Here is a 72089-nt window from a genome sequence, read left to right as displayed (position 1 = left end):
CTCCTTGCACATGGGGCATACATCTATAATCGAAAACATAGAGTCGAACCATCGCGATCATTAGCACCATTGCCGGTACGCTGTGAACACTGTCAGGAATATAATACACATACCACTTCTGAATGTAAAAACAGTTATAAGTGCGGGTACTGTGCAGGACCCCATTCAACACGGCTCTGTACCAATTTACACCAACCAGCGAAGTGCCCCACATGTCCCAATAACCACCCCACTTATAGTTATAAGTGTAAAGCAAAGCCGGAACCAACACCAGCCCATCCTGAACTTGTTGTACCACTCCGTACAGCACCTGCCGCCCCTTCAACTCCGCCTGCTACTGACGCTCCTGTCACCTTAAACCAACTGCTCACATTTTTTTACTCTGGCACTCCAAAATATTCACCCTTTCATACGGCCACACATTCTACAGCAAATTACTCTAGCAGCTAAATCAACATTTCATATCAATTTCACAGCTACTTATTCTGGTAATACTGTACACTTTCATGCATCTCCAAACACTCACCTCGGATAATCACCCTGTCATTATGGCTTTAAACTTTCTGTACTTGAATATAAGATCATTCTCTACTAATAAACTCCTGTTTGAAACTCTACTTCTGGAGGAACATATCACAGTTTTTCTGTTAAACGAAACATTTTTGACAAAGAGAACTCCATGTCGTATACCCGGCTACACCATTCTTAGGGCAGACAGTCACATTCCAGCACAACGAGCGAATGGAGGCGTAGCAATTGGTTTCTCTCCGCATCTCCCCTATCGTCAGCACGATTGTCCCATCAATATGTTACCTGAACATCTCATCACAACTTTATACTTCAAATCTCTCAGCATCACGTTTGCAACCATTTACGTACGTCCTGGTCACCCTCTTCCGACTCAGTTTGTTCAATATATTTCACACACTTACTGTCACTATATTATCATGGCCGATTTTAATCTGCACAGTCGCTCACAACTAGATCGTATGAATTTCGAAACTTTTATAACTACGCACACAACTGGGATCATACATCCACTCCCAAAGCCTACTCGGCCCATTTCCAACACAACACCGGACATTGTCATCACCTCAGCAAATCTCTCCACCCATAGTCTCATCACTGTTCTCGATACAATAGGTAGCGATCACGCTCCTGTTCACTTTACGCTTCAGTTACAAGCCACTGCATCACTTCGCTCGCAATTGCCTTCTCGCCTATGTTACCGCTTCGATAAAGCAAACTGGACTCATTATCGCAGCTATCTGACTCAACATACAGCACACCTAACATCACCCACTACTGAAGATGAACTTTACGCTACAATGGATACTATTACAAATACCATCCAGGAAGCCAGTAAACTCTCTATCCCAACTAGTAAAAGCATTCCATACCAACCACGTCTACCACCACACTATGTGACTATGATATCCCGCTCCCGCCAACTTTTCAGAGATTACCTTCGCACCGGAAACCCAGAAGCTTTACATCATCATAAACAAATGCAACGTACAGTGCACAACTACATCAAAGCGTACAAACTCAGATGCTGGGTTAAAACCTGCAATAACCTATCAAACACCATTCATCCAACAAAGTACTGGAAAAGGTTCACCGCTTTATGCGGCAAGTCCAGTAGCACTCCATACCCCATACTGATTGGAAACTCCGCTGCTCCTACAGACACAGACACAGCAAATGCTTTTGCTGATCACCTCCAGACAATTTTCACTCCGCCCCCTTCTGAGGACCGGCCACACAATGCTGATCGGGTAAACCCATGTACTCCATTCTTACAGCCTAGTCATCTGCATGTTCTCAATCCCAATCAACCTGTTACCGCACCCATCACCGTTTTCACCTAAGTTTCCTAAGTGTGGCATATAGGACTTATTTACAAGCTTATTAGACTTCAGCTACCTACCGCCTACATACGCCTCATCTTTAACTTTCTCTCCAGCCGTCTTACATACGTAGCCATCCGAAATTCCCTATCGCATCCGTTCTTCTTACTCTCAGGAGTCCCTCAAGGTTCCGCTCTCTCACCTCTATTGTACATTCTGTTTGTAGCTGATATGCCACGCCTTCCAAATTTCGTTCATGCCTTCCAGTATGCAGACGACACCGCTTTTCTCGAGCTAGGCACATCCATTCAACATATTAACGGCATTCTACAAACCGCCATAGATAACTTTTGCCGCTGGTGTCTACACTGGAAACTTAAGATTAATGCTACAAAGACGCAAGCCATCGTTTTCATCCCGAAGAAGAAAACATCTAAAGTACGCAGAAATCGCCGTTGTCTCTCCTTACTTGTTGACCATGTTCCCTTGCAAGCTACCAGGACAGTAACCTATTTAGGCATCACTTTTGACAGTCACCTTACATGGATGCACCATCTTAAAACGATAACGACAAAGGCTTGCAATAGACTAAACTTGCTTAAACGTCTCGTGGGTACGACTTGGGGTCTAACACCTTCTACTGTCTTAAACACCTACAAGGTTTTTCTGCGTCCTACCTTAACGTATGGCTTCACAGCCTGGATCGCTGCTTCCGACACATTCTACAATAAACTACTTGTCCTTGAACGACACACCTTCCGGATAGCTTTTCGTACAGTATTGCCTAGCCCAACACGTGATCTCTATTCCCGTATCTCATTTCCAACGTTGCAATATTATCTTGAAACTCTCCGACTCTCCTACATCCGTAGCCGCTTTCAAGCTCATCATCCCCTTCTCTTTGACACAATGCAATACTTAACATTAAATACCACAACTTCACGATATGTACACACTCCCTTATCCCTTTTTTTCACACTATATCATTACACACTTCCACCCGATGATCCCTCACTTTTGCTTATCAATGATTACATCACTCATGTTCATCGTCCTCTCATATTCCCATCATTTCATGCACAGTGATTTCCTCTGTCTACTAACTTGGGTTCCCACCGTCTTTCATCATAGCCTTGAGTCCCCTTAGGCAAGAAGATAACCGCATTCGTCTGCTAACATTACATCCTTTGTGTTGTCCTGTGCATCGCACCTCACTTCATCCTTCACTCCCATCAACAAATAATTCCAGATTCATATATTAAGATATATATTTTCTCTAGTTGTCTTTATTTCACAATTTGTCTCTTTTCACATGTTCTAGTTGTTTCATCTTATGTTTCTTATTATGTATGTTTTCCGTGAGTATCCTATATACTGAAAACATCATTTTCATTATTTTTATTATTATTTTGTTTTCTGCAATTTATAACAACTGCATGACTGTATGTATTAACATGTATCACTGTATTTAATGTTTGTCAATTGTGATCATTCCTTATCCACGCCAAATGTTAGGGAACGCAAAGTTCCTTAAGTCCAGCACTTAAATGAATAAAGATATATTACAGCACTTAGACCATCCATAGAAGTTGAAACCTAAGTCTTCCCACACCACTTCCCTAAAACAGGGCGTAACCCTGTAAAAGGTAGCTAGCCTTGGCTAGCATTGTAAAAAAAAAGTTTACAGAGACCCTGAAGTATTTGCTATATATCATCCACGCCATCTGTCATCTTCCATCTATCCATCATATGCACAGTAATAACCAACTAACATGGGCCTCCTCTGTCTACATCAGTTCCTGAATAGCCCCAGGAACACAAGATAACAGCATCCGTTCACTAACAGAACCTAGTGTTGTGGCGTCCAGTACAATTCATCCTCATTTCTAAATATTATTTCTTTGAATTGTAATTTTGTTACTGTTTTTCTTATTTGTTATTATATTCACGCACTTAGCCTTCATGCACTGACAGTTTATTTTCTTGTTTCATATTTCTAATAGCCTCCATGCACATATTAACTTTATGTTGTTATTATCATTAGGTTTTTGTGTTACCTGTTTCAACTTATCTCTATTGTATATATGTTAATTACTTAAAATAATGAATGAATAAAGGAAAACCCCTTAGACCAACCACAATTTCTATAGCCTCAGCATTCCTAATACAACACTTCCCCGAAGAAAGGGCGCAACCCTTTAACCGGGTAGACGACAAAAAAACAGTTTACAGTCATACTTTCCCAGAGCTTTGCTCTGAAGCGCCACTAAGAGAATAGTGACGAGTTTTGAGAAATCCTTCCTTTTCCTGCTCCTGAGCTCTTTCTCTGTCTCTTTTGTGCGAACCGTCTGTCAGACTAATCAAGCCAAGGGCAGCCGGTTCTACAGATCGAGGCAGGGGACCTGCTCCCCCTGGACAACTATCCGAACGGGTTGTCCCACCTGAACATCAATACACTTCTTCATTGCCATTCTCATTACACACGGTTACGTACAGAACAGCGAAGGCTTGTGCCAGCAATTGGCCTTTACGATGACCGACCCAGGCTCAGTCAGTGGACCATCTCTGGAATGTCGCCATGGAGGATTACCGCCAGTCTTCGCTAGCCCATCTGCTCCCTCCACGAAGGTGGAGAAGCGGAAGGACTATGTTGAAAGACACCGACGAGCTTCAGAACGCTCGACTGCCTCCACTGTTTCAACCGCTTCTAACAGATCTCGATCCAGGTCTCCACGGAGCCAAGCTAGATATTCTGATAGGGTCAAGAACTCGCCTCCCGCTAAGAAACACCATGTCGATAACACTTCATCCGACATGGAAGCCGATGTTACAACTGCTCGCCGACCATCATCATCATCTGATCCTGCTACTTCACCACTTCATTGCTTCTTACTTCAAAACTTTGACGCCAAGTTCACTAACGAAAAGTTCATCATTCTACAGCTACGTAAATACCTTCCCAGTATTCCCATTACAGAAGTTGTCAAAACACGAAACGGCTTCATTTTCAAATCCACCGATGGCAATTTCCTAACTACCGTTCGTAATAAGGCATCGTTTGAGATATTCGGCAAAAATTCCACCCTGGTTTCTCTCAACACCGCTCGCCGTAAGCAAGCTCCTCCACCTAAACGTCCACCGCTGCTATCTGTGGTCATCCGAGGAGTTGATCCCTCGTATTCTGACGAAGAAATACTAGAGGAGTTACAACAAGAAGGGTACACCATTGACAGAGTAATTCGGATCCGTAACAATACTGGCCCCACTTATATGGTACGAGTGCTGACTTTGTCTCAAGATACGATTGACTCTCTACTCACTCATGGGGCATTCATTTACAAACGAAAACATAGAGTTGAGCCTTCTCGATCTTCTCCGCCTCTACCACTCCGTTGCGAAAAGTACCAGACATACAACAGTCATGCAACAGTAAATTGCACAAACCCCACAGTTTGTGGGTATTGCTCTGGACCGCATCTCACTCGAGCTTGTCCAAACATGCAGCTTCCACCTCAATGCTCCACTTGCACAGAACGCCATCCAGCCTACAGTTATAAATGTAAACGCAAACCATCACCCGACGAAGCACATCCAGAGCTCGTGGTTCCGTTACGCACTCAGTCTACTTCCACCAACACCGAAACTACAGTCAATGATCCAGTTACCGTTGGAAAATTGCTAGAATTTATCACCCTTGCATTACAAAACATCCATCCTTTTCATCGTCCACACATCCTTCAACAGCTCACTCTAGCCGCCAGATCGACCTTTAATGTAGCTCTTTATGCCACATACTCTAACAATTTTGTTCATATTCACACTACTGCACTTGAAACACCAGTGTAACATTTTGCTTATCATGGATTTAGGTTTTCTGTTTTTGAATATCCTCTCTCTTTCAAAAAACAAAGTCCTTTTCCAAGCACTTTTACTTGAAGAACATATCACCGCATTTCTCTTGAACGAAACTTTCCTCACTCCATCCATATAGTGTAGAATTCCAAATTTCACTTTACTACGACATGATAACCTTTTATCTGCGTTACGGGCAAACGGCGGAGCTGCCATAGGTTTCCAACATCATCTTCCTTTCAGACAACATACTAGTCCTGTACTAAACATTTCAGAATATGTTGTTGCTACTGTCTACTTTAAATCTATTGCTATCACTCTTGCTACTATTTATGTACGGCCCGGCGTACCCATACCATACGATTTCTTCTTCCATATCTCCAACACCTATAGACATTTCATCATTCTCGCAGATATTAATATGCACAGTCGCACTGATCAGGAACGTACACATTTTGAAGATTTCATATTGACCAACACCCCAGGTGTTTTACTTGATTTACCTTTACCAACTCGCCCAGCTTCTAATACTACACCCGATGTAGCAATCACTTCCAATACAATAGTTACGCATTGCACAGTTACAGTCCAGGACTTGCTTGGCAGTGATCACTCTCCAATTAAACTTACTTACCATACTGGTCTTGCTCACTCGCCATCCGCTCCATCACCTCGTTTTTCTCCACGCTATGATAAAGCCAACTGGGATAATTATCGCACTTACCTTTCTTCCGCTATCGAACCATATCATTCACCTACCACTTCCGACGAACTTACTACCCAGGTTGATACTATAACCACCGCTATTCAACAGGCCTCCACACTTTACATTCCACAAACTGAGTCCATACCTTTTCGGCCTAAATTACCACCTCAATACCTTGCTATGGTACGTCGTTCACGCCAATGCTATCGGGAATATCTGCACACTAGAAATCGGGAATATATGCTACCTTATGTCTTCATCACCAACTCCAACGAACCACTCGCAATTACATTATCGCCTACAAGAAACGTCAATGGATTAAAGCATGTAATCACCTTGCTGACACAGCCCATCCTACGTTATACTGGAAACGTTTTAATGCACTATGTGGCAAGTTCACTAAGACACCGTATCCAATTCTTATCAATAATACACCTGCCCATTCTGATCAAGACAAAGCCAACGCTTTCGCTTCTCATTTTCAATCTATCTTTACTCCACCAGCATCAGGTCCTACCATTCGCACTCATCCTGCCGATACGGTTAATACTCAGTCTCCACATTTCCAACCTGCTGATACTCATACACTAGCTACTCACGCACTCACCACTCCCATTACAGTAGAGGAGATTACTTCTGTTGTTCAGCGGAAACGCAATACCGCTCCAGGTTTTGATGGTATTACCTACCGCCATGTAAAAGAAAGTCCCCATTAGTAGTAATAAAATGGCGGTTCTGCGCCACTGACCCTGTACCCACTTTCTCAGTCCCGCCTGAAGCAGACAACGAGTTTCCCACTGCCGCCTGACACACTATGCCGGGGGACAAATCGAGCATCGTGAACCGTCAACCCACGGTCTTTTACGACCTCCATTTTAGGGGTGAATTTGTTCAATTTTATGAGCACTTTTAGGGGGTGTACTCATTCCCTTTTATAACCTCCATTTTAGGGGGTGAACTCGTTCCCTTTTATGAGCATATTTTCCCAACCCCTACGAACACATAGTAGAACATCAGACTACGTAACATAACGAACATACAGCAGAGCAGATTGAACTCGTTCCCTTTTATGATCTCCATTTTAAGGGTGAACTCGTTCCCTTTTATGAGCACATTTTTCAACCCCTACGAACACAGAGAAGAGAAGATAACACATAACACTACGTAACACACAGCAGAGCAGATAATACATAAGAGTACATAACATAACAAGGGTGAACTCGTTCTCTTTTATGAGCATATTTTTCAACCCCTATTTTAACATAGGAGATAACACATAAGATTACGAACACATACAAGAGAAGATAACACATAACACTACGTAACACACAGCAGAACAGATAATACATAGCACAGCTAATAAAAGAACATGGCATATTTTCCAACCCTTATTTTAAGATAACAGAAATTACACTGAGATTATGAACACACAGCAGAGCATAAGAGTACGTAACACACAAGGGTGTATCATTCCAACCCCTATTTCAACATGACAGAGACTACGAAATATGGCGGACATAGCACAGGGGGTGTATTCATTTTCTCCACCCCTAATTGAACATAGCAGAAATTACACTGAGAGTACGTAACACACAAAAACCTCCATTTTAGGGGTGGACTCGTTCCCTTTTCCAACCCCTATTTTAACATAGCAGAAATTACACTGAGACTATGAACATACAGCAGAGCAGATAACAAACACAACCACCTCCATTTTAGGGTTGTATTCATTCCCTTTTATGAGCATATTTTTCAACCCCCTATTATAACATAGCACAGATTACATAGCAGAGCTAATACAAGAGTATGGCTTATTTTTCAACCCTTATTTTACCATCACTGAGACTAGGAAACATGGCGGACATAGCACAGAGGGTTTATTCATTTTCTCCACCTCTAATTGAACATAGCAGAAATTACACTGAGACTACGTAACACACAACAACCTCCATTTTAAGGGTGTATTCGTTCTCTTTTATAATTACTTTTTCAACCCCTATTTTAAGACAATGAATACATATGTAACATAGCGATTCGATACGTTCTTTGAACCGTTTTGGATGAAACTCAGCATATGGGGGTTTTCGACCATGCTGATTACAAATATCATACTTATTTTTACCTGGGTCTGATAGTTTATGTGGCATACGCCCTTTCTATGACACTTAAAACCTAATAACTCAAAAACGAAGCAACGTATTGAGATGGTATTTCCACATTTAGTAATCGACCACCAACTACTACAAGTTCCAAAATAGTGGCCATCGAGGTCAAAGGTCAACATACTTAAAACCTAATAACTCGACAACTGAGCCATATATTGAGGTGCTGTTTCCAAATCTAGTAATTGGTCATCAACTAGTACAAGTTCCAAAATAATGACCATCGAGGTCAAAGGTTAACATACTTAAAACCTAATTACTCGACAACTGAGACACATATTGAAGTGCTGTTTCCAAATCTAGTAATTGGTCATCAGGTACCACATGTCCCAAAATAATGTCCACCGAGGTCAAAGGTCAAAATACTTAAAACCTAATAACTCGACAACTGAGCCACATATTGAGGTGCTGTTTCCAAATCTAGTAATTGGTCATCAGGTACCACATGTCCCAAAATAATGTCCACCGAGGTCAAAGGTCAAAATACTTAAAACCTAATAACTCGAAAATGAATTCACATATTGAGGTGCTGTTTCCACATATAGTAACTGGTCATCAACTACTACAAGTTTCAAAAATAGTGGCCATCGAGGCCAAAGGTCAAAATACTTAAAACCAAATAATTCGAAAATGAAGCCAAATATTGAGGTGCTGTTTCCAAATCGAGTAATAGGTCATCAACTAGTACAAGTTCCAAAATAGTGACTATCGAGGTCAAAGGTCAAAATACTTAAAACCAAATAACTCTTAAATGGATCCACATATTGAGGTGCTGTTTCCAAATCTAGTAATTGGTCATCAACTAGTACATGTTAAAAAATCATGACCATCGAGGTCAAAGGTCAACATACTTAAAACCTAATAACACGAAAACTGAGCCACATATTGAGATGCTCGGTCACCAACTACTACAAGTTCCAAAATACTGATCATCAAGGTCAAAGGTCAACATACTTAAAAACTAATGACTCGAAAACTGAGCAAAATATTGAGCTGCTGTTTCCACATTTAGTAATAGTTCATCAATCACTGCAAGTTCCAAAAATAGTGGTCATCAAGGTCAAAGGTCAAAATACTTAAAACCAAATAATTCGAAAATGGAGCCAAATATTGAGGTTCTGTTTCCAAATCGAGTAATAGGTCATCAACTAGTACATGTTAAAAAATCATGACCATCGAGGTCAAAGGTCAAAACTCAAAAACTGAGCAAAATATCGAAGTGGTGTTTCCAAATATAGTAATTGGTCATCAACTACTACAAGTTTCAAAAATAGTGGCCATCGAGGTCAAAGGTCAAAATACTTAAAACCTAATAACTCAAAAACTGAGCAAAATATCGAAATGGTGTTTCCAAATATAGTAATTGGTCATCAACTACTACAAGTTTCAAAAATAGTGGCCATCGAGGTCAAAGGTTAAAATACGTAAAACCAAATAACTTTTAAATGGATCGACATACTGAAATGCTGTTTCCAAATCTAGTAATAGATCAGCAACTAGTACATGTTTAAAAAAGTACTGACTATCGAGGTCAAAGGCAAAATATTTAAGCCTTAATAACATGTAAACAGCGTGTCGGATAAAAAAGTTGTGACCTATTCAGTTTTGTACCAAGCAGAAAAAGTGAAGAATGAATCAATTTGAGTGGTTTATTTGCTATTTTACTAACGAGGAATGCCATTTTGTACTACTCAAACAAACGAAGGAATAAATTTGTATTAACCTAAGAAAAGCGAAAAATGCTCATTTTAATTAAACGAATTAATAAATTTATACTAACTAGAAAAAAAGCGAAGAAGGACTATTTTGTACTACTCCAATAAACGAAGAAGTATTCAGTTTTGTACAAACTAGAAAAAACAGACCGAAGGAGGACCATGTTAACTATTTAAATAAACATAGGAATAAATTTGTACACCGAGGAAAAGCAAAGAACCAACCAACCAACTGGAAAAGTGAAGAAGAGCCACTTCAACAATCTTAGAATTTTATATCATTAGGTACTGTTTAAACAAACGAGAAATGACAATTTTAACTAGCTCAGAATTTATGTAACAAAAGAACAAATTTGAATGTTCTGTTTTTGTATCAAACCAGAAAAAACCTAAGAAGGATCATTTTAACAAGTTCATAATTTCTGTACTTTTTCGTGCTATTCAAGTGAAAGAAAGAAATAATTTGTGTCCTCAAAAATGAAAGTTCAATTTAACTAGCTGAGTATTTTATATCATCTTGTAGTATTTAAATATACGAAGAAATAAATTTGAGTGATCTATTCAATTTTGTACCAACAAGAAGTGCCATATTTAACTGGTTCAGAAAAAGGCGAAGAAGGGCTATTTTAACTAGCTGAGTTTTTTATGTCATTTTGTACTACTGAAATAAACGGTGGAGTATTTAGTTTTGTACCACCGAGAAAAAAGAAAGAAATCGTACCATTTTGGAGTATTCAAATAAACAAAGGAGTTATAATTTGTATCAACTCTAAAAAGAACCATTTTTAACTAGCTGAGTATTTTATGCAACTGTGCATTATTTCAACAAACAAAGGAATAAATTTGTATGAGTCGGAAAAAGCAAAATGTACCATTTTATATCATTTTGAACTAGTCAAATAAACAAAGGAATAGAGAAAAACCGAAGATGGATCATTTTAACTAGCTGAGTATTTTATACCATTTTGTACTACTCAGATCTTTATACCATTTTGTGCCATTTAAAGAAATGAATATATATATACGGATGTTCTATTTCCTTTTGTACCAACGAGAACCATTTTTAACAGGCTTAGATTTTTATGCCTTTTTGTAATATTTGTACTAAACAAAGGAATAAATTTGTAATAACCACAAAAAGCGAAATCTCATTTCCAGGCCATGTTTTACTATTTAAACAAACGAAGAAAGCGAACATGAACTCAGAATTTTATATCATTTTGTAATACTCAAATTTGGATGGATTATTTAGTTTTGTACCATGCAGAAAAAAGGAAACAAAGGTATAAATTTACACTGATCAGAAAAGCGAAGACATTTATTGAGGTGTCCTATTTCCTTTTGTACCAACGAGAACCATTTTAACTGGCTTAGAATTTTATGCCTTTTTGTAAAATTTGTATCAAATCGAAAAAAGCAAGGAAATACCATTTTTAAATAGCTCAGCATGTTATAACTTTTTGTGTTTTTGGTCTACCCAATTTAAACAAACAAAGGAATAAATTGGTGTGACCTATTCACTTTTGTTACAAGCAGAAAAAGGAAAGAATAAATTTCGGTGACCTAATCAGTTTTGTACTAAGCAGAAAAAAGCGAAGAAGGTAAAATTTAAATAGCTCAGTATTTATAACGAAGGAATAAATTTGGGTGTTCTACAGAAGAAAACGGGGAAGGGCCATTTTATTTAATTTTGTAGTACTCAAAATATACAAAGATATAAATTTGTGTGACCCATTCAGTTTTGTACTAAGCAGAAAATATGTTGGTTTTTGTGCTCTACAAATAAACAGAGGAAAAGCAAAGAGAGACCATTTTATGTGCCTTTTGTAACGAAGAAACAATCCTGCTGCGAGTAGATCAATATGGCATTATTGCGACTTTCATTTTCGAATACATACGGATTAAGCCACTATGGCAAAAAATACTACTCTCTCCTTATGCTTTAGAAACCCGCTAGTAGGGCATCGATTCAGTAATCCATATTGGAGTATACCTTTTATACAACAAAACAAGCTTCTTAGCCCCACTCCAGAAATTAGAAAACAAATTCTTTCTTCTACGGTCTTCAGCAGCAAGATTCGATTCTCTCGATCTTCTGCTTTATCCTGCAACTCCAATAAGCATCTGTAAATATTCTTTGATGTGTAAAATTGGATCCACTCATCAGTATAGTGGTTAAAGATAATTGCTTCCCATCTCGTAATACCCTGTAAACGCTTGTGTGGACAATGAAGAAAATCAATTAGATAGTTGTAAATTTTAATGGAAGAATTACCTGTATTCTATCTAAGACAATCTACACCCACGGAATCATCGTTATTACAAGTAGTGTTAATAGGCATGTTTGTAGATGTTCTGAAATTTTTCTATTGGCACATCCTAGTACTTCTTAATTATATCTTCCAAATACTGTACACCTCTTGCCCATTTAATTTAGCCTTAAATCTGAGAAATTGGATCGTATAATTGGTTCGCCACTAACAAATTGTTATCTTTACTTAATAACTTTCTTAGAGATCATTATTGCTGGTAGACTACAATGCACCTTTAAAACCTACTCTCATTGGAAAAATAAACTGCACTATTACAGACTATTATAAGTACAGTATCGAAGTCTACTCCAACTAAGCACAAGGAGAAAGTAGTATTTTTTTTGCCATAATGGATTATTCTGTATGTATAGCTTTATTGTGAGAAAAAACATTTGTTATTCTTTTTCACCAAGTTTCCAAATACCGCGAGGTCCAACAGATAGGTATCAGGAGATACCGCAAAAAGGCCAGTTTTACCACATCGTGTAAAGCAACCAAGTAAATCTGCAATCTGGATACTTGGCCTGAACTCGCACACATGATTCCAGAACTTTAATAACTCATCCAAAGTGTCCTGCGTTCCCCCATAGCGAAAGAAAGCTGTCACAGTATAACTATTACCCTTAGTTTTCATGGCAAAAAAGGTAGCTGATTGGAAAAGAGAACTGTGTGCAGTTAAACGAGTAACCAACGACAAAAAGTCTATCTTAATATCTACCTGCGATAAATGCTTAACAAATTCTATCATATACCATTTGTTATAGCGACTATTAAACAAATATCTATCCATCAAATAATTGTCTACCACATCGTTATAGTGGGCATTGTGCTCAACAAAACATGGGTGTATACCATTATTCAACCGAAAATATCTAACTGTAGACCTAGAATAAGCGGGGCGACCATTACGTTGTACCACAGGGAAATGAAAAACTTCGGCCATTGTAATGCACACAACCAAGTATGTGTTAAAGGTTTTAGTCGTTAATACAAAATAAAGAAGCCAACAAAACTAAATATTCTACACCTTCTCGGTGGTACTAACTAGTACAAAATACTTAAATTGATACAATGGTACAACACTAAATTCCCAGCTGGTACAAAATAAAATATTCCATTCATTTTTTTTTCGGTACAAAACTAAATTCCGTACATATGCCACTCAAATTCATTTATTCTTCCTTTTGACCTCTAAAATAATAATAATAATGATTTAAAATTTAATTTTCCATTTTTTCACTCTCTCCTTATCTCTACTTAATTAAAAACTTTCGTTTCTACTAATACTGTATTTACCCATATAGAACTGTCTCAAAATTATCTCTTCGTTTTCTTTTACTAGATGGGGATAATTTCCAAGTAAAGTTGCAGGATAAAGCAGAAGATCGAGAGAATCGAATCTTGCTGCCGAAGACCGTAGAAGAAAGAATTTGTTTTCTAATTTCTGGAGTGGGGCTAAGAAGCTTGTTTTGTTGTATAAAAGGTATACTCCAATATGGATTACTGAATCGATGCCCTACTAGCGGGTTTCTAAAGCATAAGGAGAGAGTAGTATTTTTTGCCATAGTGGCTTAATCCGTATGTATTCGAAAATGAAAGTCGCAATAATGCCATATTGATCTACTCGCAGCAGGATTGTTTCTTCGTTACAAAAGGCACATAAAATGGTCTCTCTTTGCTTTTCCTCTGTTTATTTGTAGAGCACAAAAACCAACATATTTTCTGCTTAGTACAAAACTGAATGGGTCACACAAATTTATATCTTTGTATATTTTGAGTACTACAAAATTAAATAAAATGGCCCTTCCCCGTTTTCTTCTGTAGAACACCCAAATTTATTCCTTCGTTATAAATACTGAGCTATTTAAATTTTACCTTCTTCGCTTTTTTCTGCTTAGTACAAAACTGATTAGGTCACCGAAATTTATTCTTTCCTTTTTCTGCTTGTAACAAAAGTGAATAGGTCACACCAATTTATTCCTTTGTTTGTTTAAATTGGGTAGACCAAAAACACAAAAAGTTATAACATGCTGAGCTATTTAAAAATGGTATTTCCTTGCTTTTTTCGATTTGATACAAATTTTACAAAAAGGCATAAAATTCTAAGCCAGTTAAAATGGTTCTCGTTGGTACAAAAGGAAATAGGACACCTCAATAAATGTCTTCGCTTTTCTGATCAGTGTAAATTTATACCTTTGTTTCCTTTTTTCTGCATGGTACAAAACTAAATAATCCATCCAAATTTGAGTATTACAAAATGATATAAAATTCTGAGTTCATGTTCGCTTTCTTCGTTTGTTTAAATAGTAAAACATGGCCTGGAAATGAGATTTCGCTTTTTGTGGTTATTACAAATTTATTCCTTTGTTTAGTACAAATATTACAAAAAGGCATAAAAATCTAAGCCTGTTAAAAATGGTTCTCGTTGGTACAAAAGGAAATAGAACATCCGTATATATATATTCATTTCTTTAAATGGCACAAAATGGTATAAAGATCTGAGTAGTACAAAATGGTATAAAATACTCAGCTAGTTAAAATGATCCATCTTCGGTTTTTCTCTATTCCTTTGTTTATTTGACTAGTTCAAAATGATATAAAATGGTACATTTTGCTTTTTCCGACTCATACAAATTTATTCCTTTGTTTGTTGAAATAATGCACAGTTGCATAAAATACTCAGCTAGTTAAAAATGGTTCTTTTTAGAGTTGATACAAATTATAACTCCTTTGTTTATTTGAATACTCCAAAATGGTACGATTTCTTTCTTTTTTCTCGGTGGTACAAAACTAAATACTCCACCGTTTATTTCAGTAGTACAAAATGACATAAAAAACTCAGCTAGTTAAAATAGCCCTTCTTCGCCTTTTTCTGAACCAGTTAAATATGGCACTTCTTGTTGGTACAAAATTGAATAGATCACTCAAATTTATTTCTTCGTATATTTAAATACTACAAGATGATATAAAATACTCAGCTAGTTAAATTGAACTTTCATTTTTGAGGACACAAATTATTTCTTTCTTTCACTTGAATAGCACGAAAAAGTACAGAAATTATGAACTTGTTAAAATGATCCTTCTTAGGTTTTTTCTGGTTTGATACAAAAACAGAACATTCAAATTTGTTCTTTTGTTACATAAATTCTGAGCTAGTTAAAATTGTCATTTCTCGTTTGTTTAAACAGTACCTAATGATATAAAATTCTAAGATTGTTGAAGTGGTTCTTCTTCACTTTTCCAGTTGGTTGGTTGGTTCTTTGCTTTTCCTCGGTGTACAAATTTATTCCTATGTTTATTTAAATAGTTAACATGGTCCTCCTTCGGTCTGTTTTTTCTAGTTTGTACAAAACTGAATACTTCTTCGTTTATTGGAGTAGTACAAAATAGTCCTTCTTCGCTTTTTTTCTAGTTAGTATAAATTTATTAATTCGTTTAATTAAAATGAGCATTTTTCGCTTTTCTTAGGTTAATACAAATTTATTCCTTCGTTTGTTTGAGTAGTACAAAATGGCATTCCTCGTTAGTAAAATAGCAAATAAACCACTCAAATTGATTCATTCTTCACTTTTTCTGCTTGGTACAAAACTGAATAGGTCACAACTTTTTTATCCGACACGCTGTTTACATGTTATTAAGGCTTAAATATTTTGCCTTTGACCTCGATAGTCAGTACTTTTTTAAACATGTACTAGTTGCTGATCTATTACTAGATTTGGAAACAGCATTTCAGTATGTCGATCCATTTAAAAGTTATTTGGTTTTACGTATTTTAACCTTTGACCTCGATGGCCACTATTTTTGAAACTTGTAGTAGTTGATGACCAATTACTATATTTGGAAACACCATTTCGATATTTTGCTCAGTTTTTGAGTTATTAGGTTTTAAGTATTTTGACCTTTGACCTCGATGGCCACTATTTTTGAAACTTGTAGTAGTTGATGACCAATTACTATATTTGGAAACACCACTTCGATATTTTGCTCAGTTTTTGAGTTTTGACCTTTGACCTCGATGGTCATGATTTTTTAACATGTACTAGTTGATGACCTATTACTCGATTTGGAAACAGAACCTCAATATTTGGCTCCATTTTCGAATTATTTGGTTTTAAGTATTTTGACCTTTGACCTTGATGACCACTATTTTTGGAACTTGCAGTGATTGATGAACTATTACTAAATGTGGAAACAGCAGCTCAATATTTTGCTCAGTTTTCGAGTCATTAGTTTTTAAGTATGTTGACCTTTGACCTTGATGATCAGTATTTTGGAACTTGTAGTAGTTGGTGACCGAGCATCTCAATATGTGGCTCAGTTTTCGTGTTATTAGGTTTTAAGTATGTTGACCTTTGACCTCGATGGTCATGATTTTTTAACATGTACTAGTTGATGACCAATTACTAGATTTGGAAACAGCACCTCAATATGTGGATCCATTTAAGAGTTATTTGGTTTTAAGTATTTTGACCTTTGACCTCGATAGTCACTATTTTGGAACTTGTACTAGTTGATGACCTATTACTCGATTTGGAAACAGCACCTCAATATTTGGCTTCATTTTCGAATTATTTGGTTTTAAGTATTTTGACCTTTGACCTCGATGGCCACTATTTTTGAAACTTGTAGTAGTTGATGACCAGTTACTATATGTGGAAACAGCACCTCAATATGTGAATTCATTTTCGAGTTATTAGGTTTTAAGTATTTTGACCTTTGACCTCGGTGGACATTATTTTGGGACATGTGGTACCTGATGACCAATTACTAGATTTGGAAACAGCACCTCAATATGTGGCTCAGTTGTCGAGTTATTAGGTTTTAAGTATGTTGACCTTTGACCCCGACGATCATTATTTTGGAACTTGTAGTAGTTGATGACCAGTTACTAGATTTGGAAACAGCACTTCAATATGTGTCTCAGTTGTCGAGTAATTAGGTTTTAAGTATGTTAACCTTTGACCTCGATGGTTATTATTTTGGAACTTGTACTAGTTGATGACCAATTACTAGATTTGGAAACAGCACCTCAATATATGGCTCAGTTGTCGAGTTATTAGGTTTTAAGTATGTTGACCTTTGACCTCGATGGCCACTATCTTGGAACTTGTAGTAGTTGGTGGTCGATTACTAAATGTGGAAATACCATCTCAATACGTTGCTTCGTTTTTGAGTTATTAGGTTTTAAGTGTCATAGAAAGGGCGTATGCCACATAAACTATCAGACCCAGGTAAAAATAAGTATGATATTTGTAATCAGCATGGTCGAAAACCCCCATATGCTGAGTTTCATCCAAAACGGTTCAAAGAACGTATCGAATCGCTATGTTACATAGGTATTCATTGTCTTAAAATAGGGGTTGAAAAAGTAATTATAAAAGAGAACGAGTACACCCTTAAAATGGAGGTTGTTGTGTGTTACGTAGTGTCAGTGTAATTTCTGCTATGTTCAATTAGAGGTGGAGAAAATGAATAAACCCTCTGTGCTATGTCCGCCATGTTTCCTAGTCTCTGTGATGGTAAAATAAGGGTTGAAAAATAAGCCATACTCTTGTATTAGCTCTGCTATGTAATCTGTGCTATGTTATAATAGGGGGTTGAAAAATATGCTCATAAAAGGGAATGAATACAACCCTAAAATGGAGGTGGTTGTGTTTGTTATCTGCTCTGCTGTATGTTCATAGTCTCAGTGTAATTTCTGCTATGTTAAAATAGGGGTTGGAAAAGGGAACGAGTCCACCCCTAAAATGGAGGTTTTTGTGTGTTACGTACTCTCAGTGTAATTTCTGCTATGTTCAATTAGGGGTGGAGAAAATGAATACACCCCCTGTGCTATGTCCGCCATATTTCGTAGTCTCTGTCATGTTGAAATAGGGGTTGGAATGATACACCCTTGTGTGTTACGTACTCTTATGCTCTGCTGTGTGTTCATAGTCTCAGTGTAATTTCTGTTATCTTAAAATAAGGGTTGGAAAATATGCCATGTTCTTTTATTAGCTGTGCTATGTATTATCTGTTCTGCTGTGTGTTACGTAGTGTTATGTGTTATCTTCTCTTGTATGTGTTCGTAATCTTATGTGTTATCTCCTATGTTAAAATAGGGGTTGAAAAATATGCTCATAAAAGAGAACGAGTTCACCCTTGTTATGTTATGTACTCTTATGTATTATCTGCTCTGCTGTGTGTTACGTAGTGTTATGTGTTATCTTCTCTTCTCTGTGTTCGTAGGGGTTGAAAAATGTGCTCATAAAAGGGAACGAGTTCACCCTTAAAATGGAGATCATAAAAGGGAACGAGTTCAATCTGCTCTGCTGTATGTTCGTTATGTTACGTAGTCTGATGTTCTACTATGTGTTCGTAGGGGTTGGGAAAATATGCTCATAAAAGGGAACGAGTTCACCCCCTAAAATGGAGGTTATAAAAGGGAATGAGTACACCCCCTAAAAGTGCTCATAAAATTGAACAAATTCACCCCTAAAATGGAGGTCGTAAAAGACCGTGGGTTGACGGTTCACGATGCTCGATTTCTCGTATCCCCCATATGTCCCCCGGCATAGTGTGTCAGGCGGCACTGGGAAACTCGTTGTCTGCTTCAGGCGGGACTGAGAAAGTGGGTACAGGGTCAGTGGCGCAGAACCGCCATTTTATTACTACTCCCATTCCCTACTTACTCTTCTTTCATTGATCTACACCTTCATACTCCGCACTGGCTTTTATCCGCTAGACTGGAAAGTCTCCAAAACTCTTGTTTGCTAAGCCGAATAAACCGCCGTCTGATATTTCATCCTACAGACCAATACAGTTAACATCAACCTTCAGTAAGATCTTTGAAAGGATTCTTGTTAAACGTCTACATCCATACTTAGCCTCTCGAAACATAATCCCCACTCATCAGGCTGGAATTTGTCCTTCGTACTCCATAAATGACCAATTACCTCGTCTTACTACACTCATTACCAACCACTATAACTCTGTTTACCCATCTTGTCTCATTCTATTTGATTTAGAGAAAGCATTTGATAAAATCTGGCATATAGCTCTAATCTACAAACTTATCCAGCTGAAACTCCCTGTTACATATATCCGTCTCATCTACCATTTTCTCACCTGCCGTCTCTCATATATAGCTATCAATGATGCACTCTCTCACCCTATTTTCCTCCTGTGTGGTATACCACAAGGGTCAGCATTATCGCCTCTGCTGTATATTCTTTTTGTGGCCGATTTTCCAGACTTGCCTCCGAATATTCACCTGTTTCAGTATGCAGACGATACAGCTTTTCTCGCTCTCTACCGAACCATCCAACAGATCAATATCTCTCTTCAGGAAGCTATTAATCGCTTCACACGCTGGTGTCGCAAGTGGAATCTGACAATCAATGCCGGTAAAACTCAAAGTATAATTTTCATACCGCCCCGACAACGATCCAAAGTTCATCGAAATCCATCTTTGCTTTCCTTAACAGTTAACGATACCCCCATTCAGCCTTCCAAAACAGTAACATATCTTGGAATAGTTTTCGATCATCATCTCACTTGGACACCTCATCTCAAATATCTCAAGACCAAAGTCACAAATAGACTAAACCTGTTGAAACGCCTCACCGGTACTACCTGGGGACTATCTGCACATCTTGTACTGAATACTTACAAAGCGTTCCTTCGCCCAGTACTCACCTATGGCTTTCCTGCATGGATCTCCGCTCCACTCTCCTACTATAAACAACTGGACATTTTCGAACGACATGCATTCCGTATTGCCTTTCGAATATCTCTTCCTAGCCCTACTCGTGACCTGTACTCTCGCATCTCCTTCCCGATTCTCAAATTTCACCTTGAAGCACTCCGCCTCAAGTTTATTACTGGACGTTACGCTAATCATCAGCCTCTTCTTCTTGAGACTATGCGCTACATCGCACTCCATCCATGTCGCTCTCGTTATTATCACACACCGTTACATCTCCTCTTTACACTATACTGTTACACACTTCCTCCTGATCATCCGGACCTTACCCTGCTCGAGGACTATCATTTGCATGATCATCTTCCGCATCTTTTCCCCACATCTAATGCACAGTGACAACCTTTATAACTAACAGGGCTCCCCATGTTCTCATCAGCCTAGCGTCGCCCCTAGGCAGAAGATAACTGCATTTGCTTTTACTAACTTCTCCCAAGTGTTGTGCCGTGCTTAGCAACTCACCTCATCCTTCATACCCATTATAATTCAGTGTTTCTATTTATATTTGTCATTATACTTTATTCACTCAGAACCTGTCTTTCCCATCTCTAAGCCTGTTCGTCATTTTCTCTTTCTCCATACTTTGCTATTACTGATGTTTTGTTATAATTCATATTATTATTATTTAATGTCAGATTAATATGTCATATGTTATACCTTCAACCCACCTTCCAGAATGATTATGATCACAAAGATCATAATGTCTCTATGGCATACAGAATAATAAAGAATAAATAAATAAATAAGAAATAACTTAACCCCACTTAGACCATCCACATTTCCCATTCCCCTCAGTCCTTCACTTCCTTTCCTAGAAGAGGGTGTACCCCTCTAAGAGGTGGCTAGCTGTTAGCTAGCCTTAAAAAAAACAGTTTACAGTGTTGATAGGACTATTTTTTTATAAATCAAATTTTTTGAGAAACAAATATGGGAGAGTTATACCATTGCTTCAAATAATTTAAGGTTAATAGTGGTTTAGTAGAATAGTTGAAGGATATAAGGAACCCTTTTTACATATGAACATTTCTACATCTACGAATGCATGGCATATATAGTCAGATAGTACCAAGATAAACAAAACAGGACAAAGCACGCACATGGGCATTCCTTGTTTTTTCCCCCCTTTCCCTTCAGTTATAAATCAGTGATGTCAACTTGTGGCGCTGGAGGTAATTAGACTTACTGGAGGCAAAAATGTCGTATGTAACATTCAGTCGTTTGTATTTACTGTATAAATGTTTCCTAGATGAAACGGAGAAACTCACTTGTAGTCTAGATTGTTTCAAACACCAAATTAGTTTAGTGCTCGGAGCAAATAAATGTGATATGAACATGATTATTACAATATTTCATGGCAAAAGTGTAGAAAGCGACAACTTGAAGTTGGTTCTGAGTCGCTTGAAACAATTTTGATGTAATGATATCAATGATTTCCAGTATTTATTGCACTTTTATTTACCTAAGAACAAATACTTTTTCCTTACAGCAATTTTGCTATCTCAAAAATATACATAAGAGGCTCTCAGCCTCACTTCTGAAGTAAACGGTAATATTGTTATAGCTACTTACTGCTGTTTTACTTGCAATAACAGTGTATAACGTCATATAATACATTTTAATGTTTCATATTTCGGTGCAGAAACTCTTCGGCGAAAACTTGCGAGCTGCACGAGCGTCCAGTGCTAGCAATCATTTTCAACAGTTGAATTCACCAAATCGGAATGTTTCCTTGTTAAGGAAACAGTGTTTCGTAACTTTAAAATAGTGAGATTGTTGCTAATTGAATTAATGATTATAGGATATTGCTTATTGTTTATCCCCGATAGAAAGACAATCGGGGATAAATGGGGAGACAATCGAAGATGCTACTCTAGATGCATCTTGATTATTATTGAACAAGTTACATAGAGAAGCTTACAAAATAATAAATACAGAAATTATAAATTTTAACAATTTACGCCTGTCATGCAAGAAGATCTCCATGCACGATCTTCTTATGTATTGGTTCTTAGCATAATTGATAATGTATTTACAGGAAAGTTTATTGGTATAGGCTGAGGTCCATTAATGACTGCTGTTTTACTTGCAAAAACAGTGTATAACGTCATATAATACATTTTAATGTTTCATATTTCGGTGCAGAAATTCTTCGGCGAAAACTTGCGAGTTGCACGAGCGTCCACTTTACACTACCCCAGAGCGCCTATTACGAAAAAAATACTGTGTTGTGAGGGAGCAAGGGGGAGCTAAGAGGTTCTACGCTTGGCGTTTAATACATTTTTCCCAGTAGACTGAAAGTGGCCATTGTATTTTAGTCCATGCAAGAGGAAATCAATGGTAAGGTTTGAAGCAACTTTTAGAAAGATTTCACAATGATTGTTTGTTTTCTCTTTACCTTATGGTTTCACATATCAATTATCTAACATCATTTCACTAAATAGTAAGCTAAAATCAATAATTTCGTTTTCATTTATAATAAATTTAATAATTTCAAAACTTGTCAACAAAATGGAAACAGAAATTCCCTTATGGAACTTGTCTGAATTAAATAGTCGGTGTTATTTTAATGGTTTCAGGGAGAGTGGTAAAATTATTGCAAATATGCGTCCTTTTCAACAATACGTGGGGGAAAGCAAATTTTTGTTTACTTATATAACCTTAGCATAACGTTTCTGCGAGTTGAATTAAAATCCTAAACAACAAGATATTCGCAGACAGTGCATGCAACGGCATTCTTTGCGTAAATATAAACCTAGTGATAGGCCTAGTAATTGTTGTGGGGCAGAAAAAAAAACTTATAATCAGGTTTGTAAGAACTATTGCTGTAGCTTATTGCTCAGTTTTGCAGATTCTTCGTTTTTGTTTTCTGCCGGAACATCCAATGACGGAAATCAACTAATGACGCAGGCTCCAGACTGGTTTTAGTATCGATAATTGATAATAGTTTGATAGATAAACATTAATATTATTAATGTTTCTACTAGAGACAAATGTTGCAGAACTGCCTTCCTACACAAAATATTTCCCGGAAAGTAACTTGCGGTGCTTTCCGGCTTAAATAAGCTTCCAGAGTAGCACAAGTATGTTTCGTAAACGTTGATTTCTAGTTGGCAATCTTTAATCTACATTGATCAACAAGAAAATAATATGTTGGCAAGATAAACTAAAATCGAGGATTATTTCTGTAAATGCAGTTTCTTTCTGAATTTTTACACACTTTGTTATTCTTTTTACGGTATTTATTTACTGAGAAGGGCACAAATAGAGAAAATTTAATTGAATCGTTCAGTGGAAAAACACTACTAGTTCACAAAATACATTTTGAGATATTTGAAGAAAGAACTTTCATTTGTTAATGCCACAAATGTAAGTCGACATTAGAGCATTCTCCTATAACGTGCGATGTCTTGAAAATTGTACTGTTCTTCATTACAGCTTGTAGTTCTACATCTTTAGTGTTATTTACCTTCAAAATGGCTTTTACCTTTAACTCAAAATGCTTATTTTGGACTCACAATGTTTTCCCACTCGCCGAATCAATTTTAACGTTGAGTTATTCCAAACAATTTTTTTTTATTTGGAGATGTAGAACCAGAGTTCTAAAAACACTAATTCACATGAATAAACACATAATACTTATTAATGGGCATAGAAAAAGTATACATTAGGGGTCTATCTTGCGTGCAAGATAGCCCCTTAAATATTATCCAGTTTTTCTCGAAAATTATCACGGTAAAAACAAAACTTTTTTCGGTACAAACGGTACAAACGATTTACTTTCGAATGGTGTATTTCAATTTTTTGTTCTATGATACGGCGGAGGAGCAATCTTGGCGACAAAGTAGCCTCCCGCCCCAAATATCATCCCCTGCTTCTCGAGAACTATCAGGGTACAAACCAAACTTTTTTCGGTACAAACGGTACAAACGATTTGCTTTCGAATGGTGTATTTCAATTTTTTGTGCTTTGATACGGGGAACTATCTTGGCGCCAAGATAGCCCCCGCCCTAAATATGATCCCCTGTTTCTTGAAAACTGTCAGAGTACAAACAGAACTTTTTTCGGTGCAAACGGTACAAACAACTTGCTTTCGAATGGTGTATTTCGATTTTTTATGGTGTGATACGGAGGGCTATCTTGGCGTCAAGATAGCCCCCCAGTTGACCTCTCAAGTAACCCTATAAGGAAAATGGTACAAACGAAAATATTTTCGGTACAAACGGTACACACGTAGTACATACAAATGACCTAGTCACTGTTTCAATTTTCTAAAGTGGGGTGGGGGACTGTTTTGCCATACGTCATTTTTCCTGTGTACAACTGGATAAAAGTCATGGTAAAATATGAACAATCACTAAAAGTGTGTTCTAAACATCCTTTTACTTACTTGGAAAGGTGCACAACAATATGCCGGTTTCACGCATAGAAAATCACGTAGGATTTCAAATCATTTTTTAAGGATGTCTTTATGTGTGCATATAGTTTATGTTTCTCCACTAATATCTCCGAAAATTCTGATTTCAGAGCAGCTTTTTGCATTAGGTAACACTGTTCAGCATACGGAATGGTGAAAGAATCTTTAAAAATTCAGTAAATATAATATATAAAATATTTCTATTGTTGACAAGTTATTAGGAATGATTATTTTATACACTAAGGCTAAACGATCACTACATTAGGGACACTTATCTAATAGCGTGTTTGTTCACCTTTCTGGGTAATCAAAGCATTCAAACGCTCATGAATAGATTCCTCAAGATATACTCGTTGTGTTCTGCAGGTTCAGTGCAAGCCATCAAAGCTGCAGCAGTTCCTGCAAGTGGTGCACATTTGGACGATGTGCAGCACACTGCACAAAACATCACAGAATGTTCCATACATGCATAATAGGGTTAAGTCTGGCAATTTTGGATGTCGGGGTAGTATTGAAAACTCATTTTTATGTTCCTCCAACCATTATGTAATAAACGCAGCCTCATGACACCTTCCGTTCTACTGCTAGAATATGGCACTATTCTCTTGGACTTGGAGGTATGGGTTGCAATATCTTTGCGCCATGAAATGTTTAATCGAGTAAGAAATACCTGTGAGTCGCTTCCCAGACTTAAACAAACAGCACCGCCACCGTCCTATTGAATTACCATGCTGCAACCCGGAGACGCATACTCATGCTGTTTCCAACAATCTCATCGACATGGTTCCGTGAAAAGCGGGACTTACCACTGCAGATAACCTTCTTTCATTGATCCAGAGTCCAATGATCCCTTTGCTTTTGTCCATGTCAGCCGTATGTTATTTCTGTGTTGTTGTAATAGTGTTTTCTACGGCTATGATACCCTAACCGATGTAAGGTATGTCACGTGGTCGAGACGAGAGACGAAAATTTTGAGTTAGCCTTGTCCCGTCTCGAATGTAAAATGTTAATTCTCATGTTATTTTATTTATTTTAGAAACGAGATGAGAAATTCCTCTTCTCGTGAGCAACATTAAACCAAACCGAAATATTCTTAACAAATGTTACGTTTCTGCTTGTAATGGTATGACCTGACCGATAATTAGCTCCTAGCTTTTAATCTTCTACGAGATAATAATAATTATTATTAGCTTATTATTATTCCTGATGATTTTATAGTTCAAGTATTGAAACATCCGAGTATTCAATTATCTGAATGTAATAAAACGTATGTCATCGCCGATCAATCGCCATCAAAAATCCTAAAGAAAAAAAAATACAACGTGCATTCGCACAAGCACCTTGACCACTGAACCGCAATCACTACGCGTTAAACGATTCGTCTTTAGTCTGGTTATGTTAGGTTTCTTTGTCTCCGCTTGCAAACTTGTATGTTATATTTCTTCGATTCAAACTGTCTTTCGTATTTCTTTTATGATGTCGGCAAAGTTTACATTAATAACTTGAGTTGTTCTTAAACCGTTGGTTCACATGTTTGTTTTTTTTCCACACGAAACTACAAATATGACAGATTGAATTCTCATACTCTCCATTTCTTTCAAAGCAGTCGCCATTACCTGGTCAAAGACCTATTTCCGCCACGATTCATATTAACCGAAATAAATTCATTTTTCGGAAGCGGAACTTTCACTTTCCGGATTTCGGAAAATTATGGAATTCAGTTAAACTCCGGAATTCAGAAGAATTGCGGAAGTCGGGAAGAATCCGGAATTTAGAAAATTCCGGAATTGAGAAAAACTCCGGATTTCGAAAAAAATTCTTAACGAAATCAGAAATTTCTAAATTCCGGATTTTTCCGAATTCCGGAATTTGACCGGTTTTACTTTCGGGAGTCCGGAAAGTAATAATTCCGGAATTGGGTATCCCTAGTTTATACACAACCTCTCAGAACACTAAGCTAGTAGCTGTCTACAAACTGTTCTGAAATATGCTACTGCGCATGCCTCGTAGATAAATATTTCTGATGCCAATAGTTTCCGTTTTGTCCAAGGCATGTTCTTTTTCTTATTCCCAGTATGGCCCTTTTATTACATTATATGAAGAGCATGTAGGTCTAAATACCTCATGTATTACATAGAATGTCGGTTTAACTCTTCCAGCAAAGAAGAAACATGTGATCATAGTATACAACCCACAGAAGTGATAGCTGGTAATACAGTGGTCGTAATCCCTAACGACACAGGGAGTGAACGCTGTCCTCTCCGCTGGTCTAGTGGCTAACACGTGCGTCTTTGGTGTGTGGTTTCCCGGGTTCGATTCCCGGCGGGAGAGCATTTATGATTTTATTAATTAAACGAGTGAAGCAAGTAAAATTAGCAATAAGTAAGTTACTGAAACAAGTTCGGTGAGTCAGTGAAAAAAAAAGTGGACAAAACACTGGCGTTTCGCGCCGTCCATGCGAGTTCGAATCTATCTCGGCTTGTTTTTTTTTTATCCATTTGAGAGAAAGTATTATTTCTTTTCCTACAGGTAGTCACTCTTTTCGTATTTTTCGCCGTCCTTCACAGCTAAAGTAACTGGCTATTCTTATCCTTTCTACGAATGATGGATCTTCTCTTTGGTTTCATGTCAAACATGCACACGTAATGAAAAGACGCTGTTGATAATAATAATAATAATAATAATAATAATAATAATAATAATAATAATAATAATAATAATAATAATAATAATAATAATAATAATAATGAAATATTACTAGCTAACTCGTGTGTGTATTTCGAGAATATAATTTTATATTATTATGTGGAAATAAGTAAGGCTGGCTGGCGCCTCCCCCTAATTTTTTCGATGCGCCTTATGGTCCACGGTGTCCAACGTTGGTCCCATCCCACTATCACCTCCTGTTCTCTCGATATAAGTTATCGACATTTTGCCTAAAGAGGGCTCTGCCGTGGCCCCATGACTCCCCATGACAATGACTCTTCGTTCATTTTGCATTGAAATCGCTTATTTTTCTGAGTACTATGAGTGCATACTGTCCAACGTTGCTCCCATCACTCTACAATTTCCCGTTCTATCGATATAAATTGCTAATATTTTGTTTGTAAGGGAGATATGGCATTACAATCATTACGTTTGAAGAAGATATTGCCTTGCCACAAAAAATACCTATTATTATTATTATTATTATTATTATTATTATTATTATTATTATTATTATTATTATTATTATTATTATTATTATTATTATTATTATTATTATTATCACGATAGATATACACGCAACAGCCAAATTCTGGAAGATTTAGAGCTACCCCCTGTTAGGGAAGTTCTCCGGCATCTTCATCATAAGTTCTGGCATACTTTACCAAGACATGTTAATCCAGCTATAGCCACCATCGGCACCGAATGCGCTGTACGGAATGTTTATCGCACGCCACGTATATAACATCTTTCCATAGCTCGTAATTACATCATCAGCTACTCTGCGACAGTTGCAGATGTAGACTTCCAGACATAATAAAACAATAGTATTACCCAACAAGCCACCTGCCCATCTATATATATTCTTTATGCCATCTTACTCATGGAGTCAGGGGCTTCGGCCCGATACTCTTCACACAACTTCAGCATTACCGTGACCGTGACCGTGACCGTGACCGTGTTTACAGCACTTTCACATTTGCGGATGATACTGCACTGCTGGCTTGTTGCAAAACTATGCACCAAATCAACATTTCTCTGCAGAAAGCTATAGATGCTTTTAGCAACTGGTGCAATCGATGGAAGTTAAAATTGAATTGTACCAAAACACAAGCCCTAGTAATACTTCCAAACAAGAGACGCAGTCGAGTACGCCGCAATCCATCCTTACTCGCTATTAACGTAGAAGGTGTACCCATCCACCCCAGCACTACTGTTAAATACCTGGGGGTAGTCTTTGATGCCAAATTATCTTGGAAACCTCACCTTCTAACTATTAAGGAGAAAGCACAAAACCGTTTAAATCTATTGAAACGCCTGGTTGGTACTACCTGGGGCCTGCACGCGAATACCGTCCTAAACACTTACAAGGTCTTCCTTCGCCCATGTCTCACTCATGGTCACACCGCCTGGGTTAGTGCGAATGACGATTTCTACGAGCGCCTACGTATTATAGAACGCCACGCTTTGAGACTTGCATTTCGAATAAGCTTGCCTAGTCCCACGTCTCTTATACGAAAGAATCACATTTCCGCACATCACACGCCATCTGGAAGATCTTCGCTCCCGCTACATAGATAAGAAATGGAGAACCCAGCACCATACGCTTATGGACACTATATATCTTGATAGTAGCTTTTCCACCTCGCCTAATTATTACTATCCTCCACTGCGGCATCTACTCTCCATCTATGGCAAGAAGCATCCGGAACACCCTGACCATCATTTCTTCACTACCTATCATCCATCAGAATTCAATCCGCACATACACCCATCGCTTGCACAGTGAGTTTCCTTCTAACAAGGGGTTCCCCCATGTCTGCCATCAGTGTTGAGTAGCCCCAACACAGAAGATAAGCTCATTTGTGAATACTAACACTTCCCTGTATACTGTGACGTCCATGCACTTCATCTCATCATTCGCTCAGCCTTTCAAATAAGCATACCTTTAATTATTTCAATACTCCTTATGTCTAACCAAACATTGACCGCTGTCTGTCTTAAGCACTTACATCTCAACCTTCCCCATCCATATCTGTGTTTCTTGTTTTGTATCACATGTTTCACTACAACAATAATAATTCACCTCTGTATGAATAAAGTGACTTTCTTTATTATTGTTGTAGCCGAATCTCATAGACCATATATGTATATCAATCATAACTAATGTTTACCATATATATCACTCCCGAAGAGACGAAGTTATCGTCTGCGGTTTAACAGTTGTAAAAAAAAATAAATAAAAAAAAACCGGTTTACAGTGTTGATAGGAATATTTCTTTATAAAGCTAATTTTTTGAGAAGCAAATATGGGTGAATTATACCCTTGCTTCAAATAATTGATGGTTAATAGTGATTTAGCAGAATAGTTGAAGGATATAAGGAACCCTTTTCACATATGAACATTTCTACATCTACGAATGCATGACATATACAGTCAGATAGTACCAAGATTAACAGAACAGGACAAAGCACGCACATGGGCATTCCTTGTTTTGTCCCCTTTCCCTTCAGTTGTAAATCAGTGATGTCAACTTGTGGCGCTGGAGGTAATTAGACTTACTGGAGGCAAAAATGTCGTATGTAACATTCAGTCGTTTGTATTTACTGTATAAATGTTTCCTAGATGAAACGGAGAAACTCACTTGTAGTCTAGATTGTTTCAAACACCAAATTAGTTTAGTGCTCGGAGCAAATAAATGTGATATGAACATGATTATTACAATATTTCATGGCAAAAGTGTAGAAAGCGACAACTTGAAGTTGGTTCTGAGTCGCTTGAAACAATTTTGATGTAATGATATCAATGATTTCCAGTATTTATTGCACTTTTATTTATCTAAGAACAAATACTTTTTCCTTACAGCAATTTTGCTATCTTAAAAATATACATAAGAGGCTCTCAGCCTCACTTCTGAAGTAAACGGTAATATTGTTATAGCTACTTACTGCTGTTTTACTTGCAACAACAGTGTATAACGTCATATAATACATTTTAATGTTTCATATTTCGGTGCAGAAATTCTTCGGCGAAAACTTGCGAGCTGCACGAGCGTCCACTTTACACTACCCCAGAGCGCCTATTACGAAAAAAATACTGTGTTGTGAGGGAGCAAGGGGGAGCTAAGAGGTTCTACGCTTGGCGTTTAATACATTTTTCCCAGTAGACTGAAAGTGGCCATTGTATTTTAGTCCATGCAAGAGGAAAACAATGGTAAGGTTTGAAGCAACTTTTAGAAAGATATCACAATGATTGTTTGTTTTCTCTTTACCTTATGGTTTCACATATCAATTATCTTATAATAAATTTAATAATTTCAAAACTTGTCAACAAAATGGAAACAGAAATTCCCTTATGGAACTTGTCTGAATTAAATAGTCGGTGTTATTTTAATGGTTTCAGCGAGAGTGGTAAAATTATTGCAAATATGCGTCCTTTTCAACAATACGTGGGGGAAAGCAAATTTTTGTTTACTTATATAACCTTAGCATAACGTTTCTGCGAGTTGAATTAAAATCCTAAACAACAAGATATTCGCAGACAGTGCATCCAACGGCATTCTTTGCGTAAATATAAACCTAGTGATAGGCCTAGTAATTGTTGTGGGGCAGAAAAAAAACTTATAATCAGGTTTGTAAGAACTATTGCTGTAGCTTATTTCTCAGTTTTGCAGATTCTTCGTTTTTGTTTTCTGCCGGAACATCCAATGACGGAAATCAACTAATGACGCAAGCTCCAGACTGGTTTTAGTATCGATAATTGATAATAGTTTGATAGATAAACATTAATATTATTAATGTTTCTACTAGAGACAAATGTTGCAGAACTGCCTTCCTACACAAAATATTTCCCGGAAAGTAACTTGCGGTGCTTTCCGGCTTAAATAAGCCTCCAGAGTAGCACAATTATGTTTCGTAAACGTTGATTTCTAGTTGGCAATCTTTAATCTACATTGATCAACAAAAAAATAATATGTTGGCAAGATAAACTAAAATCGAGGATTATTTCTGTAAATGCAGTTTCTTTCTGAATTTTTACACACTTTGTTATTCTTTTTACGGTATTTATTTACTGAGAAGGGCACAAATAGAGAAAATTTAATTGAATCGTTCAGTGCAAAAACACTACTAGTTCACAAAATACATTTTGAGATATTTGAAGAAAGAACTTTCATTTGTTAATGCCACAAATGTAAGTCGACATTAGAGCATTCTCCTATAACGTGCGATGTCTTGAAAATTGTACTGTTCTTCATTACAGCTTGTAGTTCTACATCTTTAGTGTTATTTACCTTCAAAATGGCTTTTACCTTTAACTCAAAATGCTTATTTTGGACTCACAATGTTTTCCCACTCGCCGAATCAATTTTAACGTTGAGTTATTCCAAACAATTTTTTTTTTATTTGGAGATGTAGAACCAGAGTTCTAAATACACTAATTCACATGAATAAACACATAATACTTATTAATGGGCATAGAAAAAGTATACATTAGGGGTCTATCTTGCGTGCAAGATAGCCCCTTAAATATTATCCAGTTTTTCTCGAAAATTATCACGGTAAAAACATAACTTTTTTCGATTCAAACGGCACAAACGACTTGCTTTCGAATGGTGTATTTCAATTTTTTGTTCTATGATACGGCAGGGGGGCTATCTTGGCGCCAAAGTAGCCTCCCGCCCCAAATATCATCCCCTGTTTCTCGAAAACTATCACGGTACAAACAAAACTTTTTTCGGTGCAATGGGTACAAACGATTTGCTTTCGAATGGTGTATTTCAATTTTTTGTGCTGTGATACGAGGGGCTATCTTGGCGCCAAGACAACCCCCCGCCCCAAGTGATATCCTCTCTTTCTCGAAAGCTATCAGGGTACAAACAAAACCTTTTTCGGAAGAAACGATTTGCTTTCGAATGGTGTATTTCAATTTTTTGTGCTGTGATCTAAGCGCAAGATAGCCCACCGCACCAAATGTCATGTTCTGTTTCTCGAAAACTATTAAGGTAAAACAAAACTTTTTTCGGTACAAACGGTACAAACGATTTACTTTCGAATGGTGTATTTCAATTTTTTGTTCTATGATACGGCGGAGGAGCAATCTTGGCGACAAAATAGCATCCCGCCCCAAATATCATCCCCTGCTTCTCGAGAACTATCAGGGTTCAAACCAAACTTTTTTCGGTACAAACGGTACAAACGATTTGCTTTCGAATGGTGTATTTCAATTTTTTGTGCTTTGATACGGGGAACTATCTTGGCGCCAAGATAGCCCCCGCCCCAAATATGATCCCCTGTTTCTTGAAAACTATCAGAGTTCAAACAGAACTTTTTTCGGTGCAAACGGTACAAACAACTTGCTTTCGAATGGTGTATTTCGATTTTTTATGGTGTGATACGGAGGGCTATCTTGGCGTCAAGATAGCCCCCCAGTTGACCTCTCAAGTAACCCTATAAGGAAAATGGTACAAACGAAAATATTTTCGGTACAAACGGTACACACGTAGTACATACAAATGACCTAGTCACTGTTTCAATTTTCTAAAGTGGGGTGGGGGACTGTTTTGCCATACGTCAATTTTCCTGTGTACAACTGGAAAAAAGTCAAGGTAAAATATGAACAATCACTAAACGTGTGTTCTAAACATCCTATCACTTACTTGGAAAGGTGCACAACAATATGCCGGTTTCACGCATAGAAAATCACGTAGGATTTCAAATCATTTTTTAAGGATGTCTTTATGTGTGCATATAGTTTATGTTTCTCCACTAATATCTCCGCAAATTCTGATTTCAGAGCAGCTTTTTGCATTAGGTAACACTGTTCAGCATACGGAATGGTGAAAGAATCTTTAAAAAGTCAGTAAATATGATATATAAAATATTTCTATTGTTGACAAGTTATTAGGAATGATTATTTTATACACTAAGGCTAAACGATCACTACATTAGGGACACTTATCTAATAGCGTGTTCGTTCACCTTTCTGGGTAATCAAAGCATTCAAACGCTCATGAATAGATTCCTCAAGATATACTCGTTGTGTTCTGCAGGTTCAGTCCAAGCCATCTAAGCTGCAGCAGTTCCTGCAAGTGGTGCACACTGCTCAAAACATCCATACATAATAGGGTTCAGTCTGGCAATTTTGGATGTCGGGGTAGTACTGAAAACTCATTTTTATGTTCCTCCAACCATTATGTAATAAACGCAGCCTCATGACACCTTCCGTTCTACTGCTAGAATATGGCACTATTCTCTTGGACTTGGAGGTATGGGTTGCAATATCTTTGCGCCATGAAATGTTTAATCGAGTAAGAAATACCTGTGAGTCGCTTCCCAGACTTAAACAAACAGCACCGCCACCGTCCTATTGAATTACCATGCTGCAACCCGGAGACGCATACTCATGCTGTTTCCAACAATCTCATCGACATGGTTCCGTGAAAAGCGGGACTTACCACTGCAGATAACCTTCTTTCATTGATCCAGAGTCCAATGATCCCTTTGCTTTTGTCCATGTCAGCCGTATGTTATTTCTGTGTTGTTGTAATAGTGTTTTCTACGGCTGTGATACCCTAACCTATGTAAGGAATGTCACATGGTCATGGATGAAATTGGTTGTAGGATTTATTGACCCACATTGTACTGGTGCGTCAATTCCTCCATTGACATACGCCTGTAATGAGATACCATAGTGCTATTCGTTGTTCATTTTCTGCCCACCGCACGTACCTGATCCAAGCGTGATCGCTTGGCGGATGACTAACCGTTATGAGCACTGTTGGTAAAACCTTGACACTGTAGCGCCTGAACATCCCACAAGTACGACTGTCTCAGGTGTACTGGCAGCAGTTATTTGTGCCCAAACAGTTTGCCCTAGTCAATATTTACTCACATAATTTTGTTTGCCCACAATCGTTCTGTGCATATAAAAACTAGCTGTTAAGAAAGGTTTGTTTTAGTAACTAATCAGCATTGAGAATTAGTTGTTGCCTAACTAAGGATCAGGACGGAGAAGAATAGAGGGCAAGGATGTGGAAAGCAAGCTGTTCTGGCCTTACAGAAGGTGCCGTCCCGATATACGCCTGTTAAGACTGAAGAATATCACGCAGATCCTCAGTTTGGATCACCGGCTAGTACAAGGTTCGTGCTTACGTTGGATATATCCAATGCTGTTTGGCAGGTAGGCAAGTTGCTCCTCCTACCCCACCGGCAAGGTAATGAATTGTCAATGTTAATTATATACAAATTAAACCGATTTCAAAGAGCGTGATAAAAATAGCAGAGTAATATTTTCCTAAAGCTTCGACTTACACTACCACGTGCCTACTACTTATAGCTAAATTTTCAAGTCAATGGAAATCAAAACTACCTAATTTATTTAATGGATGTTAGATTTTTGCCAACTTCAAAAGTCAGCTTTATTTAGTAGGCAGGAGGTACTATTAGTCGAAGCTTTTAAAACTATTACTTTGCACTCCACTTACGAAAAATATTACTTTTATCACACTTTATGGTCGGTTTAATTGTTTCTCCTTTTTTTGTTATTTTTTTTCAGTTTTTCCATGGGAGGAAGATTTTAAATCTAACCAAACAGCAAGTTCAAGAACAAGTCATGAAGCCGAGGGTACCGAACGAGACATATTCAAATATAGTTAACTGTTAGAAGAGTGAGATCACAAAAATTGGGGCCTTACTTACAGCAGTACTCGTAGAAGAGGCCCTAGACAAGGATGAGAAGAAGGCTAAAGGAAGGAAGGAAAACTCAAACAAGCATCAGAAGCGAGTAGCAGTGGAAAATACCGTAAAGTCGAATGAGAAGGCTGAAGAAGGGAAGAAAAACCCAAAGAAGCATCAGGATACAGTAGCAGTGGAAGAGACGTTAAACCACAATGAGGAGAAGACTGAAGAAGGGAAGGAAGACCCAAATAAGCTTCAGGGGACAGTAGTAGTGGAAGATACACTAAAGCAGGATGATGAGAAGACTGAAGAAGAGAAGAAAAACCCAAACAAACATCAGGAGACAATAGCAGTGGAAGAGACCGTAAACCAGGATGAGGAGAAAATTGAAGTAGGGAAGGAGAAACCAAAGAAGCATCAGGAGACAGTAGCAGCGGAAAGGACCCTAAACGAAAATGAGAAGACCGAAGAAAGGAGGAAAAACCCAAACATCCATCAGGAGACAGTAGTAGAGGAAGAAACCCTAAACCCGAATGAAGAGGGGACTTTAGAAAAGTATCGAGAAAGAGACGAACATTATTTCGCTGAGAAACGGAATTTGAGAAAAAGAACAAATTTGGAACTGAGCTATTTAGACTATTTCTCTGATATCATACTTAACCACGCTTGTCCTTCCGAAAACTCAATAAATTGGTTGGACACAACACCTACCTCATCAGAAAGGTATATTATATGTTAAGAGCAAAAGAGTTTCAGGAAATCCAGCTGCAAAGTCAAATTCAGGTGATGGTTACAATGAGGAAAGCGGTGCTAGGAAACGGAGGAAGATTCTAAGTAGAAAGATTACTTTTACACCAGAAAGGAACATCGTAGGGAAAAAGGGATTGAGAATTTAAAAGAAAACTCTTCAAAAAGATTGGAAAAGATGATTAAAGCAAAGTGACCAAGCATACAACAAAAACAGGCAAGAAAGAGTGGAGAAGAAACAAATACAAACAAACAAATTCAAGTCTTGCCCAAATAAATGTTCTTATATTTCGGAAGAAAGCCGCCAATCCTTATTTAGACACTTTTGGTCTTTAAAACCGAATGATCAAAGGAATTGGATCTTAGGAGCAACCAGACAAATTCCAGTGAAAAGAAGGAGGATTCAGGGAGGGAGCCCACGGGCATCATCTTTTCAGTATTTTATTAACGAAGGTGAAGTCTATAGAAAAGTCAGTCTTCAATTCTTGTTCTCAACATTAGATATATCACAAAGATTTGTGAATTACTCTGCTACACAATCCACTGAAGGCTCAGCAAAACCTGTTGGTCGAGGACGCCACTCAGTTTACCCCAATGCGACACCCGGGCGAGTGAAAGAGTGTTTCAGGATATATTTAACTCAAAATTCAACCCTGGGTTTCATAGTCCCAAAAGAGCAAGTGCCAGAAATGTATCGCATTTACCAAGACAGACGTAACCATAGAAGAGAAGACTGATTACACCCGATATTTTGAAGATAAAGAAGCCACTAAGACTCGTTTCAGAAAACAGCAGAGTTTGAGTGGTAGTCAGGAAGGAACACTTGTCGCGTGTTTTGATTTGCAGAAAGTTTTGAGCGATTCCATGCTTTTATACTACACACGAAAGTATTCCGTATTCAATCTCTCGATATATTAATCAAAAAGCAGAAATGTATACAATTATGTATGGGGTGAGAGCGAAGGTAAACGAGGATCGAATGAAATCGCTTCAATTCTTTCGAGATATATATATAGATGTAGTGGACGAACGAGGTAAAGTTTCAATTCTAATCCTGTATTGCGATAACTGTGCTGGTCAAAACAAAAATAGAAATATTTTAGCCATGTTTAAATATGAACTTGAAACATCCCAAAACTTGCAACGAACACAGATCAATTATTTGGTTCCGGGTAACGCATATATGCCTGTGGACAGTGTGTATAGTCAAATTAAGAAAACATCTCATAATCAAAAAATTGAAAGTCCTTCCGGGTGGATTACCGCCATGAAAATGGCGAGAACAAAGAAACATCCATATAATGTTGAATTATTGAAGCATGATTCTTTTAGAAATTGGTCAACTTCCTAAAAGAATCATGTTTAGTAAAGTATTCAATGACTAAGGACGCAGTGTATCTTATACTGAAACTTCGCACACCAAGACAAAAGCAGTCAAGCAGACTTTATGTGGCAGCCATCCGTATCAGTAAGGCCAAGTACCAGGATCTTGTCAATTTGTGTAATCATAATATTGTACCAAAGCATCTACACGGGTTCTACCAGCAGTTGCCACACACGGGAGAAGTACAAGATATCCTCCCTGAGACAGATGAAGAGGACACCGAAGAAGAAATTCAAGATTGAAACATGTTGTCATCATTTTTTATTTTTCCTTGCAATATTTAAAAATTGATAAAGTTACAGTTTTGTGGAGTACGACAAGTTGCATTTATTTAATAAATGTATGATGCAAATTTTCATTGTATTAGTAAGCTTACCAAATCAGTAATAATTTGCAATATTCTAAGAAATTTAAAAAAAAATAACGTTAAAAATAAATGAGAAAACTAAGTAATGGTAACAGTTATTATTGACTTAAACATTCAGAAAATTAGATTAATTTTCACATATAAAGAAGAGGTAAGCCAAAGCAATGTTCTTGGCTAATTGATTTTAAGCAGCATTATTTCAAGAAGCGCAAGCGTTCAGTATTTTACCGACCAGTATAAAACTAACATTCTTCTATTAACGAATCAGCAATTTATTACCATTTATTTTTCCCCTAAATGTCGCTTAACGCAATCTTACTATGACACCGTGTGCCTTAATGCATTAATATATTTGAATGAATGTCGTTTGAAGCATTTATTTCTTAAAAAGTTTGTAAGCAAAAATGAATTAAACGCCAAAATAAGTGAATGTATTAAAGCTATTATATACATCACTGCTCTATTTGACGGACCTTGTTTAATTATATTAGCTGTATTTTTGTTACGAAAATAGCCCCAGAAAACACAAAAAGAAAGTTATACAAGAAAAACCATCAAAATTTTAGTTTCTTGGCTCTTCTGTAAAATTTTCAAAATGTGGCTTACTGCATTAATGCCGGAAAGGGAAGATATTTTAAATAGGGATAAAGGAAATTATCATCATAATTTGTCAGCATATATGGGAGTTTTCTTATTTTTATTTCATCGATGTCAAGAAAATTCTCTACGAGCAGAAAGTAGGTTAATGACGCTTGAATAAACATGAAATCATCGTTAATTGCCAAGTTTTGATATTGAAAAGTGGATGTAAGTCTGGAAGTGATTTATACAGTAACTTGTCTTTTTCCAAAAACAAGCGTCAAGCATTGTAAATTGCACTCTGGATTATATATATATATATATATATATATATATATATATATATATATATATATATATATATATATATAAAAGCTGAGTAAATTATCAAAGAAGAAAGAGAGAATTTCTAAAACGACCCACACGAAATCACTAAAGAATGAAGTTTTTCTAGTTCCATTGCGTTTAGTAGATCATTGTGGCACTAAAACGTGATGGAAACAGGTCCGTATCCACGGGGGCCTAGTATCCACGGGGTCCTCTCCCTAAATTTTCAATGGCCCCCGTACAATTTTACGGTAGGCTTGCAAAAAGAACTATAATATGGTTGGGTCGGGTAGCCACTAACTTCTTCCGCCCCCCCCCCCCTACATTTTGGGGCTGGCTACCGGCCTGAATGGAAATACTAAACTTTGATAAAAAAAAAATATAATTGTTTTTATCAGCATTTTCAATAGGCTCTTTTAATGAAGAAAAAATACTTTATTCATCAACGGTTTGATAAATTTATATCAGAATTTACGAATAATTCATTTAAATATTTAAGAAAGTAAGTGACATATAGTAGGTTTTTATATGATAATTTTTGAAATTTTTGTAATTAGGAAATTTAAGAGCAAAATGGGAATTTCTGCCTTTTAAGATTGGATTTTATAAAGTTCCAGGTTGATATCGCTTGCTATAATTTGACATCGGATTTTTAGGTAAAAACCTATTTTTTCCTTAGCTCAGAATGAAAAATAAAGTCGTATATGGTTTTATGACAAAGCACTAGCACCAAATTTTATTTTGCCTAAAAATGCCTAGCCTAATAATTATGGAACGTTAGATCTTATTTTTGGCTATCATGCGCAAACTAAATATGTGAAAATTTTCGAAACGTTAAACACGAGAAAACTTCTGTTCCCACATGTTGCGTCACCATAGCAGGCAGGGTGACAAATATGGAGAAATATTTTTAGACCAAATCAAATGAATGATTTTTCTACCCCTACTGATTTGGCGTACATCCGATCTCACTACACATTTCTTGTTCGGGTTATTGCAAAAATAGAGGGCTAGGAAATACCACTTTCTAAGAATATCGAGCTTATTCACGAAGTGAAGCAAAAAATCGTGGAAGTGTCCGGTGAAGTTGGAGAGACAGTAAATGTAAAATTTGAAAGTGTAGTGGGAAAGAACTTGGGACTTAAGAGTTTGTGTAAAGCAGCAGATATTTTGGCTGGGAAACAAAGTGAATACAAATGCGAAATACCAATCGAACATGCACCCCGGGCCGTGCCTTGGGGGGGGGCAGGGGGCGACGGAGTAAGGGGGAGAAAAATTCGGGAGAAAAAAGGAAAAAAGATAAGAAAAATTGGTTGGAATATACTTATGTATGGGGTCGCCGTCGTATACTCTTGTCCCGGGCGCTGATTTTCCACGGCACGGCCCTGCATGCACCCAAGTTGAAGTTTGCCCCCATCAAGTCAGTTGATATGAAACGTTCATTCTCTGCGTACAAGCTCATCCTCACTAAGAAACGGCACCGTTTCACCATAGAAAACCTGGGGAAAGTACTTGTTATTTACTGTGAGGCCAATTATGGCTTATGTTTTGCCTAAATGTGAGGATGTTGTGTTTTGTACTGAAGATTTATCTACAAACATAGAGTTTTATTAAAAATTATTAATTTCACCAATATTTCAATATTAGCCAGGTTAAAATGTAAGGTAACATGACGTGTGTGGTGCATTTCTGTATCAGATAGTAATGCATCATTTCATTCAAAAATGAGTATCTTTTAGAAGAACCTATTTTTCCATTTTTGATGCCTAATTTAGTATTTTTGGCATCTATTTTAGACACCTAAAACACTTTAAAAAAAAAACAACCTAAAAACCCGATGTCTAATTATAATGAAAACCAGTTGAGAATACTCGAAAAGCATTACCAGAACGAACTTTAAAAGAATTATTTTTTTCTTATTGACATCTACAGATTTTATACTAATTGTTCTATGTACTTTATTATTATACTTATCAAAGAATTCTCGTAATGTAACTATCCATTTATAATTTTCTTGAGTACTAAGTTTTTTCCACGTGTTTTGTTTAAGAGTTCTTTTAAAACGTTTTACATGTTTTACGAAGACACATGCTCAAAATGGAGGACTTAAAATTGAAAAAAGAAAATCGCAAAATATCATAACTCTATAACTTATGATTCCCGAGATATGTCTCCTTAAATCTCCCGAAATTCGAATTTTGGGCCAATAACTGGGGAACGGTGGCCAGTTGGACAGTGGCCACCGGTTACTATTTGGTATCAAAATATTCGCCATCCTCTTAGATATTGATCAATACCAATATCATCTGTCTATGACTTAAGGTTCCTCCGACTCCTTAAATCTTCCGAAATCAGAACTTTTCTTGGACCAATATCTCGGGAACGATAAGTGACGCGAAAAATTCCATCACTTTTTCAGATAGTTTTTGATGTTCTATCGAATGGACGGCTCAAAATTGAAAAATTTGCAAATAACAGACACACACACACACACACACAGTTAGTTCCTAAGCTATCTTTTGAGGGTAATGTAAAAACTTTTGCAGCAAAAGAGCCCGTAAATTAAATTTTAGTTCCACCTTTTTTTCTTATGTAACTTACACCAATTTAAGAGATCACCTTTCCAACGATATAGAACACATGCAGATTTCCGTACTTCTAGTACTTACCTAGTTACATTATTTGGCAATCAAATACTAATTAATTCAATTTTGAATCAAGTCAATTTTGAAATCAAAGCTTTTACTACTGGAAGAAAAAAAAATGGAATAGGATAATTACTGCGTGATGCCAATATCAGGTGTAATCGGGGTCAGTGTTTCGGTTTGGTTGGTCAGGGCAACGCCGTCTAGACACAGTGATCATAATTGATTCTTTTGACAAATAACTCCAATAGTTTAGCTTTCAGATGTTTGACAGTGTACGCTTTCTCTTCTGAATAGCACAGTTCCTGCTCCATAAGATTTACTAAATCACATATGGTAACCTGCTCATCATCGTTCATCTCCAAATGCTCAACTAGTCACAAGAAAGCATCCTCTCTTTCAGTCTGCGAGGGCCTGCCTTTTTCTCTTCGGTTCATATTCACCTGATGACATCCGCTTTCTCATCTTTCCTAGAATCCCCTTTCCTGTTCTAAAATTTACACTGCAAGTAGTGTGGAAAGCTGCATCCAAGGGCGCTGATCCTGGGGTGACCGGGAAGGACCGGGCCCCCACAAAGTTCATGTGGGCCCCCCTGCATTTTTATGAATATGTACTTTTATATGTATTTTTTCTTGTTGTATGTATTGCTATATGTATTTTTTATGAACGGGCCCCCCAAAGCTACAGAGAAATCGGCGCTCTTGGCTGCATCTATCACAAACAAATCTCTGACATATTCATACGCCTTTTTACAGTCATGGCCCAATCATTGCGTTCTTCACAAAATTTCAATTGTTTCTTAAAAAGTATAAGTTTTTACTGGAATTAGACAGTGATCGTACCACTTACCGTTATATCTATCAGGATCACCACAAAACAAAAAGTTAAGAGGAAAATGAAATGCAGGCGAATTTGAATACTTCCAGATGTCTCTTCATCGGACGGTGTTCTTGATTGGATGTTCTTCTTGATTTGACTGGGATCAGTGGCGCAGGGGATCAGTAAAAGGGCGAAACAAATACGGAAAATTGTTCCTTATGCAAGTAACGTTTGGAAATATATCAAAAGGTACACTATGCCTATTAGTATAATTGGCAACAGCCGATACAGGGAACAGATCCAGGAATTTTTAAGGGGGGCTCAGGTCTGAAAAATAAACTTGAGATATTTTTCGATATTTGGTTCGCTAATTAAAAATGTGGACTGCAATGCTTCATAATACGTATTTATTTCCGCCCTGCTGGAGGCGGCATTGAGGAAAGCCATGTTATTCAACACGTGAGAAACCAGAATTACCACAAACTGGAAACGCATACATTATCTGCAATGAGTGGAGAACGCACTCAAAATCTTCCTTTTGAGAGAAATTTTAACTTTTTTCCCCACAGCCTTTGAATACTCATAAGCGCTTCATTAGGGACTAATTTATATATTTTACTCATCATGGAGGGATACACGAGCCCCGCGCCTTCTTTCTGGATCCCCACTGGGCGATACCCGGATAATCGTCATTAGTTAGTTGTCTATAGCAGATTTCAGATGAGAAACGACATGGCCTTGAGTTGGCTTCACTCGGCGTCCAATTGGCATTGAGCGGTGTTGACAGTTCGCGACAAGCAGTTATGCACGCTGTCTTCTCGCGCTACTGCGAATCTTGACAATATCACAAGCGCTACTTAGAAATATTGTACTAGCACATTAACTGCTCACTTTACTAAGTAGAGAAAAGAATTACGAACAAATACGTGAAAACTACATCTTTCTATGTCAACTGGTTGTCATGATAGACGCTCTGAAAGGTTTCCATATAAAACAATTAGTAAAACGAGCGTTGAGTCCCGCGTCTAATTTCAGTGGATTTTGTTTCTATTTGCAAATAGAACTCACAATTTTTATTACAGGATAATCAGGGGTGTAGCCAGCAGGTTGTTCTAGGAGAACATTACTTTCGGGGGGAGGCAAGCTTTTCACATATTAAAAGCAGAACAAATTACCTCTTTCACAACATGAAAGCATTTTAACTCACCATACATACATACATACTATGCGCATATTATATTTTCACAATGCTTCCTTATCAAAAGACGGATCTTGACAGTATTGAAGTTAAAAACCGAAGTGTAAAAGATGAATCAATAAGCTATTCATAAGAAAATAAATGCTGTTTATAGCAGTCTGTTTATCTGACTTTGTGTTTATGTAGGTTAAAATACTAAAGGGAAAAAAATTCGAAAAAATATTAATTCTGATATTATTATGCAATAATATAGTAGTGAGTTCACAGTGCACCCAGTTAGGGAAATGAGAATATAAAGCATATGATTAATTTTAGTATTCAATTAGATATAGAAAACCGTATTGATGATGATTGATTTTTTAAAAAAAATTTCATATTTTATTATAAAGTCCTTCATTTGCATTAACTGTTAACTAAGTTTATTAAACATATACCAGACGAACCTCATTTTGGAGCTGGAAATAGTTCGGAAAGACAGAGCCCCCTTTTCCCCCGTGGCTACATACCTTTGCAATCTGATTCATATACTGTATATACGCCTAACATCGTAAGAATAAAGCATGGGAAGTTGTAATTTGTTTTGAAATTTACTACAAGATAGACCCTTTCTTATTCGACAGAAGGAACGCAGTATGTTTTCTGTTTCTTTTTTTCTTTCACGTTTCACTGCCTTATTATGTGCGACTTTTAACACCCTCTTTTGTCCTCTATAAGGGAATCAAAAGCATCAGGCGTCTGAATGGTGTCATAAATTATCGTAACCCAAAATAAACTCGTGCATATCGAGTTACTTAGGAATCAGATGGATTACTTTCGTGGCACCTACACGAAGCCCAAGCCTGCTACTTGTTATGAAAACGGAGAAGGAAACAAAGGGGCTAGTCGTGAAGGAACTAACTTAAGAGAATTCATCAGTGTCTCGTTGCTTTCTTTCGTGGTAGTTCGTTTATTCTCCAAAATTATAGTTGACAATGTCTTTAAGCAAACCGAGTGTTAAGTCTTATATTATATAGTAATATTTTTAAGAACTGGAAACACTGTTTTTACGAAATTTAGATTTCATTTGTTATTCAAGATGGAAAGTGTTGAAGAGAGACGGTGCATAAGGCACGAGGCACGAACATTTCTTCCATAATTTTAAAGTTAAGTTTGTTATTTAAGTGCAATGAACACAGTGCAGTTATTATATGTACTTTGTGGTTTATTTTAAGTGTTAGTTGAAAACCAGCGATTAGTAAGGTACAATAAAAACTAAAAACAAGTATTGGAAGTTTCCATTGTTAGAAGACAGTCCATTACCAGTTAAGTAAATCGCGAACATTTAAGAACATAAGCATAAACAGTTTTTTTTGGTCCTCCAGTGCCGAATGGAGGAAGTGTTGTGCCAAGAAAAAGAATAAGTGAATCATTCAAACATTCATATTGACTATGTGTGTGTAAAGACAGTGAGTGTTACGAATCAGAAGCAAAATTGACCTAGTGGACTTATCACGTACGCGCCTACGCATTCAGCTGTGCATTGCAATCTGAAGAAAAACAAAGGCGCAATGTATCAGTCACGTAGCTAAGTATATTTTTTTTTGTTTCTTTTACTTGTGTAAAGGTCTGTTGTTATAAGGGCTTCAGGTAGATACATCACAAGCAATGGATTCAAATACTAATTCTCTTATAAAGGCAAGAGGCCTAGCTAAAGCTTCCCTTACAAGAATGAAAACATTTGTTGAACAATTTGGAGCAGACGGTGATGTAATGCAGATTAAAGTTAGGTGTGCACGTTTACCCAATATATTCAAAGAATATGATGAAGTGCAAAAACAGCTTGAATTAAAGGACGGAAACGATGAATATACACAGGATAGGGAGTTGTTTGAAGCTACTTACTACGATACTCTTGCAAAAATGACGTCAATTGTTGAAACAGCTGAGAAGGCTAGTAGTAGCAATAGAAGTTCGTCAGCTGATTCAGCCGCGAATACAGGGTGTCTAAAATTACCAGTCATAAAGCTACCAACATTTAAAGGTCAAGTAATAGATTTCAGACATTTTCATGATACTTTCAGTAGTTTGGTTGTAAACAATCAGAGTTTAGATAATATTCAAAGATTTCATTATTTGTTGTCCTCATTATCGGGTGAAGCAAGCAAATTAGTTGAGAATATACCAGTGACAGGTGAAAATTTCAAACTTGCTTGGGAAATGATATGCAAAAGGTATAATAATCCAAAGCTAATAGCAACTGTTCATGTAAAGGCATTGTTTTCATTACCGACTGTCAGTAAAGATTCAGTGGCGGACTTAAGGACATTATTAAATCAAACTATAAGTAACGTAAATGCACTTAAGGCGTTACAGTTAGATACTCCTTTGGAGGATATATTGTTATCGCAGCTAGTTTTGGAAAAGCTAGATGAACAAACACGTAAAGACTTTGAAAATCAAACAAATAGGGAACAGTTTGCTAGTTTAGAAGAACTTCATGTCTTTTTAGAAAATAAATGCCAGGCCTTAGAATTGGTAAAGTCTACACAATCAAAGTCGCATGTCAGTAAATTTAATGTTGTTAAGGATGTAAAAAATGCCAGACAATCTTATGTGAGTACTAATGTTTTGTGTTCTTTTTGTCAACAAAGTCATGCGTTACACAAGTGTAATGAGTTTCAGAAATTAAGTGTATCTAAAAGATTAAGTTTTGCGAAACAGAACAAACTTTGTTTTAATTGTTTGAAAGTTGTCAACCATGTAGCGAAAGATTGTTCGCTAAATGCATGCAAAATATGTAATCTCAAGCATCACACGTTATTGCATAGTGATTTTAAGAAATCAAAGCCTAATCATGCTGTAAGTGTTGAAAATGATTCTGTTACGGAACCTGTAAGGGAAAAGTCAATGTCTCAAGAACAGGAAGTTGTTAATACTAGTACTTATTGCTCTGTGAAGCCTAAAAGTAATGTGCGTGTTTTACTTTCAACTGCAGTTGTTCAAGTTAAAGATTGCAATGGTAAATTACATATGGTTAGGGCTTTGCTTGATAGTTGTTCCCAATCTCATTTTGCAACAGAATCTCTCATTCAAAGGTTAAAATTAAAGAAATTTCCTATCAATGTTCCTGTACAAGGTATTAATAATGTAAGTTGCAACGTTAAATACGGAAGTAAGTTACAAGTATTCTCTGCTGTAAGTGATTTTAGTGTAGATGTTGAGTGTTTTGTATTGCCCAAAATAGCGGGAAATTTACCTGATGCTGATATTGACATTAAAGAATGGAACTTTCCACCGAATTTACAGTTAGCGGATCCTAATTTCAACAAGTCTGGTAAGATTGATTTGTTGTTAGGTGCTGGACTTTTCTTTAGTCTACTAAAAGCAGGACAACAGGTGCGTCCAGGAGCGTTTCCAGTTCTCCAAAATACAGAGTTAGGATGGATAGTTTCAGGAACATATCAGATGCCAAAGCACAACAACTTCACGCCAGAACATCGAACATTCTTTTTGCACAACAACGATGATTTAAGCCATCAGCTGCAGAAGTTTTGGAAAATAGAAGATATTCAAGAAACTCCTCTATCCAAAGAAGAAAGGGAGTGCGAAGAACATTTTATCGCAAACACTAGAAGACATTCAACAGGACGCTTTATAGTGAGACTGCCATTCAAACAAGAAGTGATCCAGTTAGGTGATTCTTATAAGACAGCTGTTCAGCGTTTACAACAACTAGAAGAAAGGTTAAATAGATGTCCCAAGTTACGCACAGATTATGTGACATTCCTTGAAGAGTATGAAGCTTTGGAACATATGAAGGAAGTGGAACGCAACTCTAATATTACTCAAGGATATTACTTGCCTCATCATCCAGTTATTAAGGAAGCTAGTACTACTACGAAGACTAGAGTAGTATTTGATGCATCCGCATGCTCTACTAGTGGCATTTCACTGAACGATGTTCTCAAAGTTGGTCCAACTGTGCAAAACGATTTGCAGTCAATTATATTAAGATTTCGCACCTACCCTATAGCTTTTACTGCAGATATAGAGAAGATGTATCGACAGATTTTGATTGATGAGCGTGACTGTAAATTCCAGAAGATCTTGTGGAGAAGATCAGAAGAAGAACCCATTAAGGTATATGAATTAAAAACTGTCACATACGGAACAGCCTCAGCGCCTTTCCTTGCTACTCGGTGTCTCCAGCAATTAAGTGCAGAAGAAGCTTCTGAATATCCGAAGGCAGCACAAATTCTCAAGAATGATTTTTATATTGACGATTGTATTTCAGGGGTTGAAAGTGTGGAGGAAGCTTTAAAGATAAAGGACGAATTAATACAAATGCTACAAAAGGGTGGTTTTTTGTTAAGAAAGTGGTGTTCCAACAGTACTGAATTATTGGAATCCATCTCTGAAGAATTGAGAGAAACACAACTTCCATTACGCTTAGACGATAAGGGTCAAGTCAAAACATTAGGATTACTTTGGCATCCAGCAACTGATCAACTTCAAGTGATGAATGGATTTACTCTAAATCAAAGGTCGAATAATAATTTAACAAAACGCAAGATGTTGGGCATTATTGCTTCAATCTTTGATCCGTTGGGAATTGTTAGTCCAATAACAATAGTATATAAGATAATTCTTCAAGATCTATGGCAAGCAGGATTGGAGTGGGATGAAACACTTCCTAAAGAACTACAGCAAAGATGCAAGACAGTACTTGAATTCATTCCTTCATTATCAGATATCAGTGTAGACAGAATGGTTCTTCAGTCGGGTACCTTGATAGACATTCAAGTTCACGCTTTCTCAGACGCTTCAGAAAAGGCTTATGGGACATGTGTGTATTTAAGATCCGTCAACAAAGATGGTCAAGTTACTTCGAAGCTATTATGTGCTAAGTCCAAAGTGGCTCCCATAAAGAAGATTTCCCTGCCTCGCTTAGAGTTATGTGCGACAGTGTTATCAGCAAAACTTGTCAAAAAGGTAACTAAGGCATTAAAACAACGAATATCCCAGGTGTATATGTGGACAGATTCTATGGTGGTCTTAGCATGGTTAAGGGCAAGTCCAAATAGATGGAAAACATTTGTTGGCAATCGAGTTGCTGAGGTACAAGAAGTGGGAGGAGAATGGAGACACGTCGCTTCAAGTGACAATCCTGCAGATATTATATCAAGGGGAACAAGTCCTGACAAGTTAATACATAATAATTTGTGGTGGAACGGTCCTCAGTGGTTACAGCGTTCTTCACTTGATTGGCCTAAGACGGAGCCTGCCCCACTCAGAGAGATTCCTGAATAGAAGAAATTAAAATCAAGTTACTTAGTGACAACTCAAGATAATAGTATGATCGAAAGATTCTCTACTTTGAACAAACTTCAGAGAGTCTTGGCTTATTGTGTACGGTTTTCCAAGAATGCTAAAGTAGAAGCATCAAGAAGAAATGTAGACGCTCTTACTTTGGAAGAAATTGAAGAAGTTTTAATCAGACTAACACGAGAAGTTCAGAACTCAGTTTATGCTAAGGAAATAGCTGATCTTAAAGAAAGTGGAAGAGTTAGCAATAAGAGCAAACTCTTGTCTCTCAACCCTTTCATATGTGATCAACAATTACTAAGAGTTGGTGGAAGATTAAAGATGTCTGAACTTGAATTTGATGCTAAACATCAAATTATTCTACCACCAGATCATCACCTGACAAGACTAATTATAGAACATGAACACATGCTACATTCTGGATGTCAGTTAATGCTAGCATCACTAAGGCAAAGGTATTGGATACCTAATGGTAAAAATGCCATCAAGAAGGTTATTAGAAGGTGTATTACATGTCAAAGATTAAAGGCGTCTGGACCAGAACAATTAATGGGACAACTACCAAAACATAGAGTAGAACTAACAAGACCTTTCACAAATTCTGGAATTGACTTACATCAAAACTATTTACGGTCCTATTTACATCAAAACTGGTACCAGAAAGTCAAAATCAAAGGTGAAGTGCTATATTGCAGTGTTTGTGTGCTTAGCAACAAAGGCTATCCATCTCGAAGTTGTGAGTGATCTTACTAGTCAGGCATTTTTAGCTGCTTTGAGAAGATTCATATCTCGTCGAGGTAAATACAAGCATATCTATAGTGACAATGGAACTACGTTCATTGGTGCCAACAAGGAACTTCAAGAAGTCGCAAAGTTGTTGCATACAGCTGACCATCAAGAAAGGATTAAGAATTTTGCAACTACTGAAGGAATCCAATGGCATTTTATTCCGCCATATTCGCCCAACTTTGGTGGTCTTTGGGAGGCTGCAGTTAAGTCCTTTAAATACCACTTAAGAAGAGTCATGGGAATGTCATATCTCACGTTTGAAGAATTAACAACATTAGTCACACAAATAGAAGCTTGCTTAAATTCGAGACCTCTTGTAGCATTATCCAATGATCCTAATGATCCAGTAGCATTAACTCCTGGTCATTTTCTTATTGGCCAACCATTGACAGCACTACCAGAACGTGACTTACATCAGGAGAAGATTAGTTCAATTCAAAGATGGCAAAGGATCCAACAACAATTTCAACAGTTTTGGAGAAGATGGTATATGGAATATTTGTCACAACTACAAGGAAGAAATAAGTGGAAGAGAAGCTGTGCCAACATACAGCCAGGTCAATTGGTGGTTCTCAAAGAAGATAAGCTACCTCCTCTATCGTGGAAATTGGGAGTCATCACTGAAGTGCATTCTGGACCTGACGGTTTGGTTCGAGTGGCTACTGTTAAAACTTCCAATGGTTTATATAAACGCTCAATTAGAGGACTTTGTGTTTTACCAAATAATGATGAATCGTAATGTCATTCATGTTACAGTATATTTATTTCCTGTTTCAGTCTATTTTATTTGTTGTTATGTAAAGTTTGTTTTCTTTTCTTTTCTTTTTTTAAAAAAGGTCACTAGCCCTTTTTTGGCGGGCGGCATGTTAAGTCTTATATTATATAGTAATATTTTTAAGAACTGGAAACACTGTTTTTACGAAATTTAGATTTCATTTGTTATTCAAGATGGAAAGTGTTGAAGAGAGACGGTGCATAAGGCACGAGGCACGAACATTTCTTCCATAATTTTAAAGTTAAGTTTGTTATTTAAGTGCAATGAACACAGTGCAGTTATTATATGTACTTTGTGGTTTATTTTAAGTGTTAGTTGAAAACCAGCGATTAGTAAGGTACAATAAAAACTAAAAACAAGTATTGGAAGTTTCCATTGTTAGAAGACAGTCCATTACCAGTTAAGTAAATCGCGAACATTTAAGAACATAAGCATAAACACCGAGTACAGCAGAAGTTTTATTTTCTGTCTTCCTTTTTTTCTTTTTCTTTCAAGTGCTACGAAGTCAAGCTCGAAGAATTATTTTTTGTGTTTACAGTTTTTGGAACCCATAAAAATAAATTTACAAAATTCAGATTCAGACAAAGACGAAATATTAATTGACATAGATGATAGTGAAAGTAGTGTTGAAGACAAGTGTTTAGCATTTCCACTGGAAAGTTAACATGTAAGTAATTATTCGCTATATATACTTCTAGGATGCACAGTCAAAATTCTTGAGTTTGCTGGAATAGTACATTTACATTGTGAATAATGTTGCCAATGTATGTGTCATAATCTCAACTGGAGGAAGAGCGAGAAGGGAAAGGGGAGTCCGAAATCCGGCAACACCGCGCGGAATATCGTGCTCCATTGGCCACTGCCCGTGATGCTTTACATCTGAAACACACTATAGTGAAAGATTTGCATAATGAGTCATTGCAATCACGCATCACGCCCTCTCCCTGGTTCCACCCCCGACCGGGAATAAAATGAAAGTTGGGCCTGTTTGAAGCCTAGTTGACACGGATAAAACCATCTTGTACTCCCTACTTATATTAAGAATTATAAGCAACGATGTTATTCTATCCGCACGAATTGTAACTTTAGTGATCATTTAATTGGCATTATTGCTTTCATACAATATTCATATACATGATTTGCGGGTCGCTTATATAGATACTATATGGATACTTATATAGATAATATATGGAAGAACAAATAAAGATGTTGAGGAAGAGCAGTTCGGGTTCAGAAGAGACAAGGGCACAAGAGATGCTATTGGATTATTAAGGGTGATCGGTGAAAGGTTTATAGAAAAAGGGAAAGAGGTGTATGTTGTATTTATTGATCTAGAAAAGGCTTTTGACCGCGTGAATTGGGAATTGTTGTTGGGAGTTCTAACAAAGATAGGGTTGGAATGGAAAGATAGAAGACTCATAAGAAACTTATACATGAACCAACAAGTAAGTGTTAGGATAGGGGAAGAACTGACGGAAGAGAGTGCAATTGGAAGGGGAGTTCGACAAGGATGCTGCCTCTCGCCAACACTATTTAATGTCTATCTAGAAGAAATAGTGAAAAAGAGCCTACATGATGATGATGGCATTTCGGTAGGAGGTAGAATGATTTGATGTATAAGATTTGCAGACGATATGGCGCTTGTTGCAGAATCTGAAAAGAAAATCAATAAAATGTTAGAAAAAATGAGAAAGGGCTTTGAGGAATATGGGATGAAGATAAATGTTAGAAAGACAAAAGCCATGATGATTGGAACGAAGGGGTCTGTGTCAAATATAAAAGTAGGGGGGGAGAAAATAGAACAAGTGAATAGTTTTCGATACCTGGGTAGTGTTCTTAGTAATGACATGAAATGCGAACGTGAAATAAAAGCAAGGATAGGAATGGCGAAAGAAGCCTTTAAAAGAAAGAAAAGTCTGTTTTGTGGGACCTTGAACAAAGAGTTGAGAAAAAGACTCATAAAATGCTTCGTGTGGAGTGTTGTATTGTATGGGGCGGAAACGTGGACATTACGTAAAGGTGACGAAAATCGACTGGAAGCCTTAGAAATGTGGGTGTGGAGAAGAATGGAAAGAATTAGTTGGGTCGAGTGGAAAACGAATGAGAGAGTGTTAGAAATGGTGGGTGAGAAAAGAACACTTTTAGATATTATTAGGAAGAGGAAGAGAAACTGGTTGGGACATTGCCTAAGAAGAGATTGTATCATGAGGGACGTCCTAGAGGGTATGGTGGCAGGAAAGAGAGGGAGGGGGCGAAAGAGACTACAATTAATGGATGATATTAAAACAGAAAGATCATACGCGAAGACGAAAAGGTTAGCGGAGGACCGTGGAGCATGGAAGCTTCTCAGCTGCAGCAAGTGACCTGCCAATAAAGGCAGAATACCTATGATGATGATGATATATAGATACTTCTAATCTTGGTCAACAGGGGACAGACAAACTTAGTATTGTAGAAGCTTTATCTCCTACGTTCCGTAAGAGTTCTTTTTTTTTATTTATTTATTTATTTGTGGTTTCTTGCTCTGTAAGAAGATATTTCAAGGAAACTACTGCTAATTACTGAAAGTATTCTTATAATATTCAACCATATTAGGGCAATGCTGCTCGGTAGCAACACATAAGACCTATTTTACAGCAATGTTGCCTTATACAGAGTCGTTCTGAGGTGAGATTAGTGCCATAGTAAAGAGTTCGACCAACATATATTTCCTGCAGTAGTCAGGCCTTTAGAATGACAATAATCATACGTCAAAACGACTCTGCTTAAGGCGGCCTGTATTTTGTGACCAAAGTACAAAAATACTTCTTCAAACGCTGCTCGCAAACAGATAAGCAATTTTCAACTTTTTAAAGTTGAAGCTATTACAGATGGGAGAGGTTAGATTTACATCGAAGTTGCAGCACCCAAGTGTGATGTAATGTCACGTGGTATTATCAGGGGGGCAAAGGTGGAATAAAACGAGCGGTGCGGGACTTCTAACCCCCCTTTGCTCGCTGACGCTCACTCAGCTATGTTTCATAACTAGAGACCGGATGTTTAGGCACTAAAAACCTGGAAAATAGGCAGGCAAATAGGCACTAAAAATTTAAAAAATAGGCAGTAAAATAGGCACTAAAATGTAACTCGAAATAATGAAGATAAATACTCAATATAATTAAAAAATAGATTCAAGTCATAGATAATGTTCAAAGAATATAGAAACATACTTCTTTGTTAATATCTTCTTTTATTGTATATATGAAAACGAAGCTTGTTATGCATTCCATATATGTTAGGAGAACCTGAAAGATGTGCACATACGTCAAGAGGTGATTCATGACATCAAAAGAAGACAAAAAGTCATTTTGCATGTTGTCGAATTCCACGTCGTGTAGGAGTGACAAGGGGGCGAACTTGGAATCCAAAATCAAATCCTGACAATTGGAACGAGACATAAAGGTGTGCACATACTTCGGGAGGTGATTGGTGACATTCAAGAGGACGTTTTGTCTTCTTTTGATGTCACGAATCACCTCTCGAAGTATGCACATATCTTTCGGTTTCGTTCCAATTGTCAGGATTCGATTTTCGATTCCAAGTTGGCACTCTGTCACTTGTATATGACACGGAATTAGACAAAATACACCAGGACTGTTTGTCTTCTTTTGATATCACTAATCACTTCCCGAAGTATGTGCACATCTTTGAAGTTCACTCTGTATATATATTGCAACGTACCACGTGCTTGTGTTTCCAAACACCTAATATATATGTGTGTATTATTTATGTTATATAAATTACATTTTTCCAATGAAGGCTTAATTTGAAGAAAATGCATAGAATAGGCAACATTAGGCACTAAAGCAATTATTTAGGCAGTAAAGGTCGAAATAGGCAAAATAGGCAAAATAAAATTGGCTTAAATCGAAACTATAACCCCCCATATAAACTTTAAAATGTTATTTTTGATCATATCTTTAATATTAAAGAATAGGCATTTTGCCTAACATCCGGTCTCTATTCATAACGTAAGTAAACCATATGTTTTATCAATAAAGTTTTGCGTGTAATGTGGACTAATTGCCACGTGACATTACTTCGTGACCGGATGGTGCAACTACAGAAATTTAACAACAGCCATTGCTGATATTTGATTGGATCGTCACCTGATCACTGATAGCGCATCCACTGATAGTAATTTCCGTTTGGCCCCTTTCCTCCACACAAAGAATGTTATTATCAATGCTTCCGTTTACGATAGATTGTCGGTAATATTGATTCCTTTATATCCTTTCACATCAGCTCAAAAATTATACATGTGAAACGTAACATATATATAACAGATATTATTTGTTCAGTCCATAATCACGTGAATAGGATACGAGTTAGCGAATTTGGCATTAAACCCTTCCTTAAAACCTGAGTGAGAAAGAAAAAAAACTGCGAGGTTAAATTCATTGGAAAGGATAAACTGTTTTGATAGGCCGATAGTGTTGTATACTCAACGTCTCAAATATTGGGGAAAACAACTGATCATCATGCAGGTTAAATTGGCAGTGTTACTTTTAATAATACTCTTAACTGTTATTCTTACGGAAATTAATTGCCGACGGGGGACGGGAAATCCTCATGGTGTAAATGTTAACCACAATTGTCGAAAAGGATATTACAGAGCCTGGAATAATAGATGCATAAAATCACAGAGATTCCGAGGATAAAAGAAATTAAACAGGTAAATTTGTAAGTGTTAAATTCATGTTAACTTAAACTCAATTTTGTAAACCTTTTATTAGTTTAATTCTATTAAGTTTTTCTTTAAATTTTTTCAGATAGTTACACGAACTTTTCAGCAGTGAAATATTTGGTAATATTGTGAGTGTGAGTTTGTGCTGGATTGCCTGTAGCAGTGTTTCTCAACCTCTTTTCAAGTGAAGACCAATTATATTGCTTAGTATCAAGGGCGCCAATTTCTCCGTAACTTTGGGGGGCCCATTCATAAAAAATACATATAACAATAAAAAATACATATTCATAAAAATACATAGGGGCCCACATGAGCTTGGGGGGCGGTTCCCCGGCCCCTCAGGATCGGCGCCCTTGGTTAGTATGTCCTACGAATCACCCTACTCTTGTCCTCTGCGAAAACAATTTGGTCATTTAAAAAAATGTTTTGAACATATGATATTATTAATATTTTTTATTTTTATTATTAAAAATTCCCTTAATCTTATATTGGTACTAGCATATGCCCTCGCATGTTACCGCGGACTAGGAATATTTTTTTTTATTTCCTCTTCATGCATCCCATTCCTCCTCGTTTTCGATATTGAATACGTGCAAATGAATAAAACACATTCCCAATAGTTTCGAAGACCTGCTGGCAAATGATTGTACACTAATGTTGGTCGTTTTGGATTATTTTTACATGTGACCTCCTCCGAACTGTCATAGCATTTTTTTCTTTTCGATTAAGTATCAAATGTGTAGCGAGTTTGGTTGAAAATGCTGGAACATACATTCATATAGATACATCTATATATACGTCTCAACAAAAGCACCAGAGGTGCAAAAAGTGAGGTCAAGTTCGTCAGACTCAAAAAGTGTTGAGATGAGGATGGATGAGCCAAGTTCCTTGACCACTGCATCTGAAACGAACACTAGAACTTGGCGCGAAGTGTCAAGGAAAATGATGTTAGTGAGCCTTAGGGATGGTGAGGTAGGGGTGGTAGGTTTGGGACTACCACCAGCCTTAGGGACATCAACTTCACGAGTTGGCTAAGTCACGTATATACTGCAGTAACGTTACTGGTTCGAAACACAGACAAGTAAAATTTATAATCCTCCACGAGGTGTCAAGGAAAACGAAGTTGATGAGCCTTAGGGATGGTACTGGTGGCCATGGTGCGTTTTAGGGCCACCACCAGACTTAGGGTTGAAATGTCCCGGCGGTGAAACTAAGAACAAACATCATGGTGTATTCGAATTTGTTAGACAATTATTTTACTGTCTTTTTGAACTAATGTTCAATCTGATAAAGAAGCTTCGAGAACCACTTGAGTTAGACGAGGAACAATTTTAAAAATGCAAGTTGCAAGTGTCGAATCTATAGTTTTCGGGGTCGCTGAGATGAATAGTGACACTTTCAATGACCAATACTCTATTCCCGCGGTGGTGTGGAAAAGTGTAAGTGTTTTTTCTTTAAAAAAAAAAGATATTGCAACTTTACCGAAGCTTTTACTCGAAAACAATTGATTCTACGGGGGTAGTCTAAGGACCTTTTCATATAGAAGTTTTTAAAATACAAATTTTTCCATAACCAATTTCCTCGAAAAATTAATAGTTTTCTAGATAATTGCAAAAATCTATGATTCCCTCCTCCCTTTCAGCCCTTAAAAAACAAACCCTTGGCTTGAATCAAATGTATTTTTCAGAATATGCCGAAAATATCAAAATAAAAGTCTCCACAAAAATCAATTTGTTCATAATTTATTTCGAAATGTTGCTCTTTCTCTCCACTGATTTTCCCGGAGAGACTAGTGAAACTATAGTTTATTCAAGGAACGTACAGTACCTCATATAAACAGTACCTCAAGTCATTTTTGATGGCTAAAACAGCTAGATGAACAAGTCTCTTCTGAAAGAGAATAGATCTCAAATAGTTCTTGAGTCTTGATAGTATGGAAAATGATCTTTTTCCGCCGCATTAGGATATAAGTTCTGAAGATTTTTCGATATGAGAAATCGGTTAAGTTGCGATAGTGACATTTCTTCAGCACTTCCCGAGCTAAAAGTTCTTTTAAATGAAGACACTCAACAACAAACTAATATTTCTTGATGTCAGCTGCATACCCTTCCTGCGAGAGACGTCACTGCTGCGGTGGAGTACGAGTATCGAGCTGCCTACTGCCGCCCTTTTCAGCAGATCCACCGACAACTGATCAAACCACCCTAATAACCAACTGCCTTATGACAATATTTGCCACGACTTATCTGCTTCAATATTATCGCAGTCATGGCCATTAAAAAATTGCTTTCGCTTATTTTATGACTCGTTGATGAAATTTGAATCTTCAATATTTATATCGTTTTTTAAAATATTTTTTTAAATTTGCCTCCCTGGTTCCGGGTCCATGTGGCCCATGTCTAAATCTGTCCTTGGCTATGCTGAATGTGTGCAAAGCCGTAACTAGAGATTTCAGCGCCCGTAGCTAGAGATTTCAGCACCCGGGGCGAAGTAGAATTCGGCGCCCCCTAAACTCAACTTTCCAAGCTTCTTCTTCTTTTTTTAACCTATAAGAGAAACAGCTTTTGTTGTTACGCTACGCTGGATTTTTATCAAGCTGCTTGGACAGACTATTGCAATAGCCAAAAGCGATCATTATGTATTCTTTTATACAAATAAAAGCTGTTTTCAAGAGGCTTATCTTGAACTTTTCGTTAAGAGTTAGGCTATTTGAGAATGCATTTTCGAAGGGTTACCCCCCGTAGCGAACGCGACCAAGGTGGCTATTCGGTAATTTTACTTTTTCTCCAGAGCTATAAATCATATTGCGAACCAGTCAGGGTTTCCAGGTCTTTTTTTGCATGTCTATAATAGCAGAGTTCCAATACTCTGTACAAAGCATCTTCCAAGCAGCTGTTTCTTGCTAAAATCCTCTTGCTGGCAACACGGCTTTCCTTTTTTTCCCTTTCTTTAGACATCTTTTAAACAGCAGGCGGTCTATTGTTCCGAAACGCACCAAATACGCTCGAGCTAACGTTTTCTCCGCGTTTTTATTGCTTTCGCGTTTGTGGTTAGCCATCCACATTTAAATACATGGTCAGCGTATTCCAAGCGTACGCATGAGTAATAAAAACGCGTGGCGAACACTTGTGATTAGCCATGGGCTAAGCTTGACAAAACTACCTTTGGTTGTATACAAATCCACTTGGAGAACAGTTATGGAAAGAGCATGGAGCCGGTTTTCCTACGATATATAAATCGTTCAAGACATGGATTTGATGGGCGTGGGAGGTGGTTTTGGAATGGTCCGGGTCCCCTGAACACAATAGTGATGTCAGAAATCGAGCCCCGGCCACATGGCCTCAAAATGGGATCCTGAAGTTTTGTGTAGCGTCCCTTCTATACGCCTATAAACATAAAGTTGTAAGACGTGGGTGGTGGCGTTCGAAAGATCCGGCTCTTCTAACCACAGTGACGATGTCAGAAATCGGGCCGTAGCCCCACGTATCCAGAAATGGAGTCCTGAAATTTAGGGGTCGGGTTCTTTCTATTCATTCATTAAACATTAGAGTTTTTGGATACGGGTGGTGGGTTCGAAAGGTACCTGTCCCCCTAGCATATCGGCGATGTCAGAAATGGAATCCAAGACCTGAGGCCCGAAAAATGAGGTTCCAAAGTTTTAGGGTCGGGTCCCTTCTATTTATCTATTAAACATGGAATTTTTGGACGCGGGTAGTGGCATCGGAAAGGTTCTGGTTCTCTGAGCACAGCGGTAGTGTCAGAAATCGGGCCCGGGCTCTGAAGCCTCAGAAATGTGGTCTCAGAGTCTTGGGCTCGGGTTTTATTTATTTGACTATTAAATATGGAGTTATAGGACTCAGGTATTGGCGTTAGAAAGATCTTGATCCCTTGAGCACAGCCGTAATGTAAGAAATCGGGTCCGGGCCCCGAATTTTTGAGTTGTGTAGTAAAGCTTTGCTGTGGCTTAATCTAAATACCTGAGTGCGCAAGATCAAACCATATATTTAGCTGAACTGATGGTTCTATTACGCTTAATCCAGGGGTGCCCACAAGGGGGGCTATGACGCAAACTGCGTCATTGAAATATTTGGGGGGGTTAAAATCTATATAAATATGTTTGAGAAGGTGTAAAAATTAATCGAAAAGATTTTTTTTTCATGGAAGAACACCTACGGATAGCCAATTGAGGGGGGGTGCGTCATCGACATGAGGGGGGGTGGGCACCACTGCTTAATCAGGCATTGAGATTGAGCCACATCAAAGGTTTACAACACAGCCCAAAACTTGGGGGTCCGGACCTGATTTATGACATCACCGCAGTGTTCAAGGGATCAAGATCTTTCCAATGCCACCACCTGCGTCCAAAAACTCCTTGTTTAATAGGCAAATTGAATGGACCCGAACCCAAAATTTCTGGACCCCATTTCCGAGGCTTCGAGGCAGGGTCCGATTTCTGACATTTGTAACCATACCGTTTGATCACCTCATCACAGGATTGTTAATAAAATATTCATATAGGAAAATAATCCTGTTTGAGCTGTATTTTTAAAAAATGTATTTTTTTTCAGCCTACAGTGAGCTACCATTATGTTTGATAGGAAAATTTTCCAACTACCCCACCCCCGCTAAAGAATTTTATAAAATCCTTAAATTTAAAATCTGGTCCAGATACGTTGAAGGACATGCCCTCTAAATGAGTGTATGTAAAACTTACGTAAGAACAGGAGAACATATAGGGATGCGCGCGAGACGAGTCGAGACATAATTTTCCTGACAATATTCGAGTCGAGACACAGGTCTACCAATAGAGAGATACACATTTTTCAAGTCGAGACATCACTTCCACAGCACATTTTCGAGACGAGACAGTCTCAAATCTTGTCTCGTGCGCATCCCTAAGGACATATATCAAAAAATCACTTCGATTGTAGCGGATGGAGCCGGGGGTTCTAGGGTCCCCGATTTTTTAGAGACAAAAATAATTTAAGCTGTATATTATTTGTATATTTGTGAAAGTTTATAGTAATCTCATAATATACCTTCCATAATCTGGATTCTGCCTTCCACCTCCCAATTTTCATTTTCTAGATCCGCCTCTGTTTTTCGGTTATGTAGAGGTTGAAAAACGTGTTAATCCATTGAAACTTGAAATTCATTTTTGCTTTTATGCTTTTTCTTTTTTTACAATCGTCATATTTTTTTTCCTGTCCAGTTGTCACTCGGAAGTGAAAATAAATAAAGTACGATACGTGGTACAGTCCGCAGCAAAAAACCTGCAACTTGAGCATGTAAGTTTATTGTGAAACAACGAAAACTTTTGCTCCAAAAGAAGTGTGATGGGGAGGACGAAGAGGTTTCTCCTGGCGTGATTCGTGCCATTTAGACGTCATGTGTGGATTATCTGGGCTGTTACGCGTAGTTTCACAAGAAAGTTACATGCTCATCTTGCAGGATTTTTTACTGCGAACTGTACATAAACTAAGTTTTTATGTATTACTCCCCTTTTTTATTTGAATCCGTAATTGATTATAAATTATTTTCCTATAAACTAAGATAATGAGTCTAATATGACTCAATGTAAGTAGATGTTTTTAACGAAGTCAGAACATCAGAACTGTCACACGGCAGGAACAGTATAAAACATGATAGGGTCTAATCACAAAGAAATAACCTGCTCCCTTTGGGCGTCCTAGAGATTTATTAGTTTTGCCTAAGTGTCTGAAGAGAGTTTGACACAAACTGCTAGTATCAGAAACTAAGGATTTCCGGACTAATGTTGATTCGTTTTATTCTTCCTCCGTACGTGTCGGGAAATTATTCCTTTATTAGATTCTCGCTATATCTTTCTAACATCCTGTTATTTAGTTTCAAAGGCCTGTGACGTCATAACTATATATTGTTTCTCACAAGAGGGAAGTGCGTTTTAATTTCGCATTTTATTACTTTTTTTTTTTAATGGCCAATGAAGGGTAAGAAGTGTTGCTCGTTCTTATACTTAAATAATACTGATTTCGTATTACTTCGATCTAAATTAATTAAGTAGCTCCATATGTCACGGAACTGGAAAGTTCTTCACAAAACAAAATCTCACACTATTGGATCATTTTCTGTCTTAATCCTAAACAAACATCAGAATAACACGATTTTGCCATTTTATCGAAGAATTTCCTTCCGTAATATCATCAGCTAGTGTCAATTACCGGCTTTGCTGGATTAAAAGAAGAAAAATTTGTAATATGTTCCGTTAGTCAGTCACTTTTTACTATTACTAAAGCGCTCTCTGACACCGTCGTTTTCGATTATTTTTAAATATTCCCCCCAGGCCCGTATCCAGGGGGGTCTAGCCCCCCCCCCTAAATTTTCGCTGCCCCCCCCTAAAATTTTCACGGTAGACTTGTAAATGCACTATAATATGGTGATGAACTATAAATGGTTGGATCGGGCCCCCCTACATTTTTGGGCTGGCTACCGGCCTGATTCCCCCCTCCCTCCCAGTCCCGAATCTCATCTATGTTCAAGAATTCAGAAGTTATTAAGTTTTATTTATTTTTATATATCTCCCTCCTCCTTATCCCCCCCCCCCCGTACGTTGCAGCGTCAAAGTAAAATGACTAAAAGCATCTCATGTCCGAACCTCATCTATGTTCAAGAATTCAGGAGTTATTAAGAGTCTGCCTTACTAAAAATAATACGAAATTTACCATTTTTTTTTGCTTGATTATTCATCAGTGAAAGGAGATCATGAAATGCAAGTTACCACAATCATAGATAATGCTATTCTACAACAGAAAATATGAACCTGAAAATGTTCAGTGTTGCAATCCACAGAAATTACAGTGTTGCCAGAAAAACAATTTCCCTAAAATCTAAGTTAAGACAGCGAGTAGAGGAATGAACTCAACTGCATTTGATTACGTATCATGTTGTTTTGGTTTCTTGTGAACTACTTTTTAATTAACATTATTATTTAGTTTTAATAACTGTATTTTAAATGTATTTTGTTTATTACAAACTAAATACAACTATTATTTTAAAAAGTAGTTCACAGGAAACCAAAACAATATGATACGTAACCAAATGCAGTTGAGTTTGTTCCTCTACTCGCTGCCTTAACTTAGATTTTAGTGAAATTGTTTTTCTGTCAACACTGTAATTTCTGTGTATTGCAACACTGAACATTCTTCAGGTTCATATTTTCTGTTGTAGAATATCATTATCTATGATTGTGGTAACTTGCATTTCATTATCTCCTTTCACTGATGAATAATCAAGCAAAAGAAAAATGGTAAATTTCGTATTATTTTTAGTAAGGCAGACTCTTAAGTTTTATTTATTTTTATATATCTTTCCTCCTCCCCCTCCCCTACGTTGCACCGTCAAAGTAAAATGATTAAAAGCATCTCATGTCAGAACCTAATCTATTTTGAAAATTTAAACGAGATTGGGCTGGTGGTTTAAGGGGCATGAAGTCACAAACATAATAATTTTAATTTTTATATAGCCTATATGGATATAGATCCCTTTTTCATTTCTATCAACTTTTCTAAATTAAATGTAAAAAAAAATAAATAAAAAAAATAAAAAAAAAAGAATGAAACTGGAAACTAAACCTATTAGTGCATGAAGTTTCCTAGAAGTAATATTTGCGTACAATGTGTTATTTTGGAGTACGTTTAGAGCACTTTAAAGGACTGTAGCGGATTCTACCTGACATCTTCGATTGTAGTGGCCGACAAGCGCCATAAAATACTCACTTGCACGGGAAATACTTGACTAATATGCTTATATTTCACCAGGGGTGCCCACAAGGGAGGGGCTATGACGCAAACTGCGTCATTGAAATGTTTGGGGGGGTTAAAAATCTATATAAATATGTTTGAAGGGGTGTAAAAATGAATCGAAAAGATTTTTTTTTCATGGAAGAACACCTACGAATAGACAGTTGAGGGGGGTGCGTCATGGACATGAGGGGGGGTAGGCACCACTGATTTCACCAATGCTTTTATAATAAATAATATTTTATTCTTCATATAAAATTAGCACTTGGTTACTTTGGTTAACGGTTTGAGTTATTGGCAACGAATTCACATTTCTTTAACAGTCATGTACTTGAAACATTATTGATACTTTCAATAATAACGGCCGCCTTTGAAGAATTTGCCCTGTAAAACCAAAGTGCAAGATTTTCGAGAACAATAACACCCTCTCACGACTATTAAAGGATCGGGCAACAATCTTTTGTTCGCAAAAATTCCGTATGTGAGTTTATAATGAATTAAAACGTAATCAACATAACATCCGATTTTTCGGATCATATGCACTAATGGGTTAAATGAGAAGTCCAAATACCAAATTTTATGTCCCTATAGCACGGCCAACAAGAGATGGTCTCTGACGTTTCTTACCACATGCGGTGAAACATTGCAGCCCCTAATTTGATACCAGTGTTACCAACCACGATCACTCTGTCTTATACCATTAATTAAATTGCCACTACAGTTGCATCGAAAAAAAAAAAACTTGACACGCGAGTAGTGGCAATGTTACTGCGAGCTGTCAGAGACGTTCTCTTACCGGACGCACTATAATCTTATGTACATTTGAATGTAATAATTACGAGCCTGATTTTTCTCCTTTTCTAGTCGAACTTCCAAAAAAAAATTCTTCCTTAGTGGTACTCTACGTTACAAATTCTATGTCCTGTCCAAATTTGAAGTTTCTAGCTTAAGCGGTTTGGCCTGGGCTTTGATCAGTCAGTCAGAACTATCTTTATATACAGGGTGTTGGAAAAAAAATGTCACAATATTTTTGGAAATGGATTCCTCGTATCAAATTTTTTTTTTAAAAAAAAAGTTCATATGGACCTGTGGTCAGAAGCAGGCCCGTATCCACGGGGGGCAAGAGGGGTCCGGCCCCCCCCCCTAAATTTTGGCTGTCCCCCATAAAATTTCACGGTAGGCTTGCAAATGAACTATAATATGGTGATGAAGTATAATATGATTGGGTCGGCCCCCCCCCTAAATTGTACCGCCCCCCCCCCCTAAATTTTAGGGCTGGCTACTTTCTTGTCAGAAGTGCATAACTTCGTAGTTATAGGATGCCGAAAACGTGAAAAAATGAACTTTAAAGATCCGTAGTTTCACTACTATAGAACTGATCGTAATCGGGTCAAGATATCACTGAGGAACTAGTACCTGAACTATCCAAATATCCAGCTTTCAGAACTTCCGATATTTTCACAATCATTTTTAAAGAGGCTGTTTGGGAGTACTTGATCACTCTTCACTCTACGTCTCTAAAAATTGGTGCGCAAATACTGGAGCATCCTTGAACACAGATATTTGGATAGTACACATACCAGTTCCTCAGTGATATCTTTACTACGACAGGTTCCCATAGTAGTGGAGCTATGAACTTCTTGAAGTTCACTTGTTTCTATTTTTCGTGCACCCTATAACTCAGAAACTATCCACTTTTGAGCACAAGTCCGTATGAACTTTCTTATTTTGATGTGACAAATCTGTTCCCAAAAAATTGTAACACACTTTTGTAACACCCTGTATAGAGATATAAGGTTGTCTAAAAAAAATATTGAGTCTTCGAAGGACAAAGTTGAGAATGCATTTATTGTGATTTGAAAATAATATTATTATGAAACCATATATGCACCACTTTGCTCGATGATCTGACTTTTCTTTCTTTTTTTTTTTTAAGTACAAATAATCCCGTCGCTACACAACTTCTGTGGTTTCTGGTCAAAATAAAAGTATGACTTTTTTTTTTTTTTACCTCTTTTGAAACTAACAACATTCAGGAAATATCTGCAAACACTTCATTTACAGAAAGGATATCATATTTACAAACCAAACCACTTTGTGGGCCTAAACCGCTCCAACGCCATCTATTAGCGATTGACTGAACTACGGCCAGCCTAGCGACAAACACGTGGCCATCTCGCTACACTAGGTGTTCTCGGTGCTATGTTAAACGCTGCTTGAATAGTGCGGCGTTGCCAGGTAGTGTCAAGCGGTTACTGGTGAAATATGATAAAGGAAGTAATCATGGAATTCTGCTTGGATACATACTGGAGAAATTAGTTTTCGGCCCATACCGCAATTCAGAGCTAAGTTCCGCTTCTCGAACTGCAACGCTAGAATCCAGGAATTAAACGTACAAATTTGGCAACAACGCATTATGGCGTTCTGCACAAGTTTTTTTTTAATCAAAATCTATTTCCTTAAATGTAAATTAATATTTAAATAAAATGTGAAACATAACACGAAAAACGGTCCAACAATATATCTATTTTGTAATAAGATCATTACTTTAAAATCCTTTACACATTCAAATAAACATTTCATAAAATTGAGCTCTACGCTGCTGGTAAGATCTAACAGCAAGTGCCATCTTGTGTACTCATTATAAAACAAATCAAATATTTTCTTTTATTTGTTACCTTCTTCAATATCAGAAGACACAACCAAATGAATCAGTGTCTTGTGTTGTAGCAGAAACATAACTTTATCTTATAGTACAATATTTATAATATGTAACGTTTCATTGTGCAGTAGTTAAGGGAATGAGCTAAAATATTTACTGACTTCCAGGTGGTGATCCACCTTAATATTGAAATCGGAAGTGCTAATTGATGTCTATCGATACTGGTTGCAATAGAAGAATAAAGTGAAAGCTGAAACAAATTTTTGGGGCACTAAACCAACATCAAAAACCACTTGTTGTTATCTATTTCAGTTTTAAAAGTTATGCGATCGGCGTTGTAGCTCAAACTCGCAAATTTTCCCCACTTCCGGTTTGAACAGATAGATGAAACGCAGAATCTCTAAGAATTTTTTTTCGATATCTCTTACAGTTTGTCTCGATAAAAATAAGTATTGAAGCCGGAAACAAGTAAATTTGAACCACTGCTGGTTTTGGAAGGCAGTTGCGGCTGGTGATGGTAAATTCTCGGGAGACGCTGTAAAAAAAGCTTCTCACTATCTATTACAATTTTATTTCTATGGCGACCAACGTTGAAACCGGAAACAGTTGATTTCTACCACTTCCGGTTTGATTAGAGGGTTAACCCAGGAGATGGAATATATTCTTGAAACGAAGAAACAATTTTTAAAAAACATTTTTCGCTATCTATTACCGTTTTTGTTCTAAGACGTTAAACATTGAGGCCAGAAATGATTAATTTCAACCACTTCCGGTTTGAGTAGAGTATTAACGGAAGAGATGGAACTTATTTTTGAGACGCTGAATCGATTGCAAAAAACTTTTTTCTGGATATCTCTTACCGTTTGTGCTTCACTATCTGTTGACAGACGGACGGACGGACGAACATACATAACATTAAGTTGTTCTATAAGTCTTCCGATACTTCTGCATAACAAAGTTTGGAAATCTATAAAACTAGAAGCTCTGAAAAAATGTGCTACTTCTTCTGGTTTCAATTCTAATTCATTTAAAACAAAAGTGCTAATAGATAGCGAGAAAGAACATTTTTTTCCTTTATACGAAGTCCGTGTCTCAAGAACAAGTCCTGTTTCCAGCTTTATCAATGTCTTAAAACCAGAAGTGGTAGATTTTCCGATTTCGGTTTCAATGCTGAATTGCAATTCTTACAAAGCTCACTATAGTGTTACAGTGTGAAATAAAATTCATTTGTTGTTCGTCAAATTCGACCTCTCTCATGGCTAAACGATTAATGTGCATACCTTTGGCGTGGGAGACCTGGGTTTGATATCTGGCGGGATCTCAACCCATATTACGCTGTATGTCCACATCTCATATAGCCTCGCTGCTGAACGGGACACTAAAACTCAAGTCAAATCGATATATGATCCTTAACGAAGTTCACTGAAAAAAACAGCACTTAAGATAAAAAATAAATTATATACTGGCAACCCTGCATCTCTTGCAGTTTGTATAGTTCTACGATTAGGATAGGAAGAAAAGATTGTCATTGCTTGTAAATGAAACCTCTGGAGATGTCTTCTGCAGTACAGCTCTGTGTATTATTGTCAATAATCTTTCTGGTGATCCCAGAGCGAAATTGTCAGTGGAAATTACTCGAACCAAAGTCTCATGAAACAGCTAAAGGAATCAATTGGCCTAAAACCAATGATCACCGTAAACGTGATTCTTATAACCATCCAGCGCTAGTGCGGAATCAACGCGGATATGTGAGAGTAATACCAGTACCAAAGGATGAAGGGGTTAGTAGCCACGTTGCTTGTATTCCTCCATACAGGCGATCACGCTCAGGAAAGTGCGTACTGCCACGGAGAGGATATACGTCATCCGAAGAATGGATCGTAAGTATCTTGAGTATAAATTTCTAGCAACGACATAGGTATAGTCTCAAAATGTTATGTTCATTATCTGCACACACACACACACACACACACACATACATACACACACACACACACACACACATACACACACATGTCTCCTTCCCCTTCAGAGCTCTCTAGTGGCTAAGGGGTTAGCGTACGCGCCTTTTGCGTGGGAGACCCGGGTTCGATTCCCGGAAGCGAATGTGGTTCGGATTCCACGTTAATCAGTAGGTCCACGTCTCATATAGCCTCGCTGCTGAAAGGGACGCTAAACTAAAATCAACTCAACAACTCCTTCCCCTTCACCTACGTTCATCGTTAAAGTGAATAGATAAAAGCATTTCCAGGCTCGAATCTAATCTATGTTGAAAATTTGATCGAGATCGGTTGGGTGTTTCAAGAGATTAAGAGTCACAAACATAAACTTTCAATTTTACAATATAGATTGGAGCATATTGTGTAATGACTTAGGCATCATTAAACGTTGTTGATAAATGGTCTTCATTATCATCGTGCAATCACATTATCAATTTGTAGTTTTTATACAATGAATCATGTATAATGAGGAATCATTATTCAAACACTAAATTCAATGTTTGAAATCTAAGACTTGGGTGAATGATTGTACGTCTCGTCTCGGATTTGAAAATGTACTTCTCGTCACGTTTTTTGAGATGGGAATTTTCCCATCTTGTGGGCAGCACTACTTTTGCGTAGCTACATAGAAATACTAATTCTACGGTTTAAGTTGGTTAGAACCTGTCTAGTTCAGGTGTGCCCTCGGAAAATATTCGAAACATACTTCGTCCCCACCCCACCCCAACCTCTGACGGAGGAAATCCTCCCTTTGCTTAGGAAAAAGAAGTGAATGACCTCAGCTGTGTTGCCAATTTGTCATTCAACTGTTTGGTCTTGACGAGTGAAGATCGTAGGCTACTTAGAATGGCTAACAAGATAGAGGACAGCGAAGTCCCTGAAATAATTCATTGTGGCAACGCTGCCACATCCAACAATTGAAAGATATCGGCCGCAGCAACTTGTCTAGCTACTCTTTTCAGGGAGGTATATCGACAGCAGCGCCAGCAAGGGCACAGTTGAAATAGAAAGGGTTTAGCTGAATTCAGTATCCTTCTTAAGCACAGGAGGATATCTCAGAATAGTCCTTCAGTATAAGGCGGAATCCGAACCACCATAAAACAATTACATGTCAACGCTCTTCCATAGGGATGCGCACGAAAAGAGTCGAGACAGGATTTTCCTGACAAAATTCGAGTCGAGACACGGCTCTTCCAATAGAAAAATATACATTTTTCGAGTCGAGACATCACTTTTACAGCACATTTTTGAGACTAGACAGCCACAAATCTTGTCTCGTGCGCATCCCTACTCTTCCATCGAGAAAGAGGCCGCGGTGGTTCAGTTTGACCTCCCCGCTAGTCTAGTGGCCAGCACGTGCGCCTTTGGTGTACGAGGTCCCGGGTTCGATTCTCGGTGGGAGAGCGTTTAGAATTCTAACTGTCCTCTATATTCTGTGTTCGTGTCCCTGTCGTTCTAGATTACTGGTAAAGCGAGTAAAATTAAGTAGAAATTAATAATAAGTAGATAAGTAAGTTAATGAGGTACGTTCCGTGAATCAGTTAACTGTTTAGAAAAAACTGGTAGAGCGTTCACCTTTAGTGCATGGGGTCTCTGATTCGATCCCAGCTCGCGCTTAGTGGGATTTGAGGTGGACAAACAACGTGTGCGTGGGCTTTCTCGGGGTTCTCCCACTTTATTCATTCCACCATTTCGTTCATTTCTCATCATCACTGTTTCCTTATCCTAGCCGGCATAAGGGTGGGACGCAAAACTTAAAGATTTCATTTAGTTTCATTTCCTCTCATCGAGAACGAAAGCCGTTATCTCTTGTAACCAAAAACATGCTCGCTATCCACTACATGGGACATTTGCCTTGGCGGTTATACTATAGAGACACGAACACACACTCCCCGAAGATTAAAAATTCACCCATCTTTTTCAGAGAGACTTGAACCCCTAGTGTGCTTACTAAATGTGACTAATTAAAAGACAAAATCGAGATCCTTCTGGTTCACACTGATCTGAACTTGGATCATTGTCAGCCTAACGCCTCGTACTGCTATGCTAGACTGTCGACACTACTAGACCAGTGGTTCTCAACCGATGTGTCGCGAGACATGCTGGTGTGTCATGCAGTTCCCTAAGGTGTGCAGCGAAATTTTTAGAATTTAAAAATCATGAAGAATTTAATAATAATTAGTTAAAATCGAGACAGAGTATAATAGTCAAAACCTAAAGCGCTAGCAATAATGCTCCGTGCTATATAGAGTCATTATAAGAACTAATTGGTTTCATTATGATAATAGATATTAATAATAATAATAATAATAATAATAATAATAATAATAATAATAATAATAATAATAATAATAGGTCTAATAATAATAATAATAATAATAATAATAATAAACAAGTGGGTCGTCAATCAAAAAAGGTTGAGAACCACTGCACTAGACAGAGTCGTACGCAGAGGTGGATCCTGGAGATCTGGACCGCTCCCCAAAATCCCGACTTTTCTGTAAATTAATCTAATATTGGGGACGATTTTACAAATATTAATATAATTCATACTCATATTGAATTTGAACACCCCCGAAAAGCTTTGAACTGCTATCGAAATAAATTCCTGTGCCTGTCACTATACCAGCAGGAAGGGCCGTATAAAACCAGCAATGTCACAGAAATAAGATCTCGCTATTTCGTCTTGACCAGTGCCTACTCCAGAGACCTAGTGGATCATGGACCATGTTTTCTTTGTGAATCTGTCAGTAATGAGTCAGCCATAAATACCTCATTGCGCCCCACCAACACCGACAGTCATTAACATCTCTTACTACAGAGTAACTAGCAGGAAACTAGGGTGGCCACGTAACCCAGGGGCTGAGTTGGCTCATTCCAGATTTTCTTTTCTTTCTTTTTCTTTTTTTTTTCTTTCTTTCTTTTTTTTTTTTTTTTTTCTTTTTTTTTTTTTTTTTTTGCTAGACGAAAATAGTGGTTTACCGCACTTTATCCAAAAAAAAAAAACACATTTTAGTGGCGTTTGCATTTGATATATTTACCGTATTTTACGTACTATAAAACGCACCTTAATGTTTAAGCATTTTTAATTTTTTTTTTGGGGGGGGGGATTTAAGCAATTTTGTGACCGGGAGGAAGACAATATTAGCAAGCTTGTGAATCGCCGCAACTCATGTTCGTCGGATCGGTGCACTGTTGCTACCAGTTGAATCCAATGTTGCCAGATAGAGACAGGTTTCCCGCAGCATCGAATATATGGCCATTTTCAAAACTGGCAGGAATTTTAAATCAAATACTGGAATTTTAATATTAATTTCGAGTATACGAGACACCTGAATTTTAGAGGCAATTTTTCGAAGAAAAAAGTGCGTAAAATACGGTAATAGTCAATCTACTTCGTTTACCCGCCAATTCTATATCTATATCTATATCTATCTATCTATCTATATATATATATATATATATATATATATATATATATATATATATATATATATATAGGGGCCGGATTTAAGAGAGTGCAAAGACACACTAGCTAAAATGAGAATCTAGCAGTGAATATAGCAACACTTTCCGAAACTTTCTGCCATCAGGTTTCCGTTTGTTGCTTAAAAGAAAGCAGAGCTTTGCAAAAGCAATAGTTTAAGTCGATTTTCAAAAGATTGAAGGAAAATGATTCACCAAGGAAAACAATATAGAAGTAGAGAAGAAAACAAAAATCAGGAGGAAGGAAGAACTTTTTTTCCTGCATAACACTTGCGACCCTCTTTAAAATACCCCCCCCCCGTTCTATGTACCAGCGTTGTCAGGGGTAAAGAATTAGGGATGGCCACAAAGTTCCGGTTCCTGGAGATCCGGTTTTCAGAACCGGTTCTGGAACCGGTTCCGGACCTGGATCCGAAAACTCGGTTCCAGAACCGGATCTTAGGAACCGGTTCGAGATCTGGATCTGAAAACCCGGTTCCAGAACCGGATCTTAGGAACCGGTTCCAGAACCGGATCTGAGGAACCGGTTCCAGACCTGGATCCGAAAGCCCCCAAAGACCCGTAAAGGAGGCATAAAGATCACCTTCAAAAATAATGCAAAGACGACCATGCGCTTGTGCCTTCGTCGCCCAGACCCGCTTGTGCCCCCAGAAAAAAAAATTTGGTCCACCAGTGGGTGTTTAGCCAAATGAGTTGGCCAGTTTGCCTGTTTAACCAATGAGTTTGCCAGTTACCCAGTTTATTTAGCCAAATGAGACAAGCTGCCGCCGCCTGGGCGCCTGCCTATCGCTTCCACCATTTCATCTAGCATACTGTTCACAGCTTGCCAGCAGCTCGGGTTTAGCGTAGGGATGGTCACAAGGTTCATTCCCGTTGTGCCTACTTCCCGTTCTGCCTACAGACCCTCCAGCACTTTAAAGAAAATATTTTTAATTATCTTATCTCTAGGCAGAACGGTAATTCCCGTTGTGCCTACTCTTTCGAGACGGGGAATTATGTGCAGGGAGGAATTTTTGTAGGGAATATTTCTTTAGTATTTCTAAAAGCTTCTGTAAAAACAACCACCACCTCTACAAGTTTCATCATACATGGAAAATTGGTTGACTCAGTTGCAAGAATGTTAGACATTGTATGTGAAACAAACATTAAAAAAAAACAAAAAAAAAAAGATCTAATATCAAGCAATTTCAGAACAAAATTTTATTTGGGTTTCCAGTAGTTTACCTCCAGCATGCTAAGACTTGCAGTACTAAAAAATGCCAAAGTTCACATCCCCAAGACATGTCTGGCCAACTATTAAACAAACAACGCAAGAGGATGCATAAGGCGGCCTTTAAAAAGAGTGTTTGTCTCCATCATATCTCTTTC

The 72089-nt window shown here is 37.4% G+C and overlaps 4 protein-coding genes across 4 annotated transcripts; all 4 read left to right on the top strand.

Moving 5' to 3' along the window:
- The first annotated feature begins 548 nt into the window (after positions 1-548).
- On the top strand, positions 549-1871 carry LOC145660760 (uncharacterized). Its single transcript, XM_081726167.1, has one exon. It carries the CDS (start codon positions 549-551, stop codon positions 1869-1871), a length of 1323 nt encoding a protein of 440 aa, XP_081582293.1.
- Positions 1872-45397: 43526 nt separating this feature from the next.
- Positions 45398-48490, top strand: LOC145660759 (uncharacterized). Its single transcript, XM_081726166.1, has one exon. The coding sequence runs from the start codon at positions 45398-45400 to the stop codon at positions 48488-48490; it is 3093 nt and encodes a 1030-aa protein (XP_081582292.1).
- Positions 48491-48535: 45 nt separating this feature from the next.
- LOC145660758 (uncharacterized) lies at positions 48536-49249 on the top strand. The gene has a single exon (XM_081726165.1). The coding sequence runs from the start codon at positions 48536-48538 to the stop codon at positions 49247-49249; it is 714 nt and encodes a 237-aa protein (XP_081582291.1).
- A 280-nt stretch (positions 49250-49529) lies between these two features.
- Positions 49530-50033, top strand: LOC145660756 (uncharacterized). Its single transcript, XM_081726164.1, has one exon. The coding sequence runs from the start codon at positions 49530-49532 to the stop codon at positions 50031-50033; it is 504 nt and encodes a 167-aa protein (XP_081582290.1).
- The last annotated feature ends 22056 nt before the right edge of the window (positions 50034-72089 follow it).

The sequence above is a fragment of the Thermobia domestica genome, chromosome 9, assembly GCF_964235325.1.
Source record: "Thermobia domestica chromosome 9, izTheDome1.hap1.1, whole genome shotgun sequence".
Lineage (NCBI taxonomy): Eukaryota > Metazoa > Arthropoda > Insecta > Zygentoma > Lepismatidae > Thermobia > Thermobia domestica.
The sequence above is the reverse complement of the archived record's forward strand: the minus strand, read 5'-3'. Positions and strand labels throughout refer to the sequence as shown.

Coding starts and splice junctions, on each gene's coding strand:
- LOC145660759 (XM_081726166.1), top strand. CDS start 45,398: ATGATATGCAAAAGGTATAATAATCCAAAGCTAATAGCAACTGTTCAT.
- LOC145660760 (XM_081726167.1), top strand. CDS start 549: ATGGCTTTAAACTTTCTGTACTTGAATATAAGATCATTCTCTACTAAT.
- LOC145660756 (XM_081726164.1), top strand. CDS start 49,530: ATGGGAATGTCATATCTCACGTTTGAAGAATTAACAACATTAGTCACA.
- LOC145660758 (XM_081726165.1), top strand. CDS start 48,536: ATGATCGAAAGATTCTCTACTTTGAACAAACTTCAGAGAGTCTTGGCT.